The following is a 72,089-nucleotide window of genomic DNA, read 5'->3' on the forward strand; positions in this document are numbered from 1 at the left end:
ATATATGGCTTGAATAGGACTGGCTATAGATCTAAAAATGAACTGTTGTGTTTATTTACAAATCCCAGAACAATCAGAAATAAAGGGGATGAAATGGTTTCAGTGATTGGGTTTATTTGCTCCCAAATCATTGGAATAAGTGAAACATGGTCGAATGAAGATGATATAGTAACAGGAGTAGAAATGGAAGGGTACAGTATTTTTTCGTGAGGATAGAAAGGGCGGGAAGGGAGGGAAAGTGCTGCTGATGATATCAGGGGAATTAAGTCCACATAAGGTAGACATGAAAGGGAGAAATAGTGAAAATGGTTTTGAGACAGTGTGGTGTAACGTGGAGGTTGAGAGGAAGACATATTTAGTTGGATGTTGCTATAGGCCTGGGAATGTGGAAGGTGATGATGAAGAAATGTATAAACAACTTGGATTAGTGAACAAATGAAGAGTAATTATTATGGGTGATTTTAATTATTGTAGTATATATTGGAATGAAGAGATAGCATTTGGGAATAAGGAAAGTGAATGTCTCGAGTTCTTGAGAGATAACGATCTCAGGCAGCATGTAAAGAAAGGTACGTGAGGATGAAGAGTTCTAGATCTCATCATTTCATCTGAGGTTGTAATATTTAGAGTGGTTTCACATTTTCCTCCAGTTGGTGAAAGTGATCATGAAGTAATCACCTGTGATGTGGCTAGTCATATGCAAGCTTTTGTGAGGAAAGGATATATGTGGAATTATAAGGCTGGTGATTATGACAAGCTTAGGAGACAACTTGGAGCTATAACATGGAATGAGGAGTTGAGCGATAAGGAAATAATAAATGCTGCATGGGAACTTACAAAGAAATACATAACAGCATCAATGTACTAAAGTATCCCAAAGACCAAAATGCTAAAAAAAGGATGTAAAATGGATCAATGTGGAGCTTAAGCATGAAATCTGGAAAAAGAAAGTCCTTTGGAGGAAATACGAGATGAATAATGGTAATCAGTCACGTGAAGAATATAAAGAACAAGCCAGGAGAGTGACTCAGTTAGTAAGGAAAACAAAAGTAGAGTATGAGCAGAAATTGGCAAATCAGGCTAAGAAAAACGCTTGAGAGTTTTTTAGATATGTGGCAAGTAGAAGGAAGAATGATCATGGAAAGGTGAAGTTAAGGAATGAAAGCGGTAGAATGTTACTGCTGCAGAAGACATTGTTGAGTTATTCAGTGATCAATTTATAAGTGTGTTTCATCCTGATCAGGGTGGAATCATAAGGAACTTAAGTGTAGAGGACATAGGAGAGGATAGCTTAACTGTGAATGAGCAGGAGGTATTTGAGGAAATAAACAACTTTGATGTTAATAAGGCGATAGGATTTGATGAAATGTCACCATTCATCTTAAAGAAATGTTCCAGGGAACTGGCAGTAGCATTGGCATGCCTGTTTAACAAGAGTTTTGCAACAGCACAGGTTCCAAGGGAGTGGAAGGAGGGTAAAATTGTTCCACTGCATAAAGGCAGTAATAAGGCTGTATCTTGAAATTATAGGCTGATCTGTATACCTGGAGTTGTGGTGAAGGTCCTGGAGAGATTGGCGAAAAGGAGGATACAGAAATGGGTTGATAACAGCGGTATTCTCTGTGGTTATCAGCACGGGTTTGTTAAAGGGAAATCATGTTTCACTAACTTACTTGTACTATAACAAGGTGATAAATCCCTTGGACAGTGGAGATGCATATACAGTGGGGTACTTGGATTTTGCAAAGGCTTTTGATAGACTGCCACATTACAAGCTGTTAATTAAATTGAAGGAGATGGAATTAGATAACAGACTTCTGTGTTTGATCTGCGACTGGCTGGCAGATAGGTATCAGAAAGTTGTATATGGGGGTGCAGTATCTCAAAAGAGAAAGGTCACCAGCGGTGTGCCACAGGGGTCAGTTTTGGGGCCATTGTTGTTCAATTTGTATGTTAATGATATTGGGTTTGGTTTAAGTAGCGATATCCAGCTGTTTGCAGATGATGCAAAACTGGGGAGAGCAATGTACAGCCAGGCTGATGTTAATGCCTTACAAGAGGATTTGAATAGATTGCATGAATGGGCAGGTAAGTGGAACTATCAGTTCAACATTGCCAAGTGTAAGGTTTTGAGATTTGGTAAGCAATGATGGGATGCCAAGTATACACTTGGTGGGGAAACTTTAACAGAAGTAAAGGAGATGAGAGATCTAGGAGTGATGGTGGACAAGGAACTGAAATTGAAGGGCCACGTTGCACAAGTTGTGAAGACATCATATCGAATAATGGCAATGATGCAGAGAACCCTGACATGCAGAATTAGAGAGGTTATGATTCCATTGTATAAGGCCTTGATCAGGCCTCATATGGATTACTGTGCACAGATTTGGTCGCCGGGTTTTCATGGTGACGAGGATATGTTGGAAAGGGTACAGAGAAGATTCACAAAGGTAGTCAGTGGTCTTTGGAATGTGGAGTATGAGAACAGATTGAGGGAATATAAGCAGAGCCTCGTGAATTGGAGGAAGAGGGGGAATATGATCGAGACATACAGGGTGTTCGGGATAAATTTGACAGTTTCGTAAGGAAAAAGAAAATCTTCTTTGTATCTATTAAATTTAATGAATTGACAAAAAAACATTACAGGCAGAGTTAATTACAATACTATCAACAAGATTTACTCAAAATAACCACCATTAGCATCGATCACAGCTTCAATTCTGCTTCGGAACCTCGAACAAGCTGATGCTACAGTCTCCCTGGGAAGGGCCGCAAAAACTGTTTTAATTTTATCCATTAACTGGGCTTTTGTATTACTGGAAGTGCGATTGGTGTCTTTTTCAACTGCGCCCCATACAAAATAATCCATGGGGTTAAGGTCTGGGGAGTTTGGAGGCCAAACATTTGGACTGGTGAAGTCGTAGAAATTTTCAGACAACCATTTTTGACTTTTCCCAGAGGTGTGGCAAGGGGCCGAATCCTGCTGCCATACATACGGCCTACCATTGGCTACCCTTGTTATCCAGGGCTTGACTACAGTTAGCAACTCCACGAACAAAGCCCGAATTCCAATGCCAGGGTTCTTCAACACCTGTTCCTGCAGATTTGCGAGGAATTCTGCTGTACGAACGCAATCAGATCGTCTGCTAGGGATCTTTCTTCTTGCTACATCCTCGTAGTCACCATTGCAAGTCTCTAGTTCATGCCTGATTGTTTTTACTGTATTCAGGGAGCATTGGGCAGCAGTCGTAATATCCTTATTTTGATGGCGGGCACGAATCATCATGATACAAGTTATTCTCTTCCATGATTCAGGTGGGTTCCAGCTATCCATCCTTTCTGACATCTTGTATATGAATGAAGAAGGGTCCAAACTTTTAAATGAAGAGAAGTGTGTGTTAATACATGTAACTTACGGAAAAATATAATTAATTATAAATATGTCAAATTTATCCCGAACACCCTGTATAAACTGGTCAGGGGCTGTTATCAGGTAGACATGGAAGTGATTTTTCATAGAAGTGGAGAAGGAAGTAGAAAAAGAGGCTATTGCTGGAGGCTGTGTAAGGAGGGTGCAAAGGAGTGAGAAGCAGGTTCTTTGCATGGAGGGTAGTTGGTGAGTGGATGCATTGCCTGAGTGTGTTGTGGATGTGGACACATTGAATCAGTTTAAAATGCGGTTGAATGAGCATTGTATACAATAGTGAGTACCTCCCATGATGAGTCTCTAATTCCATGGAGGTTGGGTGTTGATAATAATGATAATAATAATAATGATCTTCTTCAAGATAATTACTTGAAACAGCACATAACTGAAGGGACACATAGTGTGAGAGTGTTGAAGCTGGACATTGGTTCAGAGGATATATGCATAAGTAAGGTGTCCTCATTCCCTCCAAATGGTGAGAGTGTAAAAATACTGTTAATTATTTTATTTGGTGTTCATTATTCAATGCGTGTTCAATACTTCTCTTTTTATATTTTACTTGTTTAATTTTATATAGTCAATATTTCACCTTTAAATAATTTTTCTTAACTTAATTATTTTTGGTAAAGCTGAGTGTATAATCCGTAGCTTGATTTAGTCAACTACAATTAATCCTTTTTCTTAACCTTTTGATCCTCCCCTTTTCTCAAGGTTAATGATTATTCACGTGCACGTAACTTTATGACTTGGGAATTTGTCTCTTCCCGGAGCCGAACCCCTTTGTTATAACAGCAAGTGTATTTTTTTCAATATCGATTTCTGAAAATTTATTTTTTATTTCAACTGTGCCATCAGAAATCACAGATAAGATTTAAATATCCTTACAAAAAAAAAAAAAAAAAAAAAAACACTTCACTAAGCATGGAAATACTTCTGACTCTTGTTACTATATCAAGTAATGTAAAATTCTATTCTTCAGGTGTGGCATATATCTCCTTAGGACACACAGTTCGATTTTTATGAGCAGTGCATTGGTATACAGGAATCAGGCATATTATTTCACAAACAAAACAATTTATTCATACTAGATAAGTTACAATAAGGGATAATACTAGGTTCACAAAATTAATTCTGACTCTACACTTCTCATTAACATTAGCTTGAATTTTAAACTACTCAACCTAGTTCAACAACCTTTCACTATGTACACAGACTATAGTAATAATTGTGCCTACACTTAAATCACATTACATAAATGACCTATACATGTTATACCACAGGCAAGTCTAAACAATAGGTAACAATAAAAGCTATCTCATCTTACACAACTAAGCAGATAAATTCTCAATGTTTAGCTAATTTCCTTCAGTCCTGAAGTAATATTAACAAAGAAATTCGCTAGAGCAATTTCTGCCTTTTATTTAATCATATATAGAAGACCTTACTTGGTGTTTTGTTATCTAGTCGGCGTCAGTAGATCCTTGAGATCGTTACCATCTGTCTCATTCCGATATTGCTTTTCACACGTGGGCGACTTTTAACGACATCAATGGGGCACTTCTACTGGCTGCGATCTTTAAGCACCTTGGTGGCTGGAAATCAGGAATTCACTTCTTTCTCTGCTTAAACAACCATCTAACATCTTTGGGTGTCTGTTGGTTGGAACAGGTCCTCTGATCTAGAATCAACAGGACATACTCGAACCGAGAACAGGAACAGAATCTGGGCAAAAGTGTGCTTATCCAGCGACGATCATTGATAATGGCCTCTCCTCTTAAGAGGTCCTCTGGCTACCTTCGACTGACCTTCCCCAACGAATTCTCACTATGACGATTGACCTTCTCCCAAGAAAAATAGAACTGAGAGAGCGAGTGACCTCTTTTCCGCCCGATGTCTCCCCCTTTATACTCTTCATTGACCTTGGAATTTGTTACACTTTCATTCCCTTGGGTCTTCACCTGCCACATTCTTTCTAGGTCGCTGCACTAAGGCAAGAAACACCGTACATTCTTAATCTTCACGAGAGCGATTGTCTTAGGTCATGTTTTTAATCTCTCTGGGATATTCCTTTGTCTTAACAACCTAATTTTTTACTATTCATTTATACATATTTTTCTTTGTTCTTTGTTGTTTTACAGTAATTCAATAGTTAAATATTTACAAAAATTACAAGCAAAATTAATCTAATTTAAATTCCTAGGCAAAATCAGTATAGAAAGAATTTAATTAAATTTTCTGTCTATACAAGATTTTACATAGGCTTACTCTCCCACAAAAAAAAAAATTTTACAAACAAAATTTTTTAAAACCTCACGTCTGCATATTTTCTGGAGGAGATCTGACTACAAACTTGTTTATTTCCTTCCTTTTGTTTTTCTCTTAGCCCTAAGTTGTACCTCGTTTTACTATGTGCTCTACTCTCATGATTATACCTATCTTCCTTGCGATCTTTTAAAGTTTTGCACCTAATTAATTCTCCATTAAACTCACTCATAAAACTTGCACAATCAGTTAATAAGTGTGCAGCCTTTGTAGAAATAGCTAAATTCCAACCTAACAATCCACTTATTGCTTTTTTAATCATGAAAAGAAAACAGAGGAAGTTGGCATAATTAATCTGCCACTGAGGCTCAATTTCAATCTCATGTTTTCTGTGCCTGTCCCACCTTGAATTGTTATAGGAACGTCTGTATCTCTTAGGTTTCTCAATGATATTCACTTTCATTACCTTTTGATTACCCTCCCCTAATTTTTCTTCCATTTCACCTTGATCATCAACTAATTTGATGCTTGATATGTGGTAGGTCTCAGATTGACTGTTCCTTTCGGTTGCTGAAGCTATTGAAGAATCAGTCTGATTATTTTGATATTCTTCATTACCTCTTTCAATCAGTTCAGTAGGCCCTATCTTACTTTCATTCTGCATTTTCTCTTCACGAAATTTCTCAACTTTATCTCTAAAATTATGGTTCCATTTTCTTGTCCATTTATTTTTTATTAAGAACATTTCATTTCTGAAAAAGTTGCAAGAGAATTTGAACCTCTCCAGAAATTTATTAGTTTTTGGATTATCTGTACATTTGGGCAAGATGTCCTAGGGAGGACCAACAACTCTTGCTAAACATACAAATTAAATTCTGGTAAGTATATTTTTACTCTTACCTTCCTGGTCACATTAAACTCGGATGTCAATATCCCCGATAATCTGATCGGTTTCTTTAGTTTAGAGATGGCTCTCCATGCATGGGATTTTATTTCTTGAAAATAATCTCCAGTTATGACAGAGGCCTGGGAACCAGTATCTAATAATATGTCAGAGACGATCCTTCCTTGTACCTTTCCTTTTATTATCATATTAGACTTCTTTTGGAGTTCACGTTTCTTGTTCTCACGTCTCCATGGTTTGTTTGCATAACCATGAGTAGGAGCATGTACAAGATTTGACTCATATCAATTACTTCTGTTGGAGGATCTCTTGTTTCTGAAACAGTTAAGAGCCAAATGCCCATATTTATTGCAATTAAAGCATTTGGGAGTCTCTTATCTCATTAATACTCTCTGTTTGAGGCAAGGTTAACTCAGTGGACTTTTCTGTAATTTCCAACAGCTGCTTTAGCACAGCATCAAGATGATCCATCATAGGCTGTTGTAGCCATTCTACCTCCTGTCTTATTAAATTACGTAACTCATCCATGTTTGTAGGTCCTACTTCTTTCTGGATGTTCATTATATTGTCAGTTACATGACTAATGCTGACTGGTTTTTCCTCTTTCTCCCGCTCTTTCATTTTGATTCTTATTTGACTTTCCCTTACAAGTGCTTGATTCCTTTTCACTTTTACCATCACAAGAGGAATCATTTGCCTTTTTTATCACGTTAATTTGGCTGTTAGCAGAAGCAGGAAAAATGTCTCCAAGCATTTCTTCCTTCTCCTTCACAGCGAGGAAACATTCCTCAAGATTTGTGATTTTCTTTTTGTAGGCAGTCTCTTTCAATTCTTCCTTTACCCCTAACCTAAACTGGCGACACACTGCCCAGTCGAGGTGAGGTTTATCCTCACTAGAGATGCTTAGGCTATTGGCAATTGTCAGTAACTTATTGTAGTATTCTGTCCCATTCTCTTTTTTATTCTTGAGCACATCTCTGCAATTTCCAGAGAGTTGGACCTAGACTTCTTACTCTGGAGAACTGGGAAATCAAGGTTTCTTTGAACTTCAAGTATTCTAAAGTATCCTTCAGTATTGGGGATGAATACAAGAAGCGCTTGGCCTTTCCAAAAAGTTCTTAATCCATCTGGGATATTCCTTTGTCTTAGCAATCTAATTTTTTACTATTCATTTATACATATTTTTCTTTGTCCTTTGTTGTTTTACAGTAATTCAATAGTTAAATATTTACAAAAATTGCAAGCAAAATCAATCTAATTTAAATTCTTGAGTAAAATCAGTATAGAAAGAATTTAATTAAATTTTCTGTCCATACAAGATTTTACAAGAGCTATCATATGGTATCGACTTCGGAGGTTATAAAATTTGTGGCTTCTCTCTAAAAAAGGATATGTATGAAACTACAGGTTAGGCAAATATAACAAGCTTCAGAGTGAGCTTGCAGCAGTCCCATGGCAGAACATATTGCAGGGGAAAGATGTTAGCAGTGCATGGGATAAAATCAGTAGGTATCTGAGGAATGGTCAGGAAGACAAACAAGGTAGGTGTTAGATGGATGAGTAGTAGTATTAAGCTTGGTCCTCAAAAAAAGAAAATGTTATGGAGATTGTACAAGGAGAAAGGCAATCAGTACACCCATGAGCAGTACAAGACTCAATCTATCCAGCATAGTAAGAAAAGCTAAATCAGATAATAAGAAGACCTTAACGAAGAAGATCAAGGGTAATCCCAAAGAGTTTTTCTGCTATGTGGCAAGTACTGAGTGATCACTTTTCAAAAGTCTATTACCCAAGTGAGGATATTTCTGTGTCTGTAGCAATAACCAATGTGAGAATTGAAGTTAAGAAATCAGAAGTACTTAGTATATTGCAAAATTTAAATGCAAACACTTCTGTAGGTTGAGATGGAATATCAGCTCGGGTGTTGCGTGAATGTGCAAATGAATTGTCAACGCCTGTTACTTTGTTATTTAACTTAAGTTTGAACTCTGGTATGGTCCCTAGAGAGTGGAAGGAAGGCAAAGCAGTTCCTTTGCATAAAAGTGGCTCTAAAACTGGGGTAGATAATTACAGACCAATCACCATCTCGGGAGTGGTGGTAAAAGTATTGGAAAAGCTGGTTAAAGACAAAATTCAAGAATAGGTGGATCAGGATATGATACTCTATAGGGGCCAACATGGTTTTGTTAGAGGTCGATCCTGCCTTAGCAATTTATTAGCTTTTTAAAATAGAATGACATCTGAGTTGGACAAAGGAAATGGCTACACAGTGGTACTTCTGGATTTTGCTAAGGCTTTTATTTGACAGGATAACCCATGGAATTCTGTTGTGCAAATTGGAACATATGGATATGGATAGGAGAATGGCTCAGGGAGAGATTCCAGAAGGTGGTGTATTGAGGAGCAGATTCCAGGATGAGGAAAGTGACCAGTGATGTGCCTCAGGGCTCTGTGCTTGGGCCATTGTTGTTTAATTTGTACATAAATGATATAGGAAATAGCTTAAAGGAATATATTCAGTTGTTTGCTGATGTTGCAAACTCTCAACATCAGCTTCAAAAATGAAGCTGATGTTGAGAGTTTGCAGGCTGAATTTAAATAAGCTAAAATGGGCAAAGGGTAATATATGTCAGTTCAATGTGGAAAAGTGTAAAGTTATGCATTTTGGGATTAAAAGATTACCAGCTGTGTACTACATTGATGGAACGGTATTCCAAGAGTTTGATGAGGCTAGGGACAGAAGGATGTCAGTAGAAACATATTAACATCCTGAGATAAAAAAGAGGTTATTATTCCCCTTTATAAAGCATTGGTACTTCCACATTTGGATTACTGTGCTTAGGTCTGGTTGCCTGGATTCCATGGAGATGAGGAGATTGTGGAGAAGGTCGAAAGGAGAGTGACTAAGTTGGTGAGTGAGGTAAAAAATGCTCCCTTCATTGATAGATTGAGAGCTTTTGGGTTTCAGAGGTTGGTTGATAGGCAGAGAAGAGGGGAGAGGATAGAAATATTTAAATTACTAAAACGTTTTTATAAGATTGATGCAGGGGAAATGTTTCAGCTGTGCAATAGAGATGGAAGAACAAGAGGTCATCCCTGGAAATTAAGGAAAAGCGTGGTTAACAAGGGTGTGAGAATGAGGTTTTTTGCCTGGAGGGTGGTGAATCAGTGGAATGCATTGCCTGACTGAGTTGTGAGTTCTTCATCTCTAAATGAATTCAAGAATAGATATGATAGATATCGTTTTGATAGTTTGGGTCCCGTGATGAGTCTACTGAATCCATGGAGATACCCATAATAATAATAAAAGTTGGGAAAATCAGAAGTGAAACGACAGTTGGAGAAACTGAAGGAGTGAAAGAATGCAACGATGTACAAGCGAAAATTAGAGTTAAGGGGTGAAAGAAAGTATGAATAAGGAAAAGGAAGTAAAGTGCAGCTGAATGAGAGGTAGCAAAATAGAAAGTGAAATTGTCTTAATGAATGATTTAATGAAACAGGTATTGGAAATGAAAAATGAAATGAAGAATATGTTGAGTGATGTTAGACATCTAGTGGAAATTAATGTATGCAAGTAAATAGAATGAAAGAACAACGAGTAAAAGAGGCGACGAGTTATTCCAGAATAGCAGTATATGAAGACTCCATAAGGTCTGTTATCTGGGTGGGAGAATGTGTACGATAATTAAGGCTTTGGACATGAGCAAAAAACGAGTGAGAGAGTTAGTTGTGATTGTAGGGATGAATGATCTAACTGGATAGAAGGATGAGGTGAGGACAAATATCAGGAGACTATTGAGAAGAGTGAAAGATAAGAGTGGAGTAGGAAAGGTTTTCAGTGTGTTACTCAGGTATGATGATGATGAGTTTCGATGGAGAGCCAAAATCATGAATGGCATGTTTGTAGAGCTGTGTTAGGAGAAGTGAGTGGAGTTTGTGGATGTATGGCATGTGTTTGAGGGAAGGATTATACATGTGTGATGGGTTGCATTTAAATGGCTTTGGAGTGAGTATGTTGGAGAAAGTGTTGCTGGATGAAAGTATAGTGTGTGGAAGTGCAGTGTGTGATGTGTGCCCCACCCCCCCCCCCCCCCACCCCCCCCCCCCCCCACCCCCCCCCCCCCCCACCCCCCCCCCCCCCCACCCCCCCCCCCCCCCACCCCCCCCCCCCCCCACCCCCCCCCCCCCCCACCCCCCCCCCCCCCCACCCCCCCCCCCCCCCACCCCCCCCCCCCCCCACCCCCCCCCCCCCCCACCCCCCCCCCCCCCCACCCCCCCCCCCCCCCACCCCCCCCCCCCCCCACCCCCCCCCCCCCCCACCCCCCCCCCCCCCCACCCCCCCCCCCCCCCACCCCCCCCCCCCCCCACCCCCCCCCCCCCCCACCCCCCCCCCCCCCCACCCCCCCCCCCCCCCACCCCCCCCCCCCCCCACCCCCCCCCCCCCCCACCCCCCCCCCCCCCCACCCCCCCCCCCCCCCACCCCCCCCCCCCCCCACCCCCCCCCCCCCCCACCCCCCCCCCCCCCCACCCCCCCCCCCCCCCACCCCCCCCCCCCCCCACCCCCCCCCCCCCCCAACCACGCTCTCAGCCAAGGCATTCCAATCATTCACAACACTCTGCATGAAAAAAACCTGCCTCTCACTCCCCTACTCACACCCTCCTTATACAGCTTCCAGGGATGACCTCAGGTTTTCTCCTGATCTCCCACTATTTTCTGTAGAACCTCTCCAGCACTGATCCCATAATAACCCCTTAATAACTTGTAGGTCTCTATCATATCTCTCCTCCACCTCCTGTCCACCAGACTCTCTGCAAGTTGCTTCTTCTCAGTCTTTCCTCATACATGACATTCCAGAGGTCATCTCCGGACCCTCTCCAACATCTCTTCATCCTTCTGAAAACCAGGTGACCAAATCTGGGCACAATAGTCCATGTGTGGCCTAATCAAAGCCTTATACAATGGAACAAGAATCTCCCTACTTCAACAAGTCAGTGTCCTCTGCAACATTCCCAGAAGCCTTTGTTTTGTCTTCACAATTTTGGCTATCTATCCCCTAAATTTCAGATCCTTATTCACTATCACCCCCAGATCTCTTATTTCCTCCACCTCCAACAATATATCCTCACCAAGTATAAATTCTGCAACCCATTTTTGTTTTCCTAATTTTAAAAACATATTGCAACATTGAACTCACATCTCCATTCCCGTGTCCAATCACTCGATTTATTCAAGTCTTCTTGTACTGCCACAACATCCTATCTACTCTGCATGGTTCATCCTAACTTTGCATCATCTGCAAAGAACTGAATATCTCCATCCAAATCTTCACCAATATCATTAACATACAAGTCAAATAGTAATGGCCCTAAAACAGACCCTTGAGGCACTCCACTACTGACTTTCCTTTTCCTTGATATCACAACCCCATACACAACTTGTTGATACCTATCAGATAGCCAGTCTCCAATCCAATGCACTAATCTAATATCCAGGGATGACCTCAGGTTTTCATTAGTGGTAATCTACCAAGAGCCTTTGCAAAATCTAAGTGTATTACTGTGTAACCTTCTCCTCTGTCCATGGAAGTAGTCAATTTATTGTAATAAGTTAGTAGGTTACTAAAACACGACCACCCTTTAGCAAATCCATGCTCTCCTCTTTGATGGACAGCATGGATTTGCTAAAGAGTGGTCATGTTTTAGTAATCTACTTACGTATTACCATTGTTGTCAACCCAATTATGTATTTTAGTTCTCACAAGCTTCTCCAACAACTTAACTACAACTCCTGACACAAGATAGACCTATAGCCTATAATTTGATGCTTGAGTTCTATCACCTCCTTTATGAAGTGGGACAATCTTGCCCTCCTTAGGAACTTGAGCGAATACAAGATTTACATCTAGTTTGCTAACCTCCCCATACACCTCTTGCTTACTTACGGTCAGTCTCTCTTCCCCATCATCAAAGTCTCTCAGTCTCTCCATGAAGTCACATTCACAAGATTGAAAGACCTTTATGAATTGCTCATTAAGTATATCCACCACACCTTCTGCAACGGCTGTCTTTATACCATTTCTCCAATCATTGTTATCCTTCCATAATCATTCTTTCTTTTGCTGGCTACATATCGAAAGAATTCCTTAGGATTCTTTTTGGCTTCATAAGCTAACTGCTGTTCATACCTCTCTTTTCATTTACTAATTATTTACTATTTAGGAAATCATTTACAAATTACAATCATTTACTAATTAGGAAAAGCAAAATGAATCAATGAACCCAAGATTGCCTGCTGTGGATTTAGATAAAGACATGGCAGCTAGTGGGATTAATGTTTCTGATATATGACAGTCAATCAAAGATTGTTGGAAGCAGACCTGCAGACCAAAAATGAAACAACTGTTGACAGAGGCTGTGCAGAAAAAGAAACTCCACTATGTAAAAGTGTACTTTGCACACTTTTATGTAGTGGAACCTCTTTGTACACTTTTATGTAAAAAGTGCACTATTGAGAAGTGGAAAGTTGAATTTTCTCAGATGAGAGCCACTTCTTTGTCCTAGGAGAGTGAGTACCCAATGTTTGCAAATTACTGAGAAGACTTCTACCTACCTACCTTCAACAAGCTCCTAAACACAGAGCTAAAAAGATATTCTGGGGTTGGTTTTACACATGATGGTCCAGGATCACATATGTTGATGGTATGATGAAAAGTGACCAATACCTAAAAATACTGGAGAAAAAAAAAATGATTCCACAGATCCAGAAAGATGAAGAATTCATCTTCCAAGAGGATTTCTTCTTTATGCCACACTTCAAGGAAAGAGTTCCTCAAAATTCACAACATTCAATTGATTCAGTGCCCAGGTAACTCTCCTGACATTTTTTTTATGTTGAGCTCATACATGAGAGGTTGGTTTGATCAACCTATAGTACATTACTGTACTACAGGTTGACCTATATATTGTATTCCTTGAGGACACATCAAGGGGAACAATGTTTCACAACACAGCAGTAGCAGGGATGAAGGAGGAGGAAAAGAAACTTGCTCTGTGGGTTTCAAGGTGCACTATGGAGGGAAGTTCAGCAGCAGCTGCACTGTACTAATGGGCTTAGTGTTAATGGATGCTATTTCAGATGAACATTTCCCATGGAAATATTTATAGATAGAATACACATATTGCAGAAACCAAACGTCCATGTGAAAGTGGGAGAAGTGAGTTGGTAAGAGATAGGCCATTAATCAATCTAATTGCTCTCCTCTGTATTGAATCAAGAATGCTGCAGGAGCTCTTAGGTGCCCCACTCCAAATGTGAAAGCAGTATTCTATAGCAGAGTGAATTTGTATTTTTATAAGGTTAATAGCTGTTCAGAGGTGAAGTAATAAGAGAAGTAATAATAGAGAAATCCTAATTTTTTAGAAGCAGAGGATGCAATGGTTGTGAAGTGTTTATGCCAGGAGAGGCATGATGTCAGGATAATTCCAAGAGAAATCTCATCTTGTCTGGAAATTTGAGTGTTGTCAAAAATAATCCAGAAAATAGTTTCAAAAGAACTATTCTTCCAGGATTGTAAGAAATAAGACAGAATTGGGTTTTACTAGCATTGAAATTGACAAGGTTATCTGACCCCCCCCCCCCCCACTGTAGGATGACTTGAACATTAGAATGAGGACAGTGGTGGTTGATATTCTGTAGATCCAGGTGATTTGTGAAAAGTAAGGTTTATCAAATGAAAGGGAGAAGTGCAATGTGCTGTCATCTGCAAAACTGTGTATTAGGTTGGAAGTCAACTAAAATAGGTCAATAATAATATATAGAAAGAAGGGATTTGGTGAGAGAACCTTGTGGAACTCTGGCATTAGTTGAATGGTAAGAAAATAAGGAACCATCTACCATTACACATAGTATGTGTGCAGACAGAAAGCTGGCAATCCAACTGCAGAAGCCCCGAGACAGACCAAATGATGGAAGTTTGCTTAGTAAGCCTTTATGCCAGACCCAATCAAAAGCTTTGGAGATATCAAGTGCAACCACTTGAGATTCACCAAACTTCTCCATGGAATTTGTCCAGAGATAGGTGGTATATTTGAGTAGATCTCCTGGTGATCTACTGATGAATGGCAGCAATGGAATCTATTCTGGTGATCATTTATTAGCTGGATGACTTCGAGGTAGGGTAGCAGTTGGGAATTGATGGTATTCCTTCATTACGTTGGACAGGACCGAGGTGAGTTAGATAGGGTGGTAGTTACATGGCAAGGATTTGTTGCCATTCTTGGGAATGGGTTGAATGTGCAACCCTTAGGCCAATTTCCAGGCTGCAGGATAGATACCAGTGGATTAAAATAATATATATAAGCAACATAGGATAGGAATGAGTTCTGGTGCACAAACCTTCAGGACAATCGAAGGAATGACATCAAGACCAGGAGACTTTTTTTGTGTATAATTTGGGCCATATTTTTCTGATATCTTTCTGGCCTTAGGATACCGGGGGCATTGCATTTTGGTCAACTGGAATGGTTGGGGGGGGCATTTACCATTGTTAGTTATGAATGCATTGAAAGCAATGTGTGAAACCAAGAGATTGGCTTTTTCTGTGGGTGGTGATGCAATAGAGCCATCTGGGTATGATACAGGTAGGAATAGTTGAGCAAAAGTTATTACCAATTGCTTTAACAAGAGACCAAAAGGCTCAGCTGCAGTTTGAACAGGTTGCAAGTTTCCTGCTTTTTGCTCTTTTGAAGTCTGTTTTGGAAGCATTTATAGTTTCGTGCATCTATTTCAGGTTTGAGTCCTATCCTATGTTACGCTCACACGCAGACCTACACTTTTTACCGTGTAGGCACCCGGAACTGATTTCCTATGGAATAGGTTGGTTACTCCTTATTCCTGAAGGTATTCTATGACTGTAGTCCATGTGTGTGTTCATGGGGCCGGTTTGCCTGCTTGCAGGATGAAAAACCCCAGATAAACTGGTGGAAAAAACCCTGCTGTCCAAACCCAGGCTTGAAACATTAAAATCTCCTTGGGGTGATTTTAATGTCTATACTGTTCACCATTGGTGAATCCTAGGAGGAAGAGTTCACAATTGGGAAAGTGGGACTGGAGAAAATCAGTTTTTAAGGATAGGAAATTAAAGAACTCTCAGAGTGGTGAGTGATAGAGATAGCAAATGAATTTGATTGAGTGGGAAAGGGGGAATTTGACTAAGTGGGGAATTTCAACCAAAGAAGGTCAAAGTTGGGCTTTCTGGCAAGGTATGTTAGAGAGAATATATCTGCATATCTGCAGATGCCACCCTTCGATTGAAAAGAGTTCAAGGATGTGTAATTTGGTAGGTTGAGATGAATAGTGTTGGAGAGGTGAGATTTGAGTTTATGCCAAAATGATTAGGTGGGTTTTGGTAGAATGAAGATGGAAGTGGACACTTAAGTTGTATTTGAGGGAATGGATGTTAGTGAACTGGATATGCAAAGTTCTGTGGGGCATATTTGACCACAAGAGTCTTGCACATTTCCTATACAGTGCTTGCATACTGGCCTCCTTGGTAGTACTAGTAGTATCACTTGATTTTTGTAATAATTTATCTTGTTTTTAGTCTATAAACCAATTGTTTTCTCCATTTTGGCATGTTTCTTTGAGTTGTGTTTGAAGATGACATCCTTGTTCTCTCTGGATGATGTTAGGTCAGTTCGAGCACATATGTTCAATTGGGGCACGTGTCCTTGAACTCGTTAATTGCTGTTATTAATTTAGATGCTTATTGGTGTGTCATAAGTCACTTTTACAACCTGTGGAATTCTTTGGATCCTTGTGGAATCCTATCCAGTGCCATCCTTTCTTTTATTTATGGGCCCAAAACAATGGCAGCTGATGATATCTCTAGAATCAATGTTGCATTCTTCTGGTAATTTGCTGATATATCTTCTTTTAGTGATTTCCCATTTTCTGTTAGAAAATTCAAAATAATGATCTTGAATTTTTGTTTTCGGCCTCGATCGAGTGGTGTACCATTGATGTGATTAGGTGTCATGGAATTCATTAGCAGGCAAGGATGCATTTATGTTGCAATCCTAATCATCAGTTCTAGCATAGCTTGCAGTATTCAGATTTTGGAGAAAAAAGTTGTGTACATAGTTAGTATTGAGGTGCTGTTCGATATTTTCAACTCATTTGCCTAAGTTCAGGAGCTGTTTTACAGAAGGGAGGCACAGTGAACAGAAAAAGGACTAGTTGAGGTCGATAAATAACTTGTGCACTGATTCATCAATTTCGTGCAGAAAGCATGTAGTCAGTGGCAAGAGAAATTGCACAATACACCCTTTTTTTTTAATCAGTGACATCGATTTTTGTGGGCCAAAGTGAAGAAAGGGACTTAGAAAACTAAATTGTGATACAAAGGATAACTTAATACAATCCATTATAAAAGTTTGTTTTCGAGATGCAGAAATAAGAAAAATGTGTTATATGTTAGTAGAGTCCATATCAGTGACGTCTCATGTCTTGAAATTGTGGGGGTGCTGCAACTTTAGAAATATACATACACACTGTAAGTACAGTGTGTATGTGTTTGGATAAAATATCAAAATTATGGTAAAAATTTAAAAAAAAATTGAACACGAAAAAATATTGTTTATTATCGATAAAATTATAGTTTGGTATAATTCAAAATTACTTAAAAATAAAATATATTCTTCTTGTTTTGTTTCATGAACAAAAGTGCCGCATTACATTAATAGCTCACATCTCACTATGATGTGCATATGCTTGTGCGTGTAGCAATATGATACTGTAGTAAACACAGTGCTGCAAACGTCTTTTGCTCCCCCTAAGTGCTACAAGATGAATTTTTATTATTCTTTATACAAAATAAGAGAATTGTATAGGATGTTGATGATAAAATTAAATATTACAAGCAAATATAAATAAATTGATAAATATATTTATATATTGAGAAAAATTGGGGGTGCTGCAGTTCCGCAGTGCCTATGCACGAGCCGCCCCTGGTCCATACCTAAGCAAATTAATGAACTTATTAGGAATAGATATAAATTATTAAGTAAAGTTTAATTTTTATACTTATTTTCTTGTGAAATTAATATTTTCTTTAAAATGTGAGTGTTTGGATTAATTTGTTTGCTACTGTATATGTAAAAGTATGCTAAACAGCAAATGTAATATTAAATGGGTAATGTAATGGGAAGAAACATCATATTAAAGAAAACTGTTTTAAAAAAATTTTTTTTTTTTTTTTAAGTATGGTCCTCAAGAGTATGGGAGTGGCAAACCTGAGGTACCTGATGCTGGACCATGCCTTACTTCATATAATATACATCTGTTATATTATCTGTAGACCTGTCCCTCCCCTTCTTTCTTTTCTTCTTGCTCCTTCCCCCAGTGCTATTATAGTATTCAAGGGCTAGGGGTTGACTCTTTCCTATTCTGCAATTTCATTTCGTTTTATGGGCTAGTCCAACAGCCAGAGACAGCAGCCGTATCATTGGACACCTTGTGCTTTGGCTAGTAACCAGCTCACAAGTATGCTAATTACTTTCAGAGAAAGTAATTAGAAAGTCTCAGAGAAAGAATTCACAGACCACTGATAATGAGTTGCTTCTATCACATGCCACTTAAGATATTTATCCATCAGAAATTCAACAAACTCACTGTCATTGTTCACATACACTATCTCCTCTGTCCAATCTACATTCCTGTAATTAATGTATGCCATTAAGATGACCTTATTTTTATATGCTCAACCAATTTGTGTAAACATTTCACAATCAGTACTCTCTATATTCTTTGCCATATAGTAGTATCCTATAAAATATATATTCAGTTATTTCAAAATCAGACATACTCGAAATCTTCACATGAAATACTACTTCCATTTTCTACTTCCATCTTTGTGGATACAGTCTCTCATATCATAGGCTTTTGATAGAGTATCTCATGATAGGTTGACAGTCAAACTAGAGCAGATGGGGTTGGATATTAGATTGGTGCATTGGATTGGAGACTGGCTATCTGATAGGTATCAACAAGTTGTGTATGGGGGAGCGATATCCAGGAAAAGGAAAGTAACTAGTGGAGTGCCTCAGGGGTCTGTTTTAGGTCCATTGCTGTTTAACTTGTATATTAATGATATTGGTGAAGATTTGGATGGAGATATTCAGTTGTTTGCAAATGATGCAAAGTTGGGACAAACCATGAAGTGTAGTGAAGATGTTGTGGCCTTACAGGAAGACTTGAATAGATTGAGTGATTGCGCACAGAAATGGGGATGTGAGTTCAATGTTGCAAAATGTAAGGTTTTAAAATTTGGAAAACAAAGATGGGATGCAGAATTTATGCTTGGTGAGAATATATTGTTGAAGGTAGAGGAAATAAGAGATCTGGGGGTGATAGTGGATAAAGATTTAAATTTAGGGGACACATCTTCAAAATTGTGAAGACAACACAAAGGCTTCTGGGAGTGATGCAGAGGACACTGACGTGTAGAAGTAGGGAGATTCTTGTTTCATTGTATAAGGCTTTGATTAGGCCGCACATGGACTATTGCCCAGATTTGGTCACCAGGTTTTCAGAAGGATGAAGAGATGTTGGAAAGGGTCCAAAGGAGAATGACTAAGGTGGTTTCTGACCTCTGGAATGTCGAGTATGAGGAAAGATTGAGAAGATGTAATTTGCAGAGTCTGGTGGACAGGAGGAAGAGGGGAGATATGATAGAGACCTACAAGGGTTTGTAAGGGGTTGTTATAGGATCAATGCTGGAGAAGTTTTACAGAGAATAGTGGGAGAACCAGATGTCATCCCTGGAATCTGTATAAAGAGGGTGTGAGTAGGGTTGAATGATTGGAATGCCTTGCCTGAGAATGTGGTGTCTGCAAAGAGTTTGAATGTGTTTAAAACACGGTATGATGAGCTGTGTGTGTGATAAAAGGACCTCCCAGATGAGTCTTGGACTCCATGAGGTCTTGGGGTGGTAATAATAATATAATTTACAGTATTTTCCTCCTATTTTCATCCTTCCAGCAAATTGTATATCTTACCATTTCTATTCCTCACAGTACATTATTGTCTGACAACCAAATTTCACCTATGCCATTTATGTTTATGCTCGCTGGCTCAATCAATTTGTGAAACACTTCTCCCTTATTTCTAATACTTGTTTATTAGTATACACCACAGTAGTGCACTCAGGATTTAATCTTGGGGGAGGGGAGGGGATGAGTTGAGAAAACGATTTGAGAATACACACTACACACTGCATATAGAAATAGAAGACAGGACACAACATAAATAATAAAAAAAATTTTATTTAGAAAAAGATTTTTGGAAAATTTTGTGTTTTTTCCTTTTTTTTGGGGGGGGGTTCAGGGGCCCCCAGGCTTATGCCCTCTGGGTGTGCCACTGATACACCATAACTATTTGTCTTTGAGGCTATCCTGTGAACACTATTGCTCCATAATATAGCTGCTATATCACACCACTTTCTCTCTCTCTCTTCAGTCTCACTACCCTTTTCCCCTGATGCATATCCAGTTCATCCCTAACTACATGCATTGCATCACTTTTTGCTGTCATAATCACATCTTCAACTTTATATCCATTGTTTTCCTGTCCTTCTATAACCTGCTTCTCTGTGCTATCCTGCTTGACAGATTCCCTTTGACTTCCATTAGCTACGTTAACTCTTTGATTCTGTTCCTTTTCAACATTTTGATAATTAAATAAACTTGGATATTTAGACAAACAATAGTTTATCTAAATATCCAAGCCACAACCCAATCAAATGAAATCCATTAACCTTAAACAATTCTAACTTCACTTGAAATTCAATCCACAGATTTACAAACTGAACACCTTTTGCCTCTCACAAATCAGTCATCTTGCAATTCATTATTATCATATCAGGGCAACACATTAACTACTTTTCCAAAACATTAGTTCCTTTACCTCCCACAACAACTTCCTCAAGTCCCTATTGACATTATTTTTTCAATCATTCATCTTCACAACTACAACAAATTCTGATTCCTGCTTTTTTTCTTCCCTCAAAGCATCGGTTATTTGTTTTCAATTTTCCATCAGGACAATGTTTTTTATGCTTTCTCATTCACTACACCTCTAATGATTGAATTCTCATGCAATGATATGATTATTCACTGATTAATCATATTATCTTTCCTCCTCCTTTGCATCAGCCAACCTCTTCTTTAGATGTTCAGTCTCATTTTCCAGACACTTAATTTCACTCTTCAGTTTCATTAGTTCTTGCCTAAGCTCTTCCACTCTGCTCTTTGTTATCATTACTAACACTTCCATCTGCCTTCTGATTACTACTGGCAACACTAGTTCCTATTTTGAAAACTCTTACCTATTAATTACACTCCTCACTCACATGAATAATTTCCTTCTTGTTATTCGCCCTAACAGTCCACAAATTTTAGCATTTTTTATGCATATATAGAGCAATTCTCTCAATGCATTCACTGAGAAAAGTCCAGGCCAAAACTAGATCTGTGTTCCAAAGTTTTCCATGCCACAGATATGTGCTCTTCCTACATATACTATTTTCAGAAAGCAGCAAGAACACAAATGAACAAAATGAGAATAACAAACACTACTGAAAAACACTTATATCCAGCATGAAAAAAATTAATCATCAAGAGAAAGACTCTTGATTATCTTGTATCTTAGTTTGATCAAACTGACTCTGGTTTTATAAACAATGCAGTAAAAAAAAATCTAACAGATAAGGTTAGGTGATGACGGTTATTCATGACTTCTTTTAAATGTTGGTAATTTTTATTACCAACACCATACAATTTTATCAAAGAGATTTTATTAACTGCTTATATTTTGCCGAATTTTGACTCGGCATCATCAGAACACAACAAACTTGTACATGCAACAGTGAGTGAGTGGGTGAAACAATACAATTGCAATGGACAAAAGATCTAATGTCCTATTTTTAGCACCCTCTAATGGAAAAAAAAACAGCTATGCAGGAGTTTCTCTTAGGATAACAGTCTCCCAAATTTTTGGCAAATTAATGCAACCATATTTGTTAAGGTTGGGAGAATTTTTCAAGTCCATTCCTGATTCAAAATATAATCTTTCAGATCTGTAATGACTCTTAAATAGCACATTCGTTTTCCTCCATCTAATCCTGTGTAAAGGAGTGTCCAGGGCGTGGTCTGCCAGTTCTGACTTGCCATAGTAACAGTAGCGAATGTATTTTTCATGTTCTTCCAAGCGGATGTTAACTGATCTTTGTGATTGCCCATAATAGGCCAAGTCACAGTCACAGTGGAATTTATACACTCCTGGGTATGCTAAAGGGTGAAGTTTATCCTTAGGCAAGCAGATCGGAGTTGCTAGTTTGACATGAGGTTTGAAAGGGGTGCGAAGGCCATGTTTCATCAATACTTTGGCTATCTTTTTCTGGATCGCTATCTTTTTCCATTTACAGAAAGCCTACACACAGGAAGATACCTACATTAACAATCACATCATCACCCAGTCCAACAGTATGGCATTTTAAAAACACTTAGAGCCAGAGCCATTTGTTCTAACGATACAGCTCTCACCACACAATTCAAATATCTGCACCATACGTTCTTAGCTAACAGCTATAATCCCTACAAAATAGATAAAATACTACATAGGCCCATTACTCTGCCCTCCACTAATACACAAGAACACAACATGACCATTTCTATTCTCGTTGTCACAAGTACTTTCAAACCTCATGTCAAACTAGCAACTCTAATCCACTCACCTAAGGATAAACTTCACCCTTTAGCACACCCAGGAGTGTATGAAGTTCCCTGTGATTGTGACTTGGCCTATTATGAGCAATCAGGAAGATCAGTTAACACGTTCGCTGCCACGCTACTTCGGCATAGTCTGTTCCCGTACGCCGAGCAATTTCACTTCTTCAAGGTCAGTACGGTAATCTCGTTGCCGGTGGTAAGCATCATACGAGTATACAAGCCAAGCATTTTCACTTCTTCAAGGTCAGTACAGTAATCTCGTCGCTGGCGGTAAGCGTCATATGAGTATACTTGTAGTTGGCAGCGAACATGTTAATATCCACCTGGAAGAACATGAAAAATACATTTGCTACTGTTACTATGGCAAGTCAGGACTGGCAGATCACGCTCTGGACACTCCTTCACACAGGAATAGATGGAGGAAAACGAATGTGCTACTTCGGAGTCGTTACAGATCTGAAAGATTATTTTTTGAGTCAGGAATGGCTTTGAAGAATTCTCCCAACCTTAACAAATATGGTTGCATTAATTTGCCAAAAATTCAGGCGACTGTTATCCTAAGAGAAACTCCTGTACAGCTGTTTTATTTTCCCTGTTAGAGGGTGCTAAAAAATAGGACATTAGATCTTTTGTCCATTAGAATTGTATTGTTTCACACACTCACTCACTGTCGCGTGTACAAGTGTGTTGTGCTCTGATGATGCTGAGTTGAAATTCAGCGAAATATAAGCAATCTCTTTGATAAAATTATGTGGTGTTGTTAATACCTTTAAAAATAAGTCATTCAGTAAAAAAAATTAGAGAAAGTTCAGAACCAGTTGATTTAGCAGTATAATATAATATATATATATAATAATGACGGAATGTGGACTGCAGAGCTTGGTGGATAGAAGGAGGAGAGGTGATATGATTGAGACTTTTAAACTGTTGAGAAGTGGACAAGTTTGACACTGGGGATTTCTTTTGCTTGGTTGAACAGTGGGAAGGAGTGATGACAAGAGGCCATCCCTGGAAGTTACAAAAGGAAACTGTGAGCAAGAGGGTGAGGAGTGGTTTCTTTGCATGGAGGGTGGTTGAACCTTGGAATGCATTGCCTGATGGAGTGGTGAGAGCGAGAATGGTCAATGAGTTTAAGGAGTGGTATGAAAGACTGTTTCTTAGGGGGACCTCCCCTCGATGAGTCTTGACAGACTTTATGTTCTTAAGAAGGACCTCCCATGATGAGTCTTTTGACTCCATGGAGGCCTGAATAATAATAATAAATAATAATAATAAAGAGTCAAAGAAATGAAGAAGAGAAAAGCACATAAGTGGAGATGACATCTTCATGACTAAGTATATGCTATCATTAGAACTGCTTTTTTTGGTATTTTTTAGCAGTAACTGTCAAATGAAGTTCTTATGTCCCCCTAACACAACACATACCAATAATGTTCAGTGGAGGTCATGTGGAAGTTTTCATCCCAGCTGAATAATGCATGAATTTAGGATAATCATTCTTATATGTTTGTATGAATGTTGATAATTAAGAAAAACTTAATGATACAGCTATCAATGTTGTGATTTTCCCCACTTTTTCTTAATATATTCAAGTAGACCTGGAAGTAGCATTCAGTATGGTGAATGTACAATGATATACAAACTGTACCATGTGTCATTAAAGTGTAGGGTTCGAGGTATACCTTTATGATGCAAACATTGTACTCTATAGTTAGTGATATGTTTACCAACAGTGAAAGTAAAATGAATCCTTAAAATAATTACTGAATCATTCACTCTGCATGTCATGTGGATAGCTTCTTCTTTTTTTTTTTTTTTTAGCTTTTCTGCCAACAGAGGACTACCTCAGGCCTTTCTTTTATCATCCAACTCCTTTCTACTGTACATAAATGACCTACTCCCAATCATCATTAATCCTATCCACCATGATGATAGTACGCTAGTACATTTCATTAGTCTGGCTCATTCAATAGATCATACTGTGCACAGACATCTCAACTTCAAGATTGTCTACAACCAGTTCCTTAAACAATAATCTCCATACTGTCCTTAAGTGGGATGAAAAGATTGCCCAGTCATCTTCAGTGCTACTAAAACATAGTCTTTCCTTTTCTTTCTTGCAAAACATCCCAGTTCACTTTCTCTTACTCTGAGTAATACAAAAATCACTAAAATCAATAGTCTTTGGAATGACATTTACTTCCAACTTCTTCCACAACTTCTTTCTTACTCTGCCTCAAAACAATTAGCTATTTCTTTCTGCTCATCAAAATTCTTGATGCTCTCTGGAAGTCATCCAGAACGGTTGGTATCTCAAATTATTAACAATTTAGGATGATATATGGTTTAAATAGTTTGAAATACAACATAAGACAATGATAAGGAAATAAATAATATATTTATTTAGTTATTTTCTGATATTTTGCTGGTTTATTCCCAGCATCTTCAGAGCCCAGACAGATTGTCACAGCATACTAAGAGCAATAATTTGTTAATAATGGGAACAGTTTAAATCTGTAATGAACAGCACAAAGAACTAAGGTTGTAATTGATGCCTTCTACTGTCGAATAAAGTATTAATTAGATCTTAAACATTATTTGAGCAGTATTCTAAATTGATACAATTATAGTTGTTGATGTTTCGAGAATGTCTTAAAGCTGCAGCTAATTGCAGAAAGTCAATCTGAGTTATGATCTTTTATGTAGTACTTTTTTTTTTCATGTAATTGTGTGTGAAATTCAAAGCATGGTCTGCTAGTCTTGACTTGTCATAACGATGGTGGCGAATGTATTTCTTGTATTTGCTGATATGTTAATAGAACTTTATCTGTCCATAGTAGGCACAGGGCACTTCATATACTCCTGGAAGTGAAAGAGGATAGTTCATTCTTAAGTGAATGGTTGATAGCTTGATATATGATGCACAACTTATATTTTTCAAGCACTCTGGATATCTTTTTCAGATATGCTCTGAATACATGGGAAAGTACCAGTTTTGCCAGAGTCTTGTGTATTTGGAGGTTATATAGCATTTTGTCTATTTTTGGGGGATTATAGTCATTAGCACTAAAAAAAAAAGTGTTGCAAAGGTAGGTGAATTCATTGGTAAGGACAGTATCATTAGAATAGATGGCTCTGGTTCTGCACATTATTAATTTAATATTGTTAGTGTAACTATCTTTCATTATCAAAAACATTTTATGAATAGAAATAGATAACGAACCATTAAAAAAGACATGTAGCTGGTTTATCTAGGAAGGGCACTGTAAAGCACATTTTAGAATATTTTTGGACCAAATACATCATCTGCATAGTACATCCCAAACATTGGTTTATGGATAGATGTGTTGAGTACTTTTTTCTTGAAGTGTTCTGTGTGGAAGGGATGAAACCATAGTCATTCCATTCAGCTGTTTGTATATTTTTTTGTTTCCATGTGAAATAACTAGCATGTACTATAAACAGAATAATATAAATATATCTGAGGGAGAATTAGATCTTTATCAAATCTAGGCTCATATATCAAACTATTGACCCTCATCAATTTACCTAAGGATAAACTCTGTCCTTTATCATATCCAGGAGTATAAAAAATGCATTTGTCACCATCATTATAGCAAATTAGGAATATCGTCAGGCTTTGCCTACACACACAATTAGATGGGGAAAAAAAGTTCTACATGCATTACAAGTTGCACAGACAGTTTTTGGAATCAGCAGTAACTTCAAAACAATCCTCGTGTTGCACATGTGAGCATGTGGGAATGATGTAACGTGCAATGCCAAGCGCAAATGAATATTGGCGTTAGATCGCAGTGCATTTGTTTCGTAATCTAAAGCATTAGTACAATTCCAATTATTAACTATTCAATCATTGTCAAAACATAAGCTGTAATCTTTAACATGTTGTACTGCATTTATATAATGTTATAAGCATTGTTATTATTTATGAACACAAAAAAATTTAATTTTTTCATTTTTTCCTTGTGCTGCAGTGTCACAGTGCTTATGTGGGGGGACGCACCACCTAGATAGGGTTTCAGAGTCACAGCCACATGTTTCATTTAATGTCAAGTTGTCTTTATGTGTGTGTTACAAGTGTTATTTCTACTCCCTGAAGATGTCTCAGTGAGTGAAACAAAATATTGAAAGCATTTGGGTGGTGAACTATTTTTTGTAAATCTTATTTTATTTTGTTAAAATAACATATTTATTTATTATAGATACAAGGCTGAATTATGACGAGTGTAGCTGTTGAAAATATGAAAAGAATTATATTTTTTCAATTGCACTGCGATCTAACGCTGATATTTGTTTGCGCTTGTCATTGCTATCGATACGAAACTTTTATTATTGGTGTTGTTCGTGGTGAGGATGAAATATTTTTAATAAAGCAATTTTTAATATGTAAATTTATTTATTAATAAATTCGTTACTGATTAGGAAAAAAAAGTTTTTTTTTATTTTTTTTAATATGCAGCAATCCCCCCCCCACTTAAAAATTTCACCTGCCGCCACTGGCATTATGGACATTTTACAGTCTACACTGTAAACTGGGATATCTGAAGATTAATGTTCCCCAAATTTTGTTGTCTAGTGTTTTAAACAATAAATTATTATTATTATCAACACCCGACCTCCATGGAGTCAGAGACTCACCGTGGGAGGTATTCACTATTGCATACAATGCTCATCCAACCGTGTCTTAAACTGATGCATTCCATTCACCAACCACCCTCCATGCAAAGAACCTGCTTCTCACTCCTTTGCTCTCATCCTCCTTACACAGTTTCCAGCAATGGCCTTCTGTTCTACTTCCTTCTCCAATTTTATGAAAAATCTCTTCCATGTCTACATGATAACAACGACCAGCTTATATGGCTCTGCAACTTACATTCCCTCAATCTGTCCTCGTACTCCGCATTCCAAAGACCACTGACTAGCTTTGTGAATTTTCTCTGTACCCTTTCCAATGTATCCTCGTCACCATGAAAACTCAGTGACCAAATCTGGGCACAATAATTCATATGAGGCCTGATCAAGGCATTATACAATGGAATCATAACCTCTCTATTTCTGCATGCCACAGTTCTTCGCATCATTGCCATTATTCGATGTGATGTCTTCACAACTTGTGCAATGTGGCCCCTGAATTTCAGGTCCTTGCCCACCATCACTCCTAGATCTCTTATCTCCTCTACTTCTGTTAAAGTTTTTACACCAAGTGCTTTGCATCCCATCGTTGCTTACCAAATCTCAAAACCTTATACTTGGTAAAATTGAATGGGGAGGTAAGTTCCACTTACCTGCCCATTCATGCAATTTATTCAAGTCCTCTTGTAAGGCATTAACATCAGCCTGACTGTGCATTGCTCTTCTCAGTTTTGCATCATCTGCAAACAGCTTGATATCACTACTTAACTGCACCCCCATATACAACTTTCTGATACCTATCTGAGAGCCAGTCACTGATCCAACATAGACGTCTTCTATATCCAATCCCATCTCTTTCAATTTAATTAAGAGCTTGTCATGTGGCCGTCTATCAAAAGCCTTTGCAAAATCCAAGTACACCACTGTACGTCCAAGTTTTGTAAGTTAGTGAAACATGATCTCCCCTTAACAAACCCATGCTGATAACCATAGAGCTGCTGTGATTAACCCATTTCTATAGCCTACTTCTCGCAATCTCTCCAGGACCTTCACCACAACTCCAGATATACAGACTGGCCTATAATTTGAGGCTACAGCCTTATCACCACCTTTATTTATGCAGTGGAACAATTTTACTCTCCTTCCACTCTCTTGGAATCTGTGCTGTTGCAAAACTCTTATTAAACAGGCATGCCAATGCTACTGCCAGTTCTCTGGAATAATCCCTTAAGATACATGGTGATATGTCATCAAATCCTATCGCCTTGTTAACACCAATGTTATTTATTATTAAAAGAACATGTAAGAGCACAGTAATAACTTTTTAATTAATAAGGTAAGATATTTCATACTAAAACTAATAGTATACATCTTCAGTGTCACACAAACAGTTATGGAAATGGAATACAAGTAATGAACAACCTATTAAAATACAATTGTTTGATGCATGCTAGGAAATGATAGAAAATAATAATTATAATAATTAATATTTAAGATAATTTTTTTTATTGATTACATAAAATAAAAGTCTCCCAGACCTTTTTGTTTAAATTCGGTGAGTGTAAAATAGCTTCACAACTTTCTTTAAAAAAGGCTTTCATAATGCAGGTTCAAATATGAACACCTTTTTAAAGAAAGTTGTGAAGCTATTTTACACCGACTGAATTTAAACTGAAACGATCGTCTCTCTCTCTCTAAGATTAATTATCTTAAATATTAATTAATTATTTTCTATCATTTCCTAGGATGCGGCAACAATTGTATTTTAATAGGTGATCCACAGAATGTTCGTTACTTGTATTCCATTCCTACAACTGTTTGTGTGACACTGAAGATGTATACTATTAGTTTTAGTATGAAATATCTGTACCTTATTAATTAAAAAGTTATTGCTGTGGTCTTATGTGTTCTTTTAATAATTATACTATGCCTCAGGTACCTCTAAAAATAAAAATGATATTTATTTGCTAAAACACCTCCTGCTCACTTACAATTAAGCTGTCCTCTCCTCTATCTACACTTAATTCCTCATGATTCCACCCTGATCAGGATGAAACACCCTTAGAAATTGATCACTGAATACCTGAACAATGTGTTCTGCAGCAGTTACCATTCTACCACTTTCATCCCATCTTTCCATTATCATTCTTCCTTTTACTTGAAATCTAAAAACTCTCTCTTTGCCTGATTTGCCAATTTCTGCTCATACTCTACTTCTGTTTTCCTTACTAAATGACTCACTATCCTAGCTTGTTCTTTATATTCTTCATGTGACTGATTACCATTATTCATCCTGTCATTCCTCCAAAGGACTTTCTTTTTCCAGATTTTATGCTTAAGCTCCACATTCATCCATTTTACACCAACCTTATTCAGCCTTTTGGATACATTCATACATTGATGCTGTTATGTATTTCTTTATAAGTTCCCATGCAGCATTTATTTCCTTACCGCTCAACTCCTTGTTCCATGTTGTAGCTCCAAGTTGTCTACTAAACTTGTCGTAATCACCAGCCTTATAATTCCACATAACCTTTCTTCGCAAAGCCTTCATATTACTAGCCATAACACAGGTGATTACTTCTTGATCACTTTCACCAACTGGAGGAAAATGTGAAACCACTCTAAATATTACAACCTCTGATGAAATGATGAGATCTAGAACTCTTCATCCTCGCGTACTTTTCTTTACATGCTGCCTGAGATAGTTATCTCTCAAGAACTCGAGAAATTCACTTTCCTTATTCCCAAATGCTATCTCTTCATTCCAATATATACTACAATAATTAAAATCACCCATAATAATTACTCTTCATTTGTTCACTAATCCAAGTTGTTTATACATTTCTTCATCATCACCTTCCACATTCCCAGGCCTATAGCAACATCCAACTAAATATGTCTTCCTCTCAACCTCCACGTTACACCACACTGCCCCATAACCATTGCCACTATTTCCCTCTTTCATGTCTTCCTTATGTGGACATGATTCCCCTGCTATCATCAGCAGTACTTCCCTCCCTTCCTGCCCTTTCTATCCTCATGAAAAATACTGTACCCTTCCATTTCTATTCCCATTACGAAATCATCTTCATTCAACCATGTTTCGCTTATTTCAATGATTTGGGGGTGATAAACTCAATCACTGAAACCATTTCATCCTCTTTATTTCTGATACTTCTGGCATTTGTAAACAAACACAGTAATTCATATTTAGGTCTATAGTCCTATCCAAGCTATATGTTGGTTGTGAATGTGTGTCTTCATACACACATTCACTGCCACATTCAACATTCACTCTCTCTCTGTCCACCCGAGCTCCCCCTTTCCCTGTTCCTTTTGTATTCCCGTTCTCTCTTCCGCCCTCATCCCCACTATTGTTTCCACTGCCAAGCACTGCTGTCTCTTCAGTACCACTCTCCTGATTTTTCTCTTCATCTCTTTCTTCTGATCTCTGCCACGCATCACACACAACATTTTCATTCAGCAACACTTTCTCCAGCACACTCACTCCAAAGCTATTGAAATGGAACCTATTACACCTGTATAATTTCATTCTTCCCTCAAACACATGCCATACATCCACAAACTTTCCCTTCTCCTCACATAGCTCACCAACATACCATTCATGATTTTGGCTCTCCATCACAACTGATCATCATACCTGGGTAACACACTGACAACCTTTCCTACTACACTGTTATGTTTCACTATTCTCAATAGTCTCCTGATATTTGTCCTCACCTCCTCCTTTTGTCCAGTTAGATCATTTGTCTTTACAATCACTACTAATCCTCTCGTTCGTTTCTTCCTCATGTCCAACGCCTTAATTATCGTACTCATTCTCCCATCAGGATAGCAGACCTTATGGACTCTGTCAGTAACTAGCCCTCTAATTATGGAGTCTCCATATACTGCTATCCTGGAGTCACTCGTCACTTCTTTTACTGTGTGTTCTTTCATTCTGCTTTCTTGCACACTTTCATCAATTTCCACTAGACGCCTAATCTCAACATATTCTTTATTTCATTTTTCATTTCCAATATCTGTTTCATTAAATCTTGCATTAAGACAATTTCACTCTATCTCGCTACCTCATATCCACATTTCACCTCTCATTTGGCTGGACTTTATGTCCTTTTCCTCATTCATACTTTCCTTCACCCCTTATCACTAATTTTCAGTTGTACATCTTTGTATTCTTTCAATCCTTCAATTTCTCCAACTTCGTTTCACTTCCGTTTTTTGCAACTTCTTCCATAACTTTCGCTTCTACATCTTTGCATTCTTTTACTCCTGCATTTTCTCTTGCTTTTGTTTCCGTTTTTTTGCAACTTTTTCCATAGCTTTCACTTCTACATCCTTTCATTCCTTCACTCCATCAGCCTTTCTATCTTTCGCTTCATTTCCGTTTCTTTCACGTAGACTATCAATCTTTTCAGTCAATTTCGCATTGCGTGTATCGCAATCTAACAATATGTCACACTTATGACAAATCCATACTTCTTCCATCTTTCGTTCATTCTTTTCCTCTCCACAAAGACATCTCTTACATTCCGCCATGCATACATATCGCACTCAGGACAACGAATCAGTTTTGAAAATAAATACCTGAAGATGAACTGCTCACACACAACCTCTTTACTTGTCTGAATTTGGTTGATATATGATTTTCCTATCCTCAATGATTTATCTCTACCACAATTTCACAAATGCAGAGTTTCAGTTCTATATCTTTTCTACAGATGGAAACTATGGAAACTGCTCCACTGAACTGGCAACGTTCATTGCTCTGCTTTCAGCTGAGGCTCTTAAAACAAGAATAGCCTATAATACTTCAGACTAATTGCAAAAACATTGAATGCTTAATAGATGACCGTATCCCAACTCTTAATTTCTGCCTACTTTACAATTGGAGCAGCATACATATTTCCATGTATGCTGCTCCAATTAACTCACTTTTTCTATAATGATCAGAGACTCATATCTGCTGGTCAACACAAAGTTAAGCTCCAAACTTATCAAACCAACTTCTGATTCTGTATACATCTGTTGTTTGGAACAGACGTATACAGAATCAGAACATTCTTGGTACTGTTTGCTTCAATAGATACAACTCCCAAGTTTCAAGAAACATATTAACAGAGTCCTTTCTTCTCTCTCTAACCACTTAACTACAGAGAGCATTGTTGTGTTATATGTCATGTAACTTATAATCTCTGATGTGTTGATATATATATATATATATAAAACATATAAAACATTTCCATAGAATTGTTCCCTGGAACTTTGTTTCACATCTCCCAATATTTTATGAAAAATTTCCTCCAAATTAACTTGGTAATAATCTCTCATCCACTAATATGTTTTCATTATCACCTTTGTACTCGTGCTCCTCCTATTCAGCCATCTCTGGAATGTGAAATATGACAACAGATTAAGGGAATACCATTCCAGAGACAGAGAACTGACTTAGTCAATCTTATCTGAATATTCTCCAACATATCCCAGATGAGTCTTTGACTCCATTAGGTCTTGGGTGGTAATAATAATAATAATAATATCCTCATTTCCCTGAAATTCATGCAATCTGTATACAGTAGCCCATATATGGGCTAATCATGGAGTTCTATAATGAAACCATAACCTCTTTGCTTTAATGTATCTTTGCCCTATTTGGAAGTGCTATAACCTGTTTCAGCATCTTCACAATTTTAGAAATGTAACCTCCTAACATCAAGTCCCTGTCCACTACCACTTCCAGATCTCTCATTTCCTGTTTTCCCTCAAAATTTTCCCACCAGTTGCATACTTTGCATCCCATTTTTAACTACCAAATTTCAAAATTTTGCAGTTTGCAACATTCACCTAGTCATTACACTAACTTCATCACCTATGATGATCTCAATATACTGTATCATTGAGATCCTCCTGTAAGGTCACAATATCTGCTCTAATGTTCATAGTTTTCCCAAACTTTGCATCCTTTGCAAACAGCTGTATATCAATAATTAAACATATCCTAATGTCATTATATTGTATTGATTGGTCTCCTCATTCCTGAGGACTCGTGACCCTAGCCACAATGTCTTGCCATTTCTTTCTGTCTTTTGTTGCAACAGTGGCCAACTTCAAAGAAGTAGAGTGATCTTTTTAATCCAGTCCGACCATCTTGGTCTTGGATAACCTCTTTTTCTTTGTCCTTCTACTTTGCCCTGGATGATAAGTTTTTCCAGGTTGTCATTTTCACGTCTTGAAATGTGACCAAAATATTTGAGAATTCTTTCATTTACAATGCCACATAGCCACCTTTTGAATTTAGTTGACTTATTATACTTCCCAATATCATTACATACAAGTTAAACAAGAAGATTCCCAAAACAGACCTCTATGGCACACTACTAGTAACTTTCCTCTTTTGGGATTGAGAAAACCTTGAATTATTTATTGAACATCTGAACTATATCTCCTTCAACTGTTACCAAATTAGCATTTTTCTTGGTCTAATTTGCTAATTTCTTCACATACCAGTTGGCTATGCTACTAATTATATATTAGGTTTCATCCTTTATCCAAGTGTAAGCAAACAAAGTTTGCACCTGAAGTACTGGGACAATTCATGGTAAAAGTAGTATAAGTTCTCATCACTTGCCTTAGTATCCCATAATGCAAAGCACATCTCCTTACGGAGATGTATAATGCTATGCATTAAGGGAAGGCTCACTACCTAGACCGGTTTCCCTGTATTAAGTGCAGGGTTGCCTCTCTAAAAACTCACAGCATTGCCCAGATCACCCAACAATGAGTGACCCAAAGGATCAAAAACTCAGCCTTGTTCCCCAAAGTAACAGGCTCATCCTGTCACCGAGAAGACCTCTCAGCATCTGGTTCCACCCAGTGGCAGGCTCACTCCACCACTGAGCAGAATCGCTCATATTTCATCTGAGGGATAACAGCAACAGCTGTGCCTCAGTTAACTTCATGGGCTACAGCATTGCTACTCATCAGCCAAGCTTCCAACTGGTTTCAACCGTTAGGGGACTTGTCAGTGGGAGCCAGACCCATAGGTTGGGATACTAAGATGGAAGTAATGGACTTGTCAGTGGGAGCCAGACCCATAGGTTGGGATACTAAGATGGAAGTAATGGAGAAGTCATATTTACTTATACGAGTTACCAAAGGGTGTCACCCCCTATTATTAAAATTCTCTGGATTAGAGATAAGTTTATGGGAGTTTTTTCACTTGGCTATGCTACTAATTATACATTTTACATTTGGTTTTATTCTTTATCCAAGTGAAAGCAAACAAAGTTTGCGTCTGAAGTACTTTCAGGACTGGGTCAACTCATAGTAAAGGTGGTATAAGTTCTCATCACTTACCTTAGTATTCCATAATGCAAAGCACATCTCCTTGCAGACATGTATAATGCTATACATTAAGGGAAGGGTCACTACCCAGACCGGTTTTGACCTTTATTGAGGTCACATCAGTGGGAGCTAGACCAAGAGGTGGTGATAATAAGGTGGAAGTAATTGAGAAGTCATATTTACCAATATGAGTTACCAAACTTTATTTGCTTAAACTTTGATAAAGAATAAAACCAAATGTATAATTAATTCCACAGTTTTGTTATCTGTACCAAATGAGTACCATTCCTTGCCTGCTCTTTGTACTCTTCATGTTACCATTTTCATCATCTGATGCCTCCATAATTCCTTCTTCTTCCAGGCTGCATGCTTAATCTCTCATTCTTCCATTTTCCCCCCAAAGGTCAAAAGCCTAAATAACGATTGGAATATATTCAGTATTGCTGCTGTTAAATATTTATCTATTCATTTTCCAAGCAGCACTTTTTTCCTGTTTGCTTAACTCTTTACTCCACACTATACTGTCAAGTTATTTAAACTTTTCATAATCACCAGCCCTGTCGTTCTACATATAACAGGTAACCCTCATATAACGCAGATGTTAGGTTCCATAGAAATGCCGTGTTATATAAATCACATTATGCAAGACTCAGATCACATAGAAAAATAGGGGTTAGGTTTCGAAATTGTTTCTTTTTCTTTTTTTTCTAAATTATATAAACAAAAATGACTCAAGAAATATATATTTTTATTTAATTCAGGTAATTCATGCAAGTTTTTTCACATATAAACTATGAAAAAAAAAATACATAATATAAAATTACAAATTGTATATAAACTTCATTGCGCATAATGCATAAATGTTTTAGGCAAAATAAATAAAGTGCATATTTTAATCATCACTGTCTTCAAAATGAACCTTAGATGTTCTTTATTTCCAAGTGGTGGGAAGTCATCATCACTTGAAATCTCACTATGCTGCAATTTTTTATTAAGTTCATAATAAGGAGCTGAACAAATATCCAATTGTCTTGTGAATTTTCAGGAGTGCTCCATTGTGGGATCAATATCCGTAAAATAACTTCCTAACTTTCTTGCCAAGTCCGATCCATCTGCTAATTTCCTTAAAATGAATTCTTTAACAGGTTCATCACAATCAGATTCTTCAACAGAACTTTCTTCGCCATTTGGTTCGACGTCATCTATTAATTGTACCAGTTCCTCCTAATTTAAATCTATTTCCCCATCAATTAATTCACTAATTTCGTTTTCAACCATATCGCAAAAGACCTCTCAGAGGCCATTGTATAAAAATAATTTTTTATATACAAAAAAACATCACAGTATGTAACTCATCAAAACATAAAGTCCTCAGCTTGAGATTAGCACACTTATGATTTTTAATATGGTTTCCTGGCAGAAAAGAAGACAATTTTCAACAATTAACACTTTATACAGTAAATAATTGATGTACATTCGTGCTAAAGAGTATTTCCTCCTAATATAAATTTGCTTCTTATAACTACATGCGTGATGCATGAAAACTATATGAAAAGATAAAAGGTTAGTACAATTTGCAGACTGCGTTATATAGAAACTGCATTGTATAAGTACTGCATTATACGAGGGTTACCTATATATCCTTTCCTCCCATAAGTATTCATATAACTCATCACCAGGATATCATCTAATAGTCACTTTGCTACCTGGGGGAAGATTTGACAAGCCATTCACAATTGCATCTTCTGATAATGTGATCAGATCTAAGACTTGATCCTCATGTGCCTGCATTACATATGGCCTTAGCTGTCCTACAAGATATCGAGAAATTCATTTTCTCTATTCTGATCTTCATTTCCATAAAAATCATCCGTAACAATCACCCTTCTCTTCTTTACGAAGCCGATTTGCATATATAGGTGTTTCTGTAACCACATCCTTGTCTCATTTTTGTTGTTTAAGGAAATGACAGGGTAGAAGATTTAATAACTAAGACCAATTTTTCTCCAAAGTTAAACTGCCATTAGCAGGAGAACCATACACTAATATTGATATATGCATGCATACTATATTAACTTGCTGATGCAGAATACATCAATGAGTAAAGACTGAAAAAAAGAGAAACATGGGAATGCTACAAATCCTAAATAGTTTCACCTGTTGAGCTTGATTGAATGTTCTTGGCCATTACGCTGATTGTTTATGGATGAAAAAAATTTTTGATGCAGTCATATTTGTCAGGTTGGGATAGTTTGTGAAGGGAGATTGAAAGGGAAAGTCTTTCATATTTATATTTTTGCTTAGGTGAAGTAATTGAGAATTTCTCCAGGGAATAATATGGTGGGTATCAAAGGCATGATATACTAAACATGAGTAACCATAGTGATGGAATTAGATGCATTCTTGATTCTCCAAGATCCTGCTCATAGCTGTCCTGACTATTTGGCCAAAGTAAGACAGGCTGCATTTACAAGCCCATGTATATCTAGTGGTTGTAGCTGGTCTTTAGGAAAGCAGAAAAAGATGCTAATTTCTTGTTGGTTTGAAAGTGATCACAAGATTGTTTCTTTATGATCTTACCCACTTTTCCAGAGGTGCTACAGATACTGGAATGGTGAAAGATTTATTATAGACTGTGTATGGAAAGCAGAAAGGGAATGTTGGTAAGAGTTTTTTTTTTTTTTTTAAATCTGATGGTGAGGCTGTTGACATTGGGCTAGAAAAGTAATGCATGCAGTTGAGTTCTGAAATAAGCACATTGTCAGAGCAATTTAATTTTGTCCTGTTGATGACAGTTTTTATGATTTCATACTGCTGGGGGAGGGGAGTGCAATTATTAGTGGATGTTTACCTGAATGTGTAAGTTTTCTATATACAAATGAAGACAAAGGATACATAGATAGGTCTGCAGGAGAGGAGTATTTAAGGCATTTTTTTCAAACATCTCCATAATGTAGTTAGTTGAGGGGGGGGGGAGGAAGGATGGCATATGTTGTGTTATCTATTTGTTTGTAGAATTTGTCTTGATAAACAAGGTACTCAGACTTCACTTGGATTAGATCATAGAAGTTGTTAAGTGGAACATCAGTGAATAATGAGTGTTCATCAACTCAGTGTTCCAGATGATGAGGTACTCTATACTGGATTTAAAGTGGGTAGAATTATTTATGTGTGAAGCAGTAGCACACTCAGGATTTAACTTGGAGGGGGGGGGAGTCGAGTTGAGTAGACGATTTGAGAATACACACTACACATCGCATGTGACCTATGACTGAGCATCTGAAATTATTGCTAATTCATAAGTAGTATAGAAATAAAAGACACGACACAACATAAATAAATAAAAAAAAGAATTTTTATTAGGAAAAGATTTTTTGAAAATTTTCTAGTATTTTTGTTTCTTTTTTCTTTGTAGGGAGCCAGGGCCCCTTGGCCCCCCCCCTCTGGGTGTGCAACTAGTGTGAAAGAATGTTTGCCAGAGATAAGAGAACACTTTGGCTAGTTTGCAGGTGGGTCTATGCTGCCAATAGTTGGACACCCCCCCCCCCACCTCTGGGTGTGCCCCTGGTGTGAAGGAATGTTTGCCAGAGATGAGAGAACACTTTGGCTACTTTGCTTGTTAACTATGACCCTACCAATCGAAAAAAAAAAAGAAAACGGAGAAGCTACTTAAATCAGTCACCACATGGCCCGAAGATACATTTAAAAAATTAATTCCACACTATGCTTGTTCCCCGAGAATTTATGGTCTACCAAAGATAGACCGTAAATTCGTTATCACACCACTCTGGATGATAGTCAAAGGTATAGACAGCCCCAATTATCACCTAGCCAAGAAATTAGCATCAACACTCATGGAGGCAGTAGGGCATTCTCCCCCCTCCTATATTAAAAACACTCAACGCTTTGTAAACAAAATCAAAGCCATCAATCACACTGGGAAAAGATGATTTATCAGTCGATTTTGATGTTTCTGCCCTCTTCAAAAATTTCCCAATCAATGACACAATCCTTCTATTACAGGACAAATTTCCACCCGATATCACAGCGCTCTTTGCACATGTACTATGTTCTGGCTATTTTATGTGGCAAAACAATTTCTACCTACAAAAAGAAAGCACAGCCATGGGCTCACCATTATTCCCTGCCCCCCATTGCTAACTTTTACATGGAACATTTTAAGCAACGTGCTCTAGATTATTCTCCTTTAAAACCCAAAGTCTGGCTTAGATACATTGATGATGTTTTTGCTATCTGGTCCCATGGCTGCCAGACATTAGACACTTTCTTTGGCCACCTAAACAAACAACACAAATGCATACAATTCACAATTGAGATTGAAAAGCAGAATGCACTTCCATTTCTAGAAACTCTTGTCACACATCTTCCTTCTGGCAGTCTTTCCTTCACTGTTTACTGGAAATCAACACATACTGGCCAATATATACACACAAACTCCTATCACCACCCAAGACAAAAACTAGGGGACATTAATACACTAAAAACCATGGCTTTGAAGATTTGCTTCAAAGAACAAGCATTTTAAAAAAGTTATAAGTAATACTTCCTAAAAACCGTTCCAGCCAAAATACTATCAACAAAATTCTGTACAAGACCTCACTTAAAAATAAAAATAAACAAGATTACAAGAAAACTACACCCATTCCATACATTAAAGGGATGTCAGACAAAATAAACAGAATACTACAAAAATACAACCTTAAAGCCACTTTTAAACCTCCTGCAAAATTAAAGAACTTACTCAACTCATCCAAAGATTCACTCCTCTGCTGGCCCACCCTAGAGTATACCATATTCATTGTACCAGTTAAAGGGGGGGGGGGAAACAGGACACACAATTTCTTTCACAAAAAAGGAACATAAAGAACATATTAAATATAATAACTATGGTCAAGCTGGTCTTTCTGTTCATGTCTGAACACTTTCCATAAAATTGACTGGAAAAGCACCTCTTGTTTACATCAGACCAAAACATGGTATGAATGTAAATTTAAGGAGGCATGTGAGATTCTTATCAATCACCCTAATCTTAACAATAATGGTGGTGTAAAAATTCCAAGCATATGGAAGATGTGTGATAAGAGAGGACTGGTATATGTGGATGCTTAGAGTTTGTTAGAGGAAAGAGAGGAATTGTATGCGAGAGACCGCTTACATTTGAATGAGGAAGGACGTATGCATCTGGAGAGATTGCTGTTCTGAACGAGTCAGTGTGTGCCAGGGAGGATTATAGCAGGGGTGGCCTCTTTTGGGAATGGATACTTGGGAGAAGGGAGACGACATCAGGTAACACTGAGCCCAGTGGAGTCTAGAGGGGATAATGCTGGATATAGAAACAATGACATTTATATGCTTTAAGCTAATGCCAGGAGTATCCGAAATAAGGGAGAGGAATGGTGGTGCAGATAGCATCAGCCTGGGCAAAAATTATTGGGATCACTGAGACATGGTTGACAGAAGAGGATATAATAACAGGAATAGAAGTCGCTGGGTACAGCATTTTTCGGCAGGATAGGAGGGGAAAGCGTGGTTTGTAGGTACTGCTTATGATAAGTGATGACCTATGTCATCTAAGAGTGGTGGCTTTGGAAGGAAGTGAAACAAATGATTTTGAGAGCACGTGGTCTGAAGTAGAGGTAGGCAAGACAGGATATTTAGTGGGGTGTTGCTACGGACCCAGGAGCACAGAGGATGGTGACCAGGAGATGTTTAGACAGTTAAGTTCGGCAAGTGCAAGAAGAATGATTGTTATGGGAGATTTTAACTACAGCAGTATAAATTGGAGAGAGGAAGATGCATGTAGCAATAGGGGAATTGAATCTCTAGAATTCTTGAGGGACAGATGTCTTAGGCAACATGTAACAGAGAGAACAAGAGGTTCAAGAGTTTTGGATTTGGTTATAGCATCAGAAGAGTTGATAATAACTGAGATGACATCTCACTCACAGGTTGGAGAGAGTGACCATATGGTTTTGACATGGAAAATGAATAGACATGCAGGAGTATCAAAGAGATGGGAACTTATGTGGAATTATAAAACAGGTGATAATAATAGTCTTAGGCATCAACTTCTGGAAGTTTCATGGAGAGAGGAATTGGAAGGCCGGGATATCATTAGTGCGTGGGAAATCGTGTAAGAATATTTGTTATCAGCAATGGTAAGTTATATACCATAAGTGAAAAAGAGTACACAATTTGGAGTAAAGCAGATGACAAACAATATTAAACAGGAATTGCATGCGAAAAATAGGCTGTGGAAGAGATATAAGGAGACAGGTGAAGAGGAGATGCATGAAGAATATAAGACACAGGCCAGAAGAGTGACTGGTGTGGTAAGGAAGGTGAAACTGGAATATGAGAGGTGATTGGCCCTAAGATCCAAAGAAAATCCTGGGGAATTTTTTAGCTATGTGGCCAGTAGGAGAAGAAATGACTGTGGGAGAATGATATCGTGGGATACAAATGGGAATAGAGTGACTGATGCAGAGGACATAGTGGAATTGTTCAATGAACACTTTATTGGAGTATTTCATCCTGGAGGAGTCAGTTTTAATGGTAGAGGGATAGGGCAGTTTCGAGGTTTAGAGATACAGGAGGAGAGTGTGTTTCAGATACTGAGTACTCTGGATGATAGTAAAGCTTTGGGATTGGATGGTATTTCACCATGAGTTTTGAGAGAATATGCTAGGGAACTGACAGTGCCTTCAACCTGGCTTTTCAATGAAAGTCTGGCTGCAGGAAAGGTGCCCAGGGAATGGAGGGAAGGCAAGATAGTGCCATTGCATATGGGTGGTAACAGACTGGAAGTGTCTAATTATAGGCCAGTTTATGTGTCATCAGTAGTTGTTAAGATCTTGGAGAAAGTAGTGTGGGACTGATGAGGATAATGTTATCTGTGAGGGTCAACTGGATTTGTGAAAGGGCGCTCTTGTTTTAGCAATATACTAGCCATTTATGAAAAAGTTATAAGAACATTAGAAGGCATATACTACAGTTTTCTTTGACTTAGCAAAGGCCTTTGACAGGGTCCACATGATAAGCTGATATTTAGGTTATTTAAGTTGCAGCACATGGGTCTGGATGTCAGATTGGTCAACTGGATTCAGGATTGGCTGTTTGATAGGTATCAGATAGTTGTGTATGGTGGGGCAGTTTCAAGGAGGCAGAGGATTACAAGTGGGGTCCCACAGGGCTCAGTATTAGGACCTATATTGTTTATCCTTTATATCAATGACATTGCCAATGGATTGCAAGGGGATATTCAGTTGTTTGCGGATGATGCGAAGCTTGGAAGGATTATTAGTAATAGTGCGGATGCGGTAGCCCTACATGAGGATTTGAATAAGCTAGATAGATGGGCAAATGAATGGGGGATTTCAGTTTAATGCAGCAAAATGTATTGTCTTAAGGTTTGAGAAACATCGATGGAATGCTGCATACTCTATGGGAGTAGTTATACTGGAGGAAGTAGGGGAGACAAGAGATCGAGGTTGATGATTGATAGAAACCTGAAATTTAGGGGACATATTGCAAAGGTGGTGAACCTAACACAGAGGATTGCTGCAATTATGAGAAGGACACTGACCTGCAGAGATAAAAGGGTTATCATTCCATTGTATAAGTCTCTGATCAGACCACACTTAGACTATTGTTCTCAGATTTGGTCCCCCAGGATTTGAAGGGGATAAATTAACTGTGGAAAGGGTACAAAGATGGTTACAGGGCAGTACAATTTTGGTTATGAGGATTGGCTGAGGGAATGTGGACTGCAGAGTTTGGTGGATAGAAGAAGGAGAGGTGATATGATTGAGACTTTTAAAATGTTGAGAGGTAGTTACAGGGTGGACACTGGGGAGTTCTTTCGCTTGGTTGAACAGCGGGAAGGAGTGATGACAAGAGGCCATCCCTGGAAGTTACGATAGGAAACTGTGAGCAAGAGGGTGAGGAGTGGTTTCTTTGCATGGAGGATGGTTGAACCGTGGAATGTATTGCCTAATGGAGTGGTGAGAGCGAGAACGGTCAATGAGTTTAAGGAGTGGTATGACAGACTTTGTGTTTCTTAGGCGGGACCTCCCCTCGATGTGTCTTGACAGACTTTATATTCTTAGGAAGGACTGCCCACTTTGTCTTTTGACTCCATGGAGGCCTGAATTATAATAATAATAATAATAAATACATGTATTAGTCTTATGGGAGATTAGGTTAAAAAATAAAAATAATTCTGAAATTATGAATTCGTTTTTTCATTGTTAAGCCGAGAACTTTTCAGGCCACCCTCATATAAGGGGGAGAAATAACAGGGAGCAGGACAACTACAAATGGAGTTACACAGGGTTTAGTACTGGGACCATTGCTGTTCAATCTTCATGTAAGTGATGTTATTATAGACTGGGGGGAGGTTATTTAGCTGTTCGCAGATGATGTGAGTCTTGCATCTTAGAAATAATGTTGATGTTTTGGCTCTTCAAGAGGATTTGAATAAGCTTGGAAGGTGGGAAAATGAATGGAGATATTAGTTTAATGCAACTAAATGTAAGGTTTTTAAATTTGGGATCCACAAATTTGGATGTTTTATACTGACTTGACCAAGTTTTACTGGGGGAAGTTGAGGAAGCAAAGGATTTTGAGTGATTATAGATTGAAATCTGAAGTTCACTGGACATATTGCAAAGCTTTTGAAGACATCTTAGAGAACTGCTGCAATATTGAGGAGGACATTGCCTACAAGAGATAAATGAGTCATGGTTACACTGTATAAAACATCGATTAGATTACTTCTGAATGTATGTGCACAGATCTGGTCACCAGAATTTAAAGGGGTTATCAAATAGACCCTTTTTGAGGAATTTTTCCAGTTCTTTTACTGCCACTCCTGAGATACTGACTGGTATACTAATGTTAGGACACTAACCAGCACTCATCAACTGCATGAGTACACGATGATGTGTACTTTACAATTATATGTCAAAGTCCAACCAACACCTTTCCTAGGTATCCTGTTTATCGTTTGCTGATGCATCCTCCATTGCCAACAAGCATTGGAGGATGCTCGAAGGAGCATAACCAATGCTTATTGAAGGGCTTGGAGAGAAAGTATCTTGATGCTTTGGACATTAAGACCTAACATCTATGCATCCTTATAGGACTTTACACACACCACATACTCTATTTGAGATGATCATAACCAGGGGTGTAGTCCTAAAAGAAATAGTGCCAGGGCTCTACCTCGGAAAAAAAATCCAGAGCACGAAGTGCGGCATTATTATTATTATTGCGACGGCCATTTGGCAGAGAGCTAGCCTTGTTTTCTGAAACGAAAATGACAAGACCAGCAAGTTGCTATTTTTTGACAGAAAGCTGGAAATGCATTCTAAGTCTCATTATTATAATTATTATAATTTATTATAATGACGTTAAAAATTTGATAGTTTTAAAAAGATACCAGGGTGTCGCCCTGGCCCGATAATATAATAATAATCTATAAGTATAATAATCTATCTTATCTTCAACTGCCCTATCTAAGTGTCAGTTTGATCCACAGACTTGGATATTTGGGACAACACTACCATTTCTTGAGGCCAAAACATCAGGCTTCCTTAGATAGTTCAGTCGTGATAGTTGGCTCCTTTCTAACTAGCCATACTTTCTATTCCAGTTGGTTTTTTATGATGGTCTATATTGCTTATGCAACATTGAGATATATAAGTCATACTCTCTCTCTGAACCTGCATACAGGCCACCCTAATATAAGGGGGAGAAGTAACAGGGAGCAGGGAGCAACCCTACACAAAGTATCTATATTATGCCTATCATGGGCTATATAAACCTTGGTAGGAAGGGCACTTATCCTGGCCTTGATAAAATTTATATACTCTCCCATCTGCATCTGGACAATATTCTCATTGCTTCAGGTATCCAAAGATGTTAAGATGGAGCCCTCTCTGAGCCACTGAAGGGCTTCCCTTCGACTGTGAGATATAGAAGTCTTTCCCATCTCTTCCTTTCAAGAGAGTTAGTAACAATATGCATTCCGTTACCAAAAGTCCAATGTAGCGTTTTAGTTAATTCTCGTTGAATCAAAGGAGTTCTAAAGACAGCTATGGTAAAAGGTGAAGATGAATGTTGGATTTTATTTAACCATAGATATTTTAAGCAAGGATCCATCAGGAATTCCTAAATAGCATGTGGACTGATTGGGGATCTTCAGTATTTGCTGATGATGCAAATAACTGAAGAGAAGTTATTTGCTAATGATGCAAATAACTGAAGAGAAGTTATTTGCTGATGATGCAAATTAACTTGGGGAGAATTATAAGTAGCACTGCTGATATAAATTCCCTTCAAGAAAATCTGAATAGACTTTTAACTTGGACAGTATTTTAATATTAATAAGTGCAGGGTGTTTCATTTTGAAGTGCAAAAATATACGGCTGTGTACTATTTCAATAGTGCTGTACTACAGGAAGTGAATGTGATTTGAGATTTGGGAGTGATGGCAGACAGTAGACTGAAGTTTTGAGGTAATATTGTAAGTATTGCAACAGCTGCACATCATGGTGCTGTTATGATAAGAAGTACTCTATCATGTAGGGATAAAGAGTTGGTTGTTCCGCTGTATAAAGCACTCGTCAGACTTAAATTTAGAGAGGAATGACTAAGTCAATATCAGGACACTGGAATGCTAGCTATGGAGAGGTTGAAGAAATATGTATTGCAGAGCTTGGTGGATAGGAGGAAAAGAGGTGATATGATAGTGACATTTAAGTTAGTGAGAGGATTTTATCAGATTAAACCAGATGGGATTATGAAAAGAGTACAATGCTAGAGAAGAAAAACCAGATGTTATCCCTGGAAATTATGTAAGAATGTGGTGAAGAATGGGGTGTGAGGAATAGATATTTTAGATGGAGAACTGTCAGTGGATGGAACTCATTTCCAGAATGTGTTGTTAATGCAAGTAGTGTTAAGAATTTTAAGATTCAGCATGATAAATATGTTTTCAGTTGACTGAACCTCCCTCAATGAATCTGCCAACTTCATGGAAAGTGCAGTAATAATAATAATAAGGATCTGGAACATCATGTGGTAATCTAGGCCAAGATCTAACTGCTTGATGGTCAAAGTTGGTTTTCCTAATACTAAAAAATGGAATAATTTAGGTAACACAAATTGATTTAATAACACAATGTGTTGCTGTGCTTCAATGGTGCCTTTGTGAAGCTTATCCAGAAATGTTGAAAGTTGACTTGACCAAGTGCATCCAACAGTTACCAACATTAAACTCAAGACCCACCACTCATCCAAATTAGCGATGAGTGGTTGTTGGAAACATTAAAGATGTAATCTTCGGCTTTCATTATCTTGTCATGACCTGATAGTATTAAGGTGATGGTAAAAGACTTGTCTTCGTTAATAGTAAGACCTCTGGGAGTACAATACTGAGCAGTGTGTCTAACAACTCCTGATAATTTAATTTCAGCAACAAATATTAAAACATCTACATATGCCATCTCATTTATTTGGCATTGATTCAAATTAAAACCAATATATGGTTGCATAGATAAAAGAATGCCATCAATAACAACATTAAAGATAAAACAATAAGTGATCTCCATGTCTAATGACGTATACAGAAGCAATAGATGATGTTTTATCTCCTATACTAATTGTAATACATGATTTACAATATTATTATTATTATTCAGGCCTCCATGGAGTCAAGAGACTCATTGTGGGAGGTCCTTCTTAGGAAACACAGTCTATCATACAACTCCTTGAACTCATTGACCGTACTTACTGTCACGACTCTCTCGGACAATACATTCCATAGTCCACCCACCCTCCATAGAAAGAAACCACTATACTTGTAACTTGTCATCGGTCCTTCCTGTTGTTCCACCAAGCGAAAGAGCTCCCAAATGTCCACCCTGTAACTGCCTCTCAACAGTTTAAAATTCTCAATCATATCACCTCTCCTTCTATCCACCAAACTCTGCAGTCCACATTCCCTCAGCTGATCCTCATATCCGATATTGTACAGTGCTGAAACCATCTTTGTTATCTGCCTTTGTCCCCTTTCCACAGTTAATTTCTCCCCTTCAAATTCTGGGGACCAAATTTGAGAACAATAATCAAGTGTGGTGTGATTAGGGTGTTATACACCGGAATGATAACTCTTATCTCTGCAGGTCATCGACCTTCTCAGTATTGCAGCAATCCTCTGTGTTACCTTCACCACCTTTGCAATATGCTTCCTGAATTTCAGTTTTCTATCAATCATCACCCCCAGATCTCTTGTCTCCCCCCCCTACTTCCTCCAGTACAGCTACTCCAATCGAGTGTGCAGCATTCAATCTTTGGATTCCAAAATTCAAGACTTTACATTTTTCTGCATTAAACCGAAATCCCCATTCATTTACCCCATCTGTCTAGTTTATTCAAATCCTTTTGTAGGGCTACCATATCTGCACTATTACTGATAACCCTTCCCAACTTCACATCTTTTGCAAATAACTGAATATCTCCCTGAAATCCATTGACAATATCATTGATATAAATATTAAACAATACTGAGCCCTGTAGGACCCCACTTGCAACCTTCTGCCTCCTTGATATTGCTTGACCATACTCAACTCTCTGTTACCTATCAGACAGCCAATACTGAATATAGTTTACTAACCCAACATCTAAACCCATGTGCTGTAACTTAAATATCAGCATATCATGTGGCACCCTATCAAATGCCTTTGCAAAATCCAAAAAAATGGCAGTATATGCCTTTCTCTCATCAGCTGCTTTTGTCAGTTTATTATAAAAGGCAATCATATTACTAAAGCAAGAGCACCCAATAAATCCATGTTGATTCTCATAAATAACATTACCCTCATCTACCCAATGCTGCATATGTTCCCTCAGTAATTTCTCCAAGACCTTAACAACTGCTGATGACACACAAACTGGCCTATAGTTAGACACTTCCAGTCTGCTACTGCACCTATGCAACAGCACTATATTACCTTATCTTCCAATCCTTGGGTACCTTTCCTGCAGCCAGATAATTTATAATTTTTAAATATAATTTAGAAATAACCTTTAAAAAGAACAGAACAACCAATCCTTGAAAGTGCTTCAAGAATATTAGTGTGGGAGACACTGTCAAAAGTTTTTTTGTAAATCCAGCAAAGCAATCATAAGTGGAACACACAGTTGATAAGTTTCAGAAATTAAGGCAGTTAGTGTAATGATATTTTCGGCATGTTCTTCAGCAGAAATAAAGGCTCTGTGCTTAACATGATGAGGGAACATTCTCTGTAAATGCTATATCAATATTCTGTGGAACAGTCCAAGAAATATAGGAACTATAGTAATGAGAGTACTGTGACCAGTGTTTGATTTTATATTAATGAATTTAATACAAAAAATGACTTTTTAAGAAATAAAGGAATATGGTTAATAAACAAGAGAAGATTTAACATATCCTGTAGAATCTTGAGAAGAATACTCTTCAACATCATTGCATTAAATCCCTCAAGACCAGGAGCAGAAGAATTTAAGGAAAGGAATTATTTTGCCCTATATCAAAGTGCTCTATTTTGCCCTCACAGGCATTGCCAATTCCCATATTACAATCTTGTAAAATATGAGCTGGTACCCCATCTAATCCCACAGCCATATTTACATTAAGATTCTGCAACAATCTAAGAACCCCCAATTCATATACCTCTGTACTGCTGTGTCACAGCAGTAACTCACTTGGTTGATATACCGTTGCAAAGTGGTCACTCAATAACTCAACTATTTTATCTGCTTCTGTTTCCTCGTTACCATCAACACTGATTACGATCATTCTTTCTATTACTTGTCACATAATGAAAAAACTCTTTGGGATTTCCTTTGACCTTGTTGAATAATTTCTTCTTCTAATCAGATTTTGCCTTCCTCACCATTCTGGTCACCATTTCGTTTTATATACCCTCCACAGAATTTTCTTTCTTTGCAGCTCATGCTTAATTAAATCACTCATCCATCTAACTCCTACCTGATTAACCCTCCTTACCTTAGGTATAGAATTTAATTTCACTTCATGGGGTTCCCTTTAAATATCTCCCATACGCTACCAACATCCTTCCCTTGCAGTATGCCATGGCATAGCCTCGAGCTTCCTCCTAAGCTTGTCATAATCACCTACCTTGTAGTTCCACATATATCCCTTCTTGATATGATATTCTTCATGTTTTACAATCTCCCAAGTCAAGATCACATGGTCACTTTCTCCAATTGTTGGCAATGTGGCCATGTTGGTTATGGATAGGTCTTCTGATCCTATGACCAGGTCAATACTCTCATGTCCCTAGTCCCCTCCATCGCATACTGCCTCAAGTAATTATTCTCAGTAGCTCTATAAATTCCATTTCCTTCCTGCCATGTCATCTTTCTTCCTTCCAGTCTATATCTCCAGTTGAAGTATCCCATAATAATCATTCGACTTGCACTTGTACTAATTTGCTGATGCATATCTTCCAGATCATTCCTGGAAATCCTGACCTACAGACACAACTAATAATATATTTTGTCTTATTGGCCTTGATTTCACACCAGACAGCTTCAAATGAACAGCCATCCTTCCACTTATCTCCTATTCTTTTTGGCTGCAATTCATCAGTAATACCCCTCCTCCCCCAATCCTATCCTCCCTGAAAATATTAAATCCCTCACATTCTATGCCTGTAACTATATCGTTTGCAGTTAGCAAAGTCTCACTAATGCCTATAATTTTTGGTAAGGTTGCACTGACTTCACTTTTGAACATTTGTCTACATAATGTGGTTCCAAAGTAGCAGTCCATTTTTGACATATGACATCCCATTCTTCAAAACTTCAAGTAATGGCAGTGAAATTAGACAGAATAATGCTAATAGTAACCAAATTTCTTGGTATAAAATGTAGCGCTTAGGTTAGTGATCTGGTAAGAATCTTTGAGAGAAAGTATATACCTCTATGGAATTCTCGCTGTCTGCTATTGTTTTTCTACTATCTAAATTCTGAAAGTAGTTAATCATACACTTTCTCAGATAAATCAGTTTAACAACAAAAACTGAAATGGCTGATGTCGTTGGTTGAACTGAAAGTGGACTAGTAACTATACATGGCAACTAGCATTCCTTCTTTATGTGAACTTTTTTTATTATTTAGTGTTCATGTCTGTTTTTGTACAACAATATTTCTCTTTCTTGTCTTACCATGTTACGCTTTTCTAAATGGAGGATAAAGGAGGGTTGTATTGTTTGAGAGGAGGGATAATTCTCACATAGAGAAAGAATTCAGTCTATGTTATTGACTACATATATAGTGAAGAATAACAAAAGAATCTTCTCTAAACCACATTCGTATTTTTTGTCTGCTTTCATAGACATAATATTTTTTATTATATAAAAAAATGCATGGATCCGAATGTTTAATTAATTGATATGGATAATGAATATCTATTAAGTTGTTCACTGGTCTTTATAACAATTCTGTTTGAAAAAACAAAACAAAATAGTACACGCATTGCCTAAGGAAGAATAACATATTTTTAGTATACATTCCTATCGATGATTTTAAATCCTCATTTGACGGAAACTATTTGCCAATAATGAACAACTATGGAAAAGTTTTTGTCATACAGCTTCAGAAGTATACCATCAATACTCAATTCATGGAGTATTGTCCATGGAATTGATGATGGTCAGATGGCCATCATACCAAAATTAATCAGTTTCAATTTGTAAAAAATCTGCTAATTGATTCTACCAGTATTTTAATTCCTCTAAAAAGAGTTATCATTCCATTGTATAAGACCCTGATCAGACCACACTTAGACTTTTGTTCTCAAATTTGGTCCCCAGGATTTGAAGGGGATAAATTAACTGTGGAAAGGACACAGAGGCAGATAACAAAGATGGTTTCAGGACTGTACAATGTTAGTTATGAGGATCGGCTGAGGGAATGTGGACTGCAGAGTTTGGTAGATAGAAGAAGGGGAGACTTTTAAACTGCTAAGAGGTAGTTACAGGATTGACACTGGGGGAGGTCATTCGGTTGGTGAAACAGCAGGAAGTAGCGATGACAAGGGGCCATCCCTGTAAGTTAAGGAAGGAAACTGTGAGCTAGAGGGTGAGGAGTGGTTTTTTTGCATGGAGGGTGGTCGAACTGTGGAATGCATTACCTGATAGAGTGGTGAGAGTGAGAATGGTCAATGAGTTCAAGAGTGGTATGATAGATTTTGTGTTTCCTAGGAGGGACCTCTCATGATGAGTCTTGATAGACTTTGTGTTTCCCTGGAAGGACCTCCCGCAATGAGTCTTTTGACTCCATGGAGGCCAGAATAATAATAATAAGTGATATAAATCAAGTAGATATTAAATCCAGCATTATTTCAAAGCCGAATGTTTCTACATTCAGCTTTGTAGCTGAAAGTTTCATATGAAATTTGACCACTGAGCTTTCATAGTTTCTACATTCGGCTTTGAAATAATGTTGGATTTAATATTCACTTGATTTACATAATTTTGCATCGCTGAACTGAAGCCTTTTTTTTTTTTTTTAGCAAATACCTCTAAATAAGTGTTTGTTAATTCATTATAAACAGCATAACTTTTTGGCACTGTTACAATTTCACTTACAAAAAGACTTAATATTGAAAGTATGAAGCAGAGAGATAACATTATTTATGGTGTTTTAATATCAGTTTTAGTCATTAGTAATCAGTTTTCACTGACTGAACCTTATTCCTTAAAAATCATATACTTGAAATGAAGATTTATTTTGAAAGTAACAATACTATTTATTAATGACATACCAATGTGCTTTCAGCTTAAGCTTTATTATCCAAACTGGTTACTTTTCCTAGAGTATGACATTGCAAAAATTTCCATAACCTGTATTTCATCTCTTCAATAGATTATTATTATTATTTTCACAAACTTCCATGGGGTTAAAAGTCCCATTGTGGGATGCAGTGGTGCGCTCAGGATTTAATCTCCGGGGGACCAAGTTGAGTATTGGATTTGAGAACACACACTACGCATCGTATAAAATAATGACTGAGCATCTGCAATGATCGCTAATTCATAAGTAGTATAGAAATAGAAGACACGACACAACATAAATAAAAAAAAAAATTAATTAGGAAAAGATCTTTGGAAAATTTTCTACTGTTTTTTCCCCTTTTTTGGGGGGGTGCCAGGGCCCCTTCCCCCCCTTTTGTGTGCACCACTAGTGGGAGGTCCCACTCTAAGAATTATAGCGAATCAGGAAATGGTGATTAAGGTATTGGAGAAGTTAGTAAAAGACGGAATTCAGGATTGGGTAAATAGGAATATGACACTTTATAAGGGGATAACACACTTTTATGAAGTGTCTGTCTTGTCTTAGTAATCTGCTTTGTTTTTATAATAAAGTGACGACTCAGCCAAACAAAGGAAATAGCTCTGATGTATCTTAATATTTGAAACCTTATCTGAATAGCTGAAACAAGGATATAAAAAATGATAGAAATATGAATAAACAATTCAAAAAGTTTTGGATAATAATATTTATCAAATTGATATATATTATTACTATTAGTGAAACAAAAATGATCAACATTCCAAGTAAAAGTCCATAGAGCACAGAAGAATTTTTATCAAAAAAAAAACAATGATACAGCTCTGCAGCCAGAACTGAAAATATTAATTAGCGTATCTGGAAAGATACTTGAATTTTCCAAGGGTATAAAAAAAATGAAAAAGGAATTTGAAGTAACAATTAAACAAGTTTCAGATATTGAGATATATCGAACTGGCAGACTTTCAAAGATTATTAGTGCAAGGAAATGGCTACTCGGTGACTTGTAAAGCCATCTGACAAGATTTCATATCAGACGGATATGAAGCTCGTAATTTGCATAAGAGGTTAACTGAAGGACAGATATTAACAAGTAGCATATGGGGCAGGGTTCCCATTCGTCCTGTTTTTTTTATAAAAATGTCTCGAGTTAATTCCAAAAGTCCTGCATTTTTAAGTATCCTTCAGGAAAAAGTGGATAAATGGATTTTATCTCGTTTTTAGTACCAATTTCTATTATAATGTCAATAATAATAAATTTTATTTATTATTTATAATAATAATCATTAGTATTATAAATAATATAACTAACTAATAGTAACTAATGGCAATGTCCTTTATTCCGATACTTCTGGTATAATAGTATCTTACTTGATCAATACTTTGGATGTTGTAATTTTTATCGTTTTCTACCCTTATAATGCTGAAACATAAGTGCAGTATTAATGATAATATTAGAAGAGAATTTCTTTTCATTAAAGGCGTAGATGAAAATGTGGAATGTACTTTATGTAGCTGTAAATTTTGCATTTTGCATGGTGGTCGGTCAGAGGTAGAAAACATAAAGCTGCTGCTCGAAGTAAGGTTTTTAATTGGGAAAACTAAGAGTGAAAGGGAAAAGGAGTTATCACTAGCAGCAAAGGAAGCAAACTTCACATATCTCACAGTGGTGCATAACCAGAGCTTTAACTCCATGGACTGCACAACAACCATCGTGAAAAAAAATTTCAACGATAAATTCATGTGTTCGCAAACAAAGTGCAAGGCAATGGTGACCAATGTTATCGTGTCATTAGCACAAAGCAGATTGAAGAAGAGATAAAAGAAGTTCGTTTTATATCAGTACTAATCGATTCACCAAATCACTTTGACATGAAATTAGTGCTCCTGGTCATTAGATACTATCATCTAGAAAAAGGTGTGACGGTTGAATGTGTTGGAGTTAGTTAATTTAGGTGGTGAAACTTCAGAACTTTTATTTTCTTATGTGTTGAACGTGTTAGAGAAGTTTGATCTCCTGAAAAAGGTTATTGCTATATTAGGAGATAATACAAATACAAATACAAACTTTAGTGGAAAGAAGAGAAAGAATAATCTCTACTTCAAAATGCAAGAAAACACTGTGAACAATTGAATTGGAATTGGTTAACCTACACATGTGATACATAATGCTGTGCAGACTGCTTCAGATTGCTTACCTATCAATCTTCAATTAATAATTAACAAGATTTACCAACATTTCAACATATATTGTGTATGAGTTGAGGAACTTAAATCATTTTGTGAATTCACAAACACAGAGTATAAAACTGTTTTGGGTAGCAGCAAGACAAGATGGCTCTCTCTCTCTCTCTCTTTTGCCTGCAATCCAGAGGGTTATTGAGACATTCTCTTCATTAAAGTCATATTTTCTTTCTATTGACAAATGTCCTATCAGTCTCAAAAATTTCTTTGAAAACCACTTTCAATTACGCTCCTGCATTTCCTTGCCAGCCAGTTAAAACCTTTTATGATACCATTAAATGCCATGTTGGAGGCATAATGGAATCTATACAGCACTCAGAAAGGATTAACATAGGTTTAATACTTCCTATATTTTGTCCTAAACCTTTGGGGATTACAAAAACAACTAATGTAACAAGAACACAAATATCACACAATACTAAGCCCAACCACGTGGGTGACACTATCTAGGTCCTATCAGGTCGTAACAAAGTCCTATCTAGGTGGAGCGCCCTCCAAGGGCAGTTGTAGGTGGCCTGGAATGTAAAGAGGGACCTCAGGTGATGAGTCTTTCCCAAATCTTCGGATGCTTAATGCAACCGTATTTATTAAGATTTGGTCGATTTCTGAGAGCTGCTGCTGCTTCTAAGAAAAGTCTCTCTTTCTTGAATTTGCTGTGGTGGAACATGGTGGTTTTCTTCCAAGAGACCCTGTGGGTGGTGTCCAAGACATGGTCAGCCAAGCCTGTCTGACCATAGTTGTGTTTACAGATGTAAGACTTGTGTTCCTCCAGGCATATGGATGCTGATCTGCCTGTCTGTCCAAAGTACGCCAGTTTACAGGAACAGGGTACTTTGTAAACTCCAGGCAGAGAGAGAGGAGGGAGCTGATCTTTAGAAGAACAGATAAGGGTAGCAAGTTTGCGGTGGGGCTATTTTGGCTATTTTTTCGGATGTGCCAAGGATGTAGGGTATGGTGAATGGGGGAGGAACTGATTATTTATTTCATACTGTGATCGCTGTAGCCATTGGGGAGGAAAGTGCTGTGTATGTGGATAAGCTCAGTAGCGAGGGCAGTTCCTCTGGAACAAACATCGTAAGTTCTCATGGTAAGAGTTTTAATAATGCCATATTGTTAAGAGGGGTGGTGGTGGGAGAGTTTATGAATGTATCTGCCTGTGTATGTGAGTTTTCTGTATACAGTGAAGGCAAGTGTACTATTAGGCAGGCGTGTAACTAAGGTGTCTAGGAAGGGTAAACAATTGTTCTTTTCCTTTTCCATAGTAAACTGGATTCTTGGATGTAGGCTGTTGAGATGACCGAGGAAGGAGTCTAACGTGTCTGGGCCACGAGGCCAAATAGAGAAAACACATCATCTACATATCTTAGCCAGATAGAAGGTTTGAGTGGGGCTGAGTCTATGGTTCATTTTTCGAATTCTTCCATATAAAAATTCACAAGAGGGGTGAGAGGGGGAACCCATGGTGGTTCCCTCTATCTGCTTGTAGATTTTGTTCTTCCAAGAAAAATACCCAGAGTTAATGGCAAAGGAAAAGAGATCTAAGATGTAAATGGAAAAACGTTTTCTAAGAGAGATACGGTGTCAGTTAAGGAATATTGGTAAACAAAGAGGAGATATCAAAGCTTACCAATATTCAAGGTTAAATTTTCCATGAGGGCTTTAAAGTGGGTAGTTTTTTTATATAGGATGTGGACCTTCCAGTGAAGGGGGGGGGGTCAGAAAGTTGGCCAGCTGTTTAGACAGTCTGTAGCAAGGTGTGTTAGTGGCATCTACAATTATTATTATTATTCGTGACACCTCCAAGGAGTCCCAAACCTCATCGCGGGAGGACACCTACAACTGTCTCAACCACTATACCGAACCTCTACTACGAATCATCTCCATCAACACCATTTACCGCCCACCTCCACCACTACCACAACTATTATTTTTTTGTGTGTAAATTGCGTATGTTCTGAAGGGCTGATTTGTCTGTATTCCAGATGAAAAACCCAAGTTTTGGGGAGAAAAAACTCTGCTACCTCCGTATGAGATCGGCTAACTCACCTTCAATTGAAATCGTCCAGATAAAGATTCCTCCCATCTTGATGAGAATCAAACTTAAGCCCTATTCCAATCGAAGGGCGCAATGTAACCCGCTCATTCTTCGCCTCCAAAAAGTAAATTTAATCGTATGCCCCACACACGGCTCTCCTGAAATTACGGAAAAGAAAAAGTAATTATCATCGCCCAGAGTGGGATAAGGGTAATGTCACAGTCGTTCTTTAATACCAGTGAATACAATCATAAAATGATTATTATCCTCTGAGATCGCGGCTAACCTACATCCTTCTAGAACACGACCCCACAAAAACACAAGTTAAGAAATTAAAAATTCTTACTTAAAAAAGTATCTTCCTGGCCCCCTGACATCACGAAAAAACTTAAAAACTTTCCCGAATATACGGTTTACCAAAAAATCCACAAACCCAATTCCCCACTTAAGACCTATAGTAGATGCCACCAATGCACCCTTGCTACAGACTGTCTAAACAGCTGGCCAACTCTCTGACCCCCCCCCCCCCCTCTCATTGGAAGGTCCACATCCTATATAAAAAAACTCTATCCACTTTAAAGCCCTCATACAAAATTTAACCTTGAATAACACAGACATATTGGTAAGCTTTTGATATCTCCTCTTTGTTTACCAATATTCCCTTAACTGGCACCTTATCTCTCTTAGAAAACGTTTTTCCATTTGATATCTTAGATCTCTTTTCCTTTGCCATTAACTCTGGGTATTTTTCTTGGAAGAACAAAATCTACAAGCAGATAGAGGGAACCGCCATGTGTTCCCCCCTCTCGCCAATTTTTATATGGAAGATTTCGAAAAATGAGCCATAGACTCAGCCCCACTCAAACCTTCTATCTGGCTAAGATATGTAGATGATGTGTTTCTCTATTTGGCCTCATGGCCCAGACACGTTAGACTCCTTCCTCAGTCATCTCAACAGCCTAGATTCAAGAATCCAGTTTACTGTGGAAAAGGAAAAGAACAATTGTTTACCCTTCCTAGACACCTTAGTTACACGCCTGCCTAATGGTACACTTGCCTTCACTGTATACAGAAAACCCACACACACACAGGCAGATACATTCACAAATTCACAAACAATATGGCATTATTAAAACTCTTACCAAGAGAGCCCACAATCTTTCTTCCAGAGGAATCACCCTCACTATTGAGCTTAACCACATACACAGCACTTTCCTCCCCAATGGCTACAGCGATCAGAGTATCAAAAAAATAATCAGTTCCTCCCCCATTCTCCGTCCTTCTTGTCACCAAGAGTTTAAAAATGCCATCACCATACTCTACATCCATGGCACATCCGAAAAAATAGCCAAGATTCTAAAAAAGTACAACTTATACACAGCATATAAGCCTCACTGCAAACTTGCTACCCTTATCCATTCTATTAGAGATCAGCTCCCTCCTCTCTCTCTCTGCCTGGAGTTTACAAAATACCCTGTTCCTGTAAGCTGGCGTACTTTGGACAGACAGGCAGATTAGCATCCATATGCCTGGAGGAACACAAGTCTTACATCTGTAAACACAACTATGGTTAGTCAGGCTTGGCTGACCATGTCTTGGACACCACCCACATGGTCTCTTGGAAGAAAACCACCATGATCCACCACAGCAAATTCAAGAAAGAGAGAGACTATTCTTAGAAGCAGCAGCAGCTCTCAGAAATCAACCAAATCTTAATAAATACAGTTGCATTAATCTTCCGAAGATTTGGGAAAGACTCATCACCAGAGGTCCCTCCTTACATACCAGGCCACCTACAACCGCCCTTAGAGGGCACTCCACCTAGATAGGACTTTAGTGTCACCCACGTCGTTGGGCTTAGTATTGTATGATATTTGTGTTCTTGTTACATTAGTTGTGTTTGTAATCCTCAAAGATGTCCTAGTGACTAGTACGAAATATAGGAAGTATTAAACCTATGTTAATCCTTTCTGAGTGCTGTATACATTCCATTAAGCCTCCAACATGACGTCCTCACAGCACTTAAGCCTCTACACACAAACCATTAAATGTATTGAAAAGCAAGATATAACAGTAATTGAAGTGAAGGATGAAACAAACTGGTGGAAAGGTTAAATTGTAGGAAGGCAGAAAAGTTTCTTACAACTACTGTGAGAAAACAGTCGTAAGAATTAGAAAAAGGACACATAACAGTTGAAAAGTTTGAGAGCTATGCAGTAGAATTCTACTGCACCTGTATTGAATATATTCAGGAGTGGTGTACACCATTACTCACACCTCATCAGTCTATGGATTGGATTAATTTGAAGGGAAAGGATCTTTTGACTTCGAAGAACATATAAGAAAGCTACATATTCATCTAGATAGTTTTACCAAGTTTTACTGTGAATGAAGAGGACTTATTCGATGAGTTTGTATGAAAAAATATTGTGAAAGCAAAGTTTAAGTGTGGAGCGAACAGAAGGATCAAAGTGTCAGTGATAAATGGTGTGAAATGTTTGCTCATTTTATAAAGCAGGGTATAAATTCTGGGAGTATTAAATACCTAGTTAGTTTTTGTTTAGCACTGCCAAGAACTAATTCAGCTGTTGAATGTATTTTTTCATTAATAAATGCGCTTTGGATAGATGAAAAATATACAGACTTAAAATTGAGACAGTAAAAGCTTTACTTATTGTAAAGACATATTTTAAGAATTTCTCTTGTGCTGAGTTCTATGATCAAATATCAAAAGAAAAAAAATTCTTGAATAGGTTCATGAATCTGATAAATTTTTTCAAATTAAATATGTTTGTGATTAATAATCCTTTCTCAAAGTGGATTTAATGTTAATGTATGTTTATAGCAGTATTTAATTTAAAGTGCAACACAGTTTTATTTTTGGTTTTCTTAATTTTTAACGTCCCGTTTTTCAAGCCCGTTTTTTTAAGTAAAAATTTCAGAATGTCCCAGATTTTAGTAAAACATTACGGGAACCCAAATATGGGGTTGGGTCTCGGAGAAGGCAGGCTTTTAACTAGCGGAGTACTACAGGGCTCAATACTTGGTCCACTACTGTTTATTTTGTATATCAGTGATATAGCAAATAATTTATTATTATTATGTGACACCTCTAGGGAGTCCAAGGACTCATTGAGGGAGGACACCTGCTCTACAACTCTGTCTCCACCTATAATACACCAACAACAATGAACCGCAACTGCACCAATGTCATCTACTGCCCAACACCACCACTAGTTAATGTACTATCACAAACATCCATGCCCACAGTGGGATTCAAGCCTGCAGCCTTTTGGCTGGAGAGCAGATATGCTAAACATTGGGCCAACCAGGCCAGCTTTTAATTTAATTAAAAATTAAATTGAAAATATTCAGTTGATTTTTGATGATACAAAGCTAGAAAGAGGGACAGACGATGAAGATGATGTAAACATCTTGCAGGATGATTTAAATAGACTGGAAGTATGGGTAAGGGTAAAATAGCTGGCAATATGGGTAAATAGCTGCTAGTTTAATATGGAAAATATACGGTGATACAATTTGGGATGAAGAGATTATGAGCTATATACTGTATGAAAACAAACTGCAGATTGATGAGACCAGGGATTTGAGGGTGATTGTAGACAAGTAGTTAAAGTTTAGTGGATATATTGCAAAGGTAACCAAAAACAGCACCATGTTACTCAGCTGCTAGAGAGCATACTGAATAGCAGGGATAAGAAGGTTTATTCCTCTTTATAAGACTTTAATAACTCCTCCCCCTTTTTGGATTTCACTAGATCTGGTTGGCTAGTTTCCATGGTGATGAAGTAGTGGAGAGTATCCAGAGGAAAGAGACCAAGATTGTGGACATTCTATGAAATACTCCATATTAGAACAGATCGAAAATCTATGGTTTTTAAAAACTAGCTGAAAAATGAATAGGGACATGTAGAAGCATATAAGTTATTAAAGGTATTTTATAGACTTGACAGTGAAGATATTTTCAGCAATTGCCAGGAAGGGTGATAACAAGGGGTCATCCCTGGAAATTGTATAAGAATATGGTTAGAAGGATATTAGGAATAGATTGTTTGGTTGGAGGGTGGTGAATAGGTGGAATGGTTTGCTGTGAGTGCTTCATTCAAGAATGAGTTCAAGGAGAGGTGTGATAGGCATTTTATCAAAAATGATTAGAGTGGATCATGTTGGTCTTTGAATGGAGATGCACAAAAAAATTTTTAAAAAAATAATAACATAAGACATATCAAATCAATATCAGCACTCTGAAATATTGGTTGTGGGAAGATGTTAAAGAAATGTAAATTGCAGAGTTTAATAGTTTATTTGTATTTTTATGTGTTTTAATTTAAACACAAAAGATTTTACATTATTATTATTATTAACATTTGACCTACATGGAGTCAGAATCATCATAGGAGGTCTAAATTAATCATCATAGGAGGTTCATATGCCAAAAGATCATCAAACCATGCCTTGAACCCATTTGCAGTTTCCACACTCACCACAATTTGACACAATGTATTCTACTCTGAATGTTTCAAATGAAGTTGCATTGCAATCATTCTCTATGCAAAGAATCTGCTTCTCACTCCATTGCTCACACCCTCCTTATACAGCTTCCATGGATACCTCTGGTTTTACCCTTGCCTCCTATGGAAATCTATGAAATATCACTTCCTTTAATCTGGAAAGTCTGCACAGTTAGTAGACAAACTGGCCTTGAGAATATAGCGATTCTACAGAAATAGGATACACTGGGAGGCATAGGGCTAACCACCTTATCCTCGTATAATGGTTATGGTTATGAGGAATAGAAACCCTAGACACAGTAATAAAATGTAATAGAGGGGAAAGATTATTCTGGTAAAAACCCCTCATCAACTTATATGTCTCAATCATATAAGTTGATGATTGTTGATCATAGCTTTTCTATTCACAATTCTCTTGAAGTTGCATTCCATCAATCTCTCTTTGAATCTGATATTCCAGAGACATAATGCTAACTTAGTAAACCTTCTCAAGACCATCTGAAAACCAGATGCGCAAATCTGTGTTTAGTAGTCCATATGTGACCTGATCAAATCCTTATACAAGGGAACCATAGCCTCAATAGTCTCCTGATATTCATCCTCACATCATGTCCACTTAGATCATTTGTCACTACAATCACGACTAACTCTCTTGCTTGTTTCTTCCTCATGTCCAATGCCTTAATTAGCATATTCATTCTATGGAGGGAATAATGATAATATATATATATATTGTTCTATAATTATTATATTCATTATAAATTATTATATTATATATATATATATATATATATATATATATATATATATATATATATATATATATATATATATATATAAATATATCATTATTATTATTGGCAACATCTCCAAGGAGTCCGAAGACTTATTGCAGGAGGACACCTATTGTACAACTCTCCATCTCCACCACTAACACTAAACCTCTACTACTAATCATCTACATCAGCACCATCTACTGACCACCACCACCAACACAGCTAGTATTTTTTGTCTGTAAATTGCATGTGTTTTGAAGGTTCGAATTGTCTGTATGTGGGATGAAAAACCAGAGTTTCTGGGAGAAAAAAACCCTGCTACCTCCATATGAGATTGGCTAACTCACCTTCAATTGAAAAAGTCCATATAAAGATTGATCCCATAATGACAAGAATTGAACTTAGGCCTTTTCTGATCAGAGGGAACAACATATATGTTTATTATCATTTTTATATTTTAGGCCTCTATGGAGTCAAATGACTCATTCCGGGAGATTCTACCTAGGAAACACAAGCATATCAAGACTCAACGTGGGAGATCCCTCCTAGAAAGCACAAAGTCTATCACACCACTACTTGAACTCATTGACCGTTCTCGCTCTCACCACTCTATTAGGCAGTGCATTCCACGGTTCAACCACCTCCATGCAAAGAAACCACTCCTCACCCTCTTGCTCACAGTTTCCTTTCGTAACTTGTCATAACCCCTTGTCATCACTCCTTCCCGCTGTTCAACCAAGCAATTGAACTCCAAGTGTCAACACCCTGTAACCACTTCGCAACAGTTTAAAAGTCTCAATCATATCACCTCTCTTTCTTCTATCCACCAAACTCCGCAGGACACATTCCCTCAGTCGAACCTCATAACTAACATTGTACCTCATAACCTATGTACCCTTTCCACAGTTAATTTATTCCCTTAAAATCCTGGGGACCAAATATGAGAACAATAGTCTATGTGTGGTCTGATCAAGGTCTTATACAATGGAATGATAACTATTTTATCTCTGCAGGTCAGCATCCTTCTCATTATTGCAGCAATCCTCTGTGTTACCTTCACCACCTTTGCAATATGTCCCCTAAATTTCAGGATTCCATCAATCATCAACCACAGGTCTCTTGTCTCCCCTACTTCTTCAAGTATAGCTCGTCAAACAGAGTATGCAGCTTCCCATCGATGTGTCCCAAACCTCAAGACCTTACATTTTGCTGCATTAAACCGATACCCCGATTCATTTGCCCATCTGTCTAGCTTATTGAAATCCTCTTGCAGAATTACCACATCTACAGTATTACAAATCACCCTTCCCAGCTTCACATCATCGGCAAATAGTTGAATATCCCCCTGCAATCCATTGACATAAAGGTTAAACCTTTGTCATTGATATAAAGGTTAAACAATATAGGTCTCAGTACTGAGCCCTGTGGGACCCCACTTGTAACCCTCTGACTGTTTGAAATTGCCCTGCCATATACAAATCTCTGATACCTATCGGACAGCCATTCCTGAATCCAGTTAACCAACCTGACATCCAAACCCTTGTGCTGCAACTTAAATATCAGCTTATCATGTGAAACCCTGTCAAATGCCTTTGCCAAATCCAAGAAAATGGCAGTATATGCCTTTCCTCATCTACTACTATTGTAATTTTATTATAAAAGGCTAGCATATTACTAAAACAAGAGCGCCCCTACACAAATCCATGTTGACACTCACAGATAACATTACCCTAATCTGCCAAATGTTGTATATAGCCCCTAACTAATTTCTCAAAGATCTTAACAACTACTGATGACACACAAACTGGCCTATAATTACACACTTCCAGTCTGCTACCACCCTTATGCAATGGCACTATCTTACCTTCCTTCCATTCCCTGGGCACCTTTCCTGTAGTCAGACTTTCATTGAAAAGCCATGTCAAAGGCGCTGTCAGTTCTTTAGCACACATCTCTCTCAAAACTCATGGTGAAATAACATCCACTCCCACAGCTTTACCGACATCCAGAGTACTCAGTATTTAAAACACATTCACCTCCTGCGCTTCTAAACCTCGATCTTGCCCGATTACTCTAGTATTAAAATTTACTCCTCCAGGATGAAATACACCAATACAGTGTTCATTGAACAATTCCACTATGTCCTCTGCATCATTCACTCAATTCTCATTTCTATCCCACATTGTCATTCTTCCACAATCATATTTCCTCCTACTGGCCACATAGATAAAAAATTCCCTAGGATTTTCTTTGGATCTTAAGGCCAATCTCTTCTCATATTCCAGTTTCGTCTTCCTTATCATACTAGTCACTGTTCTGCCCTGTGTCTTATATTCTTGATGCATCTTCTCTTCAAATGTCTCCTTATATCTCTTCCATAGCCTCTTTTTGATATGCAGTTCCTGTTTAATGTTGTTTGTACCAAATCGTGTCTTCTTCTTCACATGTGGTATGCAGTTTACTATTGCTGCTAACAAATATTCTTTCATCATTTCCCAAGCACTAATGATATCCTGGCCTTCTAATTCTGCCCTCCATGAAACTTCCCCAAGTTTATGTCTAAGACTATTATAATTACCTGCCTTATAATTCTCACATATGTTTCCATCTCTTTGATACTCCTTCATGTCTATTTATCTTCCAAGTCAAAACCACATTGTCACATTCTCCAACTGGTGGTAGAGATATCATCTCAATTATTATCAACTCTTCTGTTGCAATGACCAAATCCAAAACTGTTGAAAATTTGTTCCCTCTATTACATGTTGCCTAAGACATTTGTCCCTCAAGAATTCTAGAAATTCCATTTCGTTATTTCTACATGCATCTTCCTCTCCTCAATGTATACTGCTGTAGTTAAAATCTCCCATAACAATCATTTTTCTTGCACTTGCCAAGCTCAACTGTAAACATCTCTTGGTCCCCACCCTCTGTGCTCCTTGGTTTGTAGCAACACCTCCACTAAGTATCCCATCTTGCCTATCTCTACCTCACACCATATGCTTTTAAACTCATTAGTGTCACTGTGCTCCAAAGCCTCCACTCTAAGAGGAAGTCGTCACTTATCATAAGCAGTACTCCACCACCATGCTTTCCCTTTCTATCCTGCCAAAAAATGCTGTACCCTGCTACTTCTATTCCTGTTATTATATCCTCTTCTGTCAACCATGTCTTTGGCCAGTTTGATGCTATCAGTGCCACCAATTCCTCTCCTTTATTCCAGATACTCATGGGATTAGTATTAAGCATAAAAATGCTCTATTTCTATACCAGTATTATCCCCTCTAGACTCCACTGGGCTCAGCGCTACTTGATGTTGTCCCCCTTCTCCCAAGTACCCCTTCTCATGGTAGCCACCACTGGCATTCTAGATTCCCTGCACTGACATACTGACTCGTTCAGAACAGCAATCTCTCCAGATGCCTATGTCCTTCCTTATTCAAATGCAAGCGGTCTCTCACATACAATTCCTAGCTGTCCTAAAACGCTCTCCAAGCATCCACATATTCCAATCCTCTCTTCTGACTCATTCTAGCTATTATGTTATTCAATATTACTGCTCTTCTGCTCAGCTTGTCACAATCATACCTAGGCAACACACACACACACTATCTTTCCTCTTTGCATCTTCTTTTGTACTACCTCAAGCAAGAATCTCATATCTCTCACTGTCCAATTTACATTACTTTGAAGTCATTTGTTCCTACCATCACAATCATTTCATTCATCCTTTCACCCCTCTTAATTGCCATAGCCACACTATCTAGCGTTCCTCCAGGCAAGCACTCCTCACGCATGGGAAGGAATAATTCATAAAGAAAAGATGGAAATTGCGATGCCTAGTTACTCTAAGTAGGTAAAGCATTAGATAATCGGGGAAATGCTCTGCATATCACGATTCCTGGTGATAAAAACTATTAGTCACTTAACAGCATTCAATAGTCACATAAGTCAAATAAGGACCTTGTAGGTTGAGGAGTAGGGAGGCATGCCGCTTGAACAAGAAGTCCAGCCTGTTTGATTAAGTGGATCTATTCAAAAATCTGGAATATCTGCTGAATTCAGTGAATTGTTCAATTATTCAATTACTGAGGAAGATCTAACTCATGAACTTCATAATGATCACAACAATCTCATGAGAAGCACCTAAGAATTTTCTAGAAATTTACGGTTGTCTTTTCGTTCACTTCATCCTCTCATCCCTTGATTATATGGATTGCCTAAAATACATAAGAAAAACACTCCGTTATGACCCATCTTAGAAGGCATTATTGATTCTCCCACATACAAGCATTCAAAATATTTGGCCTAAATTTTAAAAGATTTAACATGCCCAACTACCTCTTTGCTCAAGAATTCTGAACACTTTGTTTCGATTACTAAAGACATGCATTTCAAAAAATATGAAATTATGGCTAGTTTCAATGTTATTTCACTCTTTACTGATGTGCATACTGAACAGGTTTTAATTCTTTTAGAATATGCTATACATTAAGGACTTTGTTGGGTTCTCATTGGTGGGAGCCGGACCCATGGGTGGTGATGCTGGGATGAAAGTGATGGAGAAGTCATTTTTACCTATTCTCTCCATTACTTCCACCTTAGTGTCACCACCTATGGGTCTGGCTCCCACTGATGGGACCTAAATAGGGGTTGGGGCCGGTCTGGGTAGTGACATAAGGATGAGGGAAATTTATAGCATAAAATATTTATATAAAACTACTTAACAATTAAAATGTGATAAAAACAAAACTTTAAATGCAAAGTGACATCTAAGTTCTACATCAGTCATAAAATGAGCTATTATTGCACTACGAAAGTACTTTTCTACTCCTCCTCCTCCCCACACTTGCTTCTTGATATTTCCCTACTTTGAGAACCATTGAGTTAATACCTGTAATTCTTCACTTTCAATAATCAGTGCAGTATCATTTACAAATCTTAGCTTGATGATATTTTTTCCAAAGTAGATGGAAGATAGTTTATTTCTTCAAGATGCCTAATAACATAGTCCAGGATACAATTAACCTCTGTCCTCTTATTCTGCACTGTGCATATAGGATTTGCTCAATCTTCTCTTAATTTCAATTGTTGAATATAGTATTTGACAAGCTGTATTAGTTTGCTATCATTACTTGCATAGTGCAATAATTTATTTCAATATACTTTTCTTCAGGCAGATTTATTGGCAAAATTTGTTTTACTGTGCTTTACTTCCTAATGATACCTACCTGTTTTGTAAAGTACTATGGTTTTAATTTTTTACTTGTTAATAAGATCTTCACAAGTGTTTCCCATGTCTTTTACTTACCATTTTATTTTCAAGGCAGGCGTGCATGTAAAAATTATTTATGATATGTACTGTATTTTATTTTCACTGATTTCAATGTATGACAGGTATTAGTTATACAAAAAATGAATCATTTAGACGTTTGAATTTTTATTTGGTTATAGCTTTTGTTAATGTAATGGATATAGATGTAAACATGGTTATTTCATACTTCTTCTTTAGCCTCTTTCCATCCACTGCTGGATATAAGCTTTCCCCCCCTTAAGTTTCCATTTCTTTCTGTCTTTAGCTAGCAGACACTATCTCATGTAAAATCCTTGTACATCATTTGTCTATTTTGTTCTCTGCCAACCATTCCTTCTCTTATATCCACTCAGTGCTTAATTTTGTTTATCTTCTGTCTGTTAATATGGCCAGCCCATTGACAAGCTTTTGCAATACTTCACAATATCCTCTACTCTCCAATCATCTCTATAAGTTTATTATTTCTAATTCTTTTTATTTTATTTTATTTATTTTTATTTTTTATGTGGAGCATTCTTCTCTCTCTGAATCTCTTGGGGCCACATGTAATTTCTTTTCCTATTTTTTAGTCATTGTCAACATATCACTTCCATAGTCCACAGGTAAACAGTGGAATATGTACATATTAAATAGCTTTCTTTTTTAAAAATACAAGCAAAACTTCTTGTATCTTGTTTTCTTATGTGAATATAATTCTCCACTATTTCAATAGAATCATCTGCTAATTTTATTATTATTATCGTACCCTCCATGGAGTTTGCATACTCATCATGGGAGATTAATTCAACTGACAACATATAAGTTGATAGTCAAACTAGAGTGGATGGGGTTGGATAATTAGATTGGTGCATTGGATTGGAGACTGGCTATCTGATAGGTATCAACAAGTTGTGTATGGGGGAGCAATATCAAGGAAAAGGAAAGTCACTAGTGGTGTGCCTCAGGGGTCTGTTTTAGGGCTATTACTGTTTAACTTGTATATTAATGATATTGGTGAATATTTGAATGGAGATATTCAGTTGTTTGCAGATGATGCAAAGGTGGACTAACCCATGAAGAGTAGAGAAGATGTTGTGGCCTTATAAGAAGACTTGAATAAATTGAGTGATTGGGCATGGGAATAGGGATGTCAGTTCAATGTTGCAAAATGTAAGGTTTTAAAATTTGGAAAACAAAGATGGGATGCAGAATTTATGGTTGGTCAGGATATGTTGTTGGAGGTGGAGAAAATAAGAGATCTGGGGGTGATAGTGGATAAGGATCTGAAATTTAGGGAACACATAGCCAAAATTGTGAAGACAATATTGTGAAGGCTTCTGGGAATGATGTAGAGGAGGACACTGACTTGTAGAAGTAAAGAGATTCTTGTTCCATTGTATAAGGCTTTGATTAGGCCACACATGGACTATTGTGCCCAGATTTGGTCACCTGGTTTTCAGAAGGATGAGAAGATGTTGGAAAGGGTCCAGAGGCAACTGACTAAGGTAGTTTCTAACCTCTGGAATTCGAATATGAGGAAAGATTGAGAAGATGCAGTTTGCAGAGTCTGGTGGACAGGATGAAGAGGGGAGATATGATAGAGACCTACAAGTTAGTAAGAGGTTGTTATAGGATCAATGCTGGAGAGGTTCTGCAGAAAACAGTGGAAGATCAGGGGAGAACCAGAAAACATCAGGGGAGAACCAAAGGTCATCCCTGGAAACTGTATAAAGAGGGTGTGAGCAGGAGAGTGAGAAGCAGTTTTTTTCCATGCAGAGTTCTGAATGAATGGAATGCCTTGATGAGAGTGTGGTGTCTGCAGAGAATCTGAGTGTGTTTAACCATGCTACTGGCCACGACGTCAAGGTTATCATGGATGCAAAGTGCATATTTAAATTGTAATATCATTGATATTACATTGAAATATAAGATGGATGTGAAGAGTATGAGGATGCGTATTTGATCCATAATGGCTGGTTAGGTGGTTAAAGCATGGTACGATGAACTGTGTGTAAGACAAAAAAGGACCCTCCAGATGAGTCTGACTTCATGGGGTCTTGGGAAATAATAATAATAATAATAATAATAATAAAACATAAGTTATCTAAAAAGTTATGTCACTCCTGACCCATTGCATATAAATTCTGGTTACTTCCTTTTTAAAAATCCGATTTATAAACAGAACTATGGCTTGGCCATTGGGAACCCACTATCTCCTATATTTGCAAATTTGTTATTACCCAAGACCTCATGGAGTCAAAGACTCATCTGGGAGGTCCTTTTATCATACACACAGCTCATCATACCGTGCTTTGAACACATTCAAACTCCCTGCAGACACCACACTCTCAGGCAAGGCATTCCAATCATTTACAACTCTGCACAAAAAAAACCTGCTTCTCACTCCCCTACTCACACCTTCTTTATACAGTTTCCAGGTATGACCTCTTGTTCCCCCCCCCCCGATCCCCCACTATTTTCTGTAGAACTTTTCCAGCATTGATTTTATAACAACCCCTTACCAACTTGTAGGTCTCTATACTATCTCCCCTCTTCCTCCTGTCCACCAGACTCTGCAAATTGCATCGCCTCAATCTTTCCTCATACTCGACATTCCAGAGGTCAGAAACTACCTTAATCAGTCACCTTTGGACTCTTTCTAACATCTCTTCATCCTTCTGAAAACCCGGTGACCAAATCTGGGCACAATAGTCCATGTGTGGCCTAATCAAAGCCTTATACAACGGAACAAGAATCTCCCTACTTCTACACGTCAATGTCCTCCATATCATTCCCAGAAGCCTTTGTGTTGTCTTCACAAATTTGGCTGTGCCCCCTAAACTTCAGATCCTTATGCACTATCACTCCCAGATCTCTTATTTCTTCCACCTCCAACAATATATCCTCACCAAGTATAAATTCTGCATCCCATCTTTGTTTTCCAAATTTTAAAATCTTACATTTTGCAACATTGAACTGACATCCCCATTTCCGTGCACAATCACTCAATTTATTCAAGTCTTCTTGCAAGGTCACAATATCCTCACTACTCTTCATGGTTCGTCCCAACTTTGCATCATCTGCAAACAACTGAATATCTCCATCCAAATCTTCACCTATATCATTAACATAAAAGTTAAACAGTAATGGCCCTAAAACATATCCCTGAGGAACTTTGCTAGTGACTTTCCTTTTCCTCTAAATTAATTAATTTATTTTTAGAAGCCCTTGAGGAAAAGCAATCCATTCCTTCCAAGATCATGGAAAAGGTATATTGATTATGTTTGCATTAATTTGAAATCATGGACTGGATTAAAAAAAGTCCTGAACCATCTCAAAACTCAATAACCCAAAATACAATTTACTGCAAAGTTGGAAGTTAACAGTTCTTTAATTCCTGGTCTCAAACATACTCATATGTCAGAAAAACTGAAGATCTCTATTTACAGCAAACCAGCATATACCAATATATATTGTCACCTGGAATCTCATCATTATACGGCCTAAAATATGCATTATTTCTACATTAGGTAAATGTGCTCGCTCCCTCCTCAGTTAAAGAAGAAGTAACCAAATAACTAAAGTTTCTTTTTTATGTCTTTTCAGAAGAATGTTTATTTTAAACATACTATTAATAAGCTGTTATTTAATCCACCTGCTCACGGTAGTAATGATGTAAAAGATTTTATATCTCTTCCATATATCAGCTCCATTTTACCAAAGTTAGCTAAAATTTCCCCCCATAATATAAAATCTGCATTTCTTTGACTCCTCTAACCAAACTTTGTTCCTAATACTCAGTAGAGCTAAATCTAAATATGACAGCCTAAAGTATCCAGGAGTAACTGAATACTTTAGGCTGTCATATAGGTGTAACTGCAGTGTGCTACATTTTGGTCAGACAAAGAAATTCATCAGGATGCACATGAAGGAGAAGTGTGAGAGACATCGCACATGGCAAAATTAGAGCCAGTGATCCATCTAATCACATTCTTATTTCTGTTAATCCTGACAAAGAAGATTCTATAACTCATCCAGTGAGTCAGAAAAAATCCAAAAACATTTTCGATGCTATGATAAGTTTGAGAGAAGAATCTCTGAATTGGCAAAAATTGTCCTCAGTCTTGTTCATCTTAATACTAACCTGAACCATAACCTCTCTGAATGTTACTCAGCATTAGTATATGTGAGAACATGCTTGCGTGAACATGCTAAAAAGTACTATGGCATCAAGAATGCCCAAAAATATCAGCAATTCTTTTTCAACTTAATTTCTAAATGTCATTCTATTGTGATGTTGTTTTTTGTATGTCTTTCTTCATGTTAGGCACCCATGAGGTCTTCTAAGAAGATGAAACTAGTTCTGCATTCATATAATAAAGTTTTATTGTCTTTTCTCAACTCAAAGTTGAGATTTAAGTTTTTTCTATTGTCATATAGCTGAGTAAATCCATTGTATCATATATTATTATTATTATTATTATTATTATTCAGGCCTCCATGGAGTCAAAAGACTCATCATGGGAGGTCCTTCCTAAAAAACACAAAGTCTATCATACCACTCCTTAAACTCATTGACCGTTCTTGCTCCCACCACTCCATCAGGCAATGCATTCCACGGTTCAACCACCCTCCACACAAAGAAACCACTCCTTACCCTTTTGCTCACAGTTTCCTTTCGTGACTTCCAGGGATGACCTCTTGTCATCAATCCTTCCCGCTGTTCAACCAAGCAAAAGAACTCCCCAGTGTCAACCCTGTAACCACCTCTCAATAGTTTAAAAGTCTCAATCATATCACCTCTCCTTCTTCTATCCACCAAACTCTGCAGTCCACATTCCCTCAGCCGATCCTTATAACTATCCTTGTACAGTCCTGAAACCATCTTTGTCATCCGTCTTTGTATCCTTTCCACAGTTAATTTATCCCCTTCAAATCCTGGGTTCCAAATCTGAGAACAATAGTCCAAGTGTGGTCTGATCAGAGACTTATACAACGGAATGATAACATTCTTCTTTCTGCAGGTCAGTGTCCTTCTCATAATTGCAGCAATCCTCTGTGTTACCTTCACCACCTTTGCAATATGTCCCCTAAACTTCAGGTTTCTATCAATCATCAATCCCAGATCTCTTGTCTCCCCTACTTCCTCCAGTATAACTCCTCCCAGAGAGTATGCAGCATCCCATCGATGTTTCCCAAACCTCAAGACCTTACATTTTGCTGCATTAAACTGAAACCCAAATTCATTTGCCCATCTATCTAGCTTATCTAAATCCTCTTGCAGGGCTACTGCATCTGCACTATTACTAATAATCCTTCCAAGCTTCGCATCATCTGCAAACAACTGAATATTCGCTTGCAATGTCATTGATATAAAGGTTAAACAATATAGGTCCTAGTACTGAGCCCTGTGGAACCCCACTTGTAACCCTCTGCCTCCTGGAAACTGCTCCACCATACACAACTCTCTGATACCTATCAGACAGCCAATCCAGTTGACCAATCTGACATCCAGACCCATGTGTTGCAACTTAAATATCAGCTTATCATGTGGCACCCTGTCAAATGCCTTCGCAAAGTCTAAGAAAATTGCAGAATATGCCTTTCCCTCATCTAATGTTCTTGTAACTTTATTATAAAAGGCTAGCATATTGCTAAAACAAGAGTGCCCTTTCACAAATCCATGTTGACTCTCACAGATAACATTACCCTCATCTGCCCAATGCTGTATACGGTCCCTGCACACAGACTGGCCTATAATTAGACACTTCCAATCTGTTACCACCCATATGCAATGGTACTATCTTACCTTCCTTCCATTCCCTGGACACCTTTGCCGAAGCCAGACGTTCATTGAAGAGCCACGTTAAAGGCACTGTCAATTCCTTAGCACATTCTCTCAAAACTCGTGGTGAAATACCG

The sequence above is a fragment of the Typopeltis vanoorti genome, chromosome 26 (genome assembly GCF_054136105.1).
Source record: "Typopeltis vanoorti isolate ZY-2024b chromosome 26, IOZ_Tvanoo_1.0, whole genome shotgun sequence".
Taxonomy (NCBI): domain Eukaryota; kingdom Metazoa; phylum Arthropoda; class Arachnida; order Uropygi; family Thelyphonidae; genus Typopeltis; species Typopeltis vanoorti.